The sequence below is a fragment of the Balaenoptera acutorostrata genome, chromosome 16 (assembly GCF_949987535.1).
Source record: "Balaenoptera acutorostrata chromosome 16, mBalAcu1.1, whole genome shotgun sequence".
In the NCBI taxonomy this organism is placed as follows: Eukaryota; Metazoa; Chordata; class Mammalia; order Artiodactyla; family Balaenopteridae; genus Balaenoptera; species Balaenoptera acutorostrata.
In genome coordinates this window covers 2597747-2663743 of record NC_080079.1, presented here as the reverse complement: position 1 = coordinate 2663743, position 65997 = coordinate 2597747, and the positions used below count along the sequence as shown (strand labels likewise).

Genomic DNA, 65997 nt, shown 5'->3' with positions numbered 1-65997 from the left:
CTGGTGGTGCAGTGGTTAGGAATCTGCCTGCCAATGCAGGGGACACAGGTTCAAGCCCTGGTCCGGGAAGATCCCACATGCTGCAGAGCAACTAAGCCTGCGAGCCACAACTACTGAAGCCTGCGTGCCTAGAGCCTGTGCTCCGCAACAAGAGAAGCCATCGAAATGAGAAGCCTGCGCACTGCAACGAAGAGTAGCCCCTGCTCACCGCAACTAGAGAAAGCCTGTGTGCAGCAACAAAGACCCAATGCAGCCAAAAATAAAAATAAACAAATTAATTAATTTAAAAAATTCTTTAAAAACCAAATGAAATGTCTCCTCATATCCATTAGGACAGCGGTCCCCAACTTTTTTGGCACCAGGGACCAGTTTCGTGGAAGATAATTTTTCCATGAACCAGGGAGGTGGGGGATGGTTTTGGGATGATTCAAGCACATTACATTTATTGTGCACTTTATTTCTATTATTATTACATTGTAATATATAATGAAATAATTATACAACTCACCATAATGCAGAATCAGTGGGAACCCTTAGCTTGTTGTCTTGCAATTAGATGGTCCCATCTGGGGGTGATGGGAGACAGTGACACCCGAAGTGTGTTGCTTATATCCAGTCTATTCCGTAAGATGCAGCTTAATTGTCACTTGCTACGCATTGATAGGGTGTTGATATGAGTCTGCAAGTGGTTGATTTATTATGGTCTCTGTGCAGTCAAACCTCTCTGCTAATGATGATCTGGATTTGCAGCCGCTCCCAGTGCTAGCATGACTGCCTCAGCTCCACCTCAGATCATCGGGCATTAGATTCTCATAAGGAGCGTGCAACCTAGATCCCTCACACGTGCAGTTCACAGTAGGGTTCGAGCTCCTACTCTTACGAGAATCTAATGCTGCCGCTGATCTGACAAAAGGTGGAGCTCAGGAGGTAATGCAAGTGATGGGGAGCAGCTGTAAATACAGATGAAGCTTCGCTCACTTGGCCGCCACTCACCTCCTGCTGTGCGGCCGGGTTCCTAACAGGCCACAGACCGGCACCGGTCCATGACCTGGGGATTGGGGACCCCTGCGTTAGGAGGGCTATTATAAAACAAACAAACAAGTGTTGGCTAGGATGCGGGGGAACTGGGACCCCTGTTCGAGGGGAGAAGGCGAGAAGGTAAAATGGTGCAGCCACTATTAAAAACTGTATGGTATTTCCTCAAAAAGTTAAACATAAAATTATCATATGATCCTGCAATTCCACTTTTGAGTATACACACTAAATAATGGAAAGAAGGGATTTGAACACCTATGTTCATAGCAGTACTATTCACAATGGCCAAAAGGTGGAAACAGCCCAAGTGACCATAGATGGGTGAATGGATAAGCAAAATGCGGTCCATCCATACAATGGAATATTATTCAGTCTTTAAAAGAAAGGAAATTCTGACACAGGTTATAACATGGACGAACCCTGAGGACATTATGCGAAATGAAATAAGCAGGTCACAAAAGGACAAGTACAATACAATTCCACTTCTATGAAATAGCGGAGTAGTCAGACACAGAGACAGACAGCGGCAGGGTGGTTCCTGGGGGCTGGGGGAGGGGAATGAACAGTTGGTGTTTAATGGGGGCAGAGTTTCAGTTTAGGAAGATGAAAAGAGTTCTGGACACCGGTGGTGGTGATGGTTGCACAACAATGTGACTGCTTGATGCCACTGAACTGTACCGTTAAAAATGATTAAAATGGTCATGTGTATTTTAACACAATAAAAATAAATAAAAGTTAACTATTAAAAGAAAAGTTGTTTCTCTCTGCACCACTTCCAGTCACCTTGCACACCACCTACAGGGAAAGCGGCTCTCAGAGGAAGGTACCTGAGTTCCGATTCCACCTGGCCAATTTCCAGCTCCTGGGCAAGCTGCTTTGACTTCGCAGCTTTAAATATATTTATAAACGGTGCCTCCTAGAGTGGAGTGCTCCGAGCTTACAGTGAGACACTGTCTGTACCGTGCCCAGCGTGATGCGTGGTACTTGGCAAGCTCGCAGTTCACTGCAGCTGGAATGAGGAATCTCTAGTCTTTCCCAGCCGAGCACTGGACCGACCATTCGGAGTCCAGGAAGTTTGTGGAGAGGTTTTGTTTGCTTAACTAGTGAGGTATGCTGGGGGGAGTGTTCATTCCTGAGCCCAGTTTCCTCATCTGTAAAATAGGAATAAAGCCTTCCAGGGAAGTCAGAGCTTCATGGAGTAGCTGGGGGTTGTCTTTAACAACATGCTAGGCTCAGCTTCCCTAAGAGGGGTTGTGCGCGTGTGTCTTGTGCGCCTGTGTGTCTGTGTATGTGTGGTGGGGGGGGGGGCCAGAAACACTTTTGATTCAACTGTTGCAAAGTCATTACTTCTACTATTCCATTGACTTAACCTTCCTCCTTTAAATCTTTAATGACCTCTCTAAAAAATGACTACCTCTGCTTATCTTGTTGGCATGTAACAGAGAATATATACAGTGTATCTATATACATGTATATCTCCAGAAACAGCCTGGCACATAATAAGTATTTAATAAATGCTCTTTCCCTTCCTTCTTGCCCTCTTATTTTAAAAAATTCCCAGAACTACTTTGGGCACTAGAATAGGTTATTTTCTTCCTTTGAAATTCACAATTTCTTTAGACATTATATGACAATGCCGGTTATCTTCTTTGCCTGGAAACACTTCTCCCTAAACTGCAACAGCTGTCTTTCTTGTTTTTCAGAGGCCGAGGGAACCGTCCCTCCAGAGAAAAGCCGAGCCCACCCCGCCCCCACCCCATCTGCCTGATTCCGGTCCCTCAGGGCACTCATGCCTGGATGATGGGAGGCTTTCTTTTTGTATCCATTGATGTTCCATATCCCCTCCGGGAGGGCTGTTCTCCACTGGGCAGATCCAGGCCTGCAGTCGGCACTCAGGAAATAACCATACACTGGGCGTTAACAGACTTTAGTGGTCAATTTTGCACCATTGATTTCACTTCATCCTTACAGCAACACAGCAGGGCCCGGGCTGTCTTCATGTTCAGATAAAGGTAAAGGAACAGAGAAACGTCAGGCTCAGAGATGTTGCCTAAGGTGCCCAGGGCTGCAAAAGGTTGAAGGGCGGACCTGAATTCAGACACAACTCTGGATTTCTTACCCTTCTGCTGGCCTTGCCTTTGGTTCCGGTGGAAAGCCTCCTTGTTAAGCTGCAAACCCCAGTGAGTTTGATCAAACAAACAAACAACAACAGTTCAACAAACAAAACAGCTCTGCTAGTTGCCCCAGGGGCCTTAATTTCACCACACAATTTTCCGGACGCTGCTGGCAGGTACAGAGTCCCAGTCGGCTTCCTCAAGGTGAGCCTCTGCTGCACCCCGACATGAATAATCTTTATTCTGATCACCCACCTTTGCATTCGAAGTGGTTCATGCACGGGAGTGTGTGGCCAAGGGCCTTTTCTCTTAAGAATCTGTGTCCCCAGCGCCCAGCGCAGGCGGGACCCAGAGTGAGTACTCAGAGCTAGGCTGATGAATGAATGAGTTCAGCAGAGGTAGCTGTGTGGCGTCAGCTCCAGCCACAGCCCAGGGAGGCCTCAAGACAGGTGCCCCTGCCCTCCTGGCCCCTCTGGGCTGTTTTTAGCTAAAGACATCTAACATCTCTGGGATGTTAAATGGGACAAGGAAAAAATGAGAGTGCACAAGCCATCCACTACTCCACCTCTTGTCTCGGTGATTACGTCTTATGTTTCTGTGCCACAATCAAAGTGTTACTAAAGAGTGGCTGGTCAGGATGCCTACAGGTCCCCACGCTCTGCCTGCATCTTCTGCCTTGGTCTTCAGCTCAACAGTACACGGGTGACTTGAGGGCCCACGTGCCGTGGACAGCTGCTCCATCCCAGGAGGGGTAATCTGAAGGATGCCTGTCTCTCTGGAAAGTCAGCACATGTTCATCTTCCTAAGGGTCATGGTTTTGTTCCCATGTCATTTTAGCTCAGGTTATTATTTTTTTAATGGCAAGACTCAGTATAAGATTTTTCTAGGGCTTCCCTGGTGGCGCAGTGGCTGAGAATCTGCCTGCCAATGCAGGGGACACGGGTTCGAGCCCTGGTCTGGGAAGATCCCACATGCCACGGAGCAACTGGGCCCGTGAGCCACAACTACTGAGCCTGCGCGTCTGGAGCCTGTGCCCCGCAACGGGAGGGGCCGCGATAGTGAAAGGCCCGCGCACCGCGATGAAGAGCGGCCCCCGCACCGCGATGAAGAGTGGCCCCCACTTGCCGCAACTAGAGAAAGCCCTCACACGAAAACTAAGAGACCCAACACAGTCATAAATAAATAAATAAAAAATAAATAAATAAAGTATTTAAAAAAAAAAACTATTAAAAAAATATTTTTCTAAATGCAATCCTTATAATGATCCAGGAATATTTCATTAAGGCAAATAATAATAACAATAATAATAACCCATCATTTTCAACAAAGTAATATCTCTACATGGAGACCTTTGTGATCTGAGCCATTTCCCTACATTATTTCCTGACATTGTAAATATGCTCCTCAGGGATGATCAAAAATAGATAATTATTTGAAAGACTTTATGACCAGTGCAAATTAGAGATTTGTATGATACTGTATAACATATGTGCACCCATCCATCCCATAATGGAACTGTAAACACTTGCTTTATACCGTAGGCAAGGATTTTATAGTCTGCCATTTTGTATTTTCTACATAGGTGCTGTAGAAAAACTGAAATATTAATAAACCACAAGTGTGCCTTCTAAAAGCAATAGCTTTAGGTTCGAACAGAAAGTATTAATTGTATCTCATTTTAACATACCCCTGCTTCTAATCGCTGGGTAATGATTGTTAAATGCCAGACACCAGTGTACTTTCTATGGTACACTATGTTTCGACAATAGATTAAAATTTTAGCATGATGTTTTATATTTCATCCTAAGATTTTTTTATTTGCAAGTGTATGAAGTCACGCTGGCTATGTTTGAGAATCCATTTTTGGCATGTATTTTCATATAAATTATAGGGTGTTTTTGCCTCTCAGCTCTCACACCATAGTAAGGAGAAACCCCCAGGATGTGGAAATATGACTGAGGCCATGTTAGTATGTGGGTTGGAAATAATGATTATAAATGACTCGGTAGGTAGAGAAAATAAGGGGAGAAGACTTACTGGGGAGAAGTAGAAAAGCTTGCTCTCTTTATGCACAGCTGGAAGAAGGCACCATGAAAGATATATTACTAGTCACCTTCTTTTTATTTCTAAGGGGTTTTTATTAACCCCTTTTTATCTATCAAAATAAATTGATTGCCAGCAGATGCCATATTTTCTATTTGAAATTATAAAACAAAAGCAAAGGCACACAAACTCACATACTGCATCTTCCGGTAAGTAAGAGACAAACCCCTCCAAAGAGATTGCTAAGTAGTGTTAAAGATTTTTATAGCCATCTCTTAAAACAGAACATTTCATTTAAGGATCGGAGTAGGCCTTAGGATCCTTCAGAATTTGGCTCCCCCCTGCTGTGTTAGTGGACAGGAATTCCAGAACACTGTTAGTAATATTTATGTCCCATCATAAAAGGACATATATCTGTAGGGTAAATACAGTTATGCCCGATAATAACTCTGTCCTGGGTAAGGAATGATATAATAACCTGATTCAATGGGAGAAAAAAAAACAGGGCCCAGAATCCATGTGAAGTGTATCCAGTCATTTCTAGCTATGATGCAGTGACAGAGAACATGCGGAAACCAGAAAAGCAACATTTCATCCAAATGGGCGAGAGTATCTTCCTGATCCTCACCCTTTGGGGAGAAAGGCCTGAGAGTTTGAGACAATAGGAATAAAACACAGCAGTTTAGGAGCTGGGGCCTCCCGTGCAGAGGGGCTTGGGGTGTGAGGGTAGCAGGCTGCGACTGAAGACCTACCTGACGCCCCAGGAGCTTTGCCTCTTCCATCTCAGCCCTCAGGGCAGCTGCAGCCTGACTTCTGACGGCTCAGTGCCTGGCAGAGCTGGTGTGTCGTGTCCGTGCAGAATCGGCCAGACGTGCTGCTTTCTCCTTCAGGTCCATGCCATAAAGGGTTACCCAGTTTAAGGTCCCCCACTTCTGCCTCTTATCATAGGAAGGAGACTTTTCCCCCCTGTATCTTCTGTTATTCATTTCTTAGTTCAACAGATATGAACTGAGAAAAGAATGTATGTCATAGCTGGAAGGTCTAAAGGTCATGTTGGCATCGACATTTTTACATAAGATATTTGTTCTGATTAAAATAGTGAAGTGTATTTCATACAAATGAGCAAATAATAGATACTAACTTAAACTTAGGCTAATAGTGGAGTCACCACCAAGTTTTTACTTTACTCTGGTGAAGAGACACAACCATGGAGGTTTAGCTACTTTATCAAGAGAACGTGAAAGACTGACCCATTTATTTTATATACGTACTACAGGGCAATAGCGCCTACGCATCATTTAAAAATCAGTGGTTTGCTTTTTTCCTTCCTTGTTTGTTTGGTTCTAGAGGAAAGAATTTCAAGTTGGCAATTTTTTTTAAAGAAAAATCATCCCAGCCATTGAAATCCGGGCTGGGCGAGCCAGTTTGGAGACCATGGGAACTGGGAATGCTTTTGGAATTTGAAGCAAATGCAAACCTGTTCACATCACCCAGTGTTACTTTATTATTTCACCACCTTCCTGGACTTGCCCCTGAGCTTCACTGAGAGCAGCTGCTGCCACACTGTGGGGCAGGGGGCTTGCACAATTGCCCGAGTGGGAGAGCACCAGCATCCCTGCCCCGTCCTGCCCGCTGGACTCCAGCGGGGGCCACTGTGCCGGCCAAGGCTCACACAGCCCAGGCTGGACAGCTCTGGAAGGGGTCCAAGAATATAGACTTTAGGTGATTAAAAAAAAAAAAATACTTGGTGTTCCTTTGCCCTACACCTGGGAAAATGTCACCACTACCTTTTAGATGCTAGAGAGGCCAGGAAGGAAGCTGTTATAGGTGTGGCCGACTTTTGAGGCATTTTATCAAACATAAGACTATGATGGTCATAGATTTAACTAAAGTTAAACCAATTAGCTCTCCAGGTTGGGATGGCTTCTGCCTCATGTGAGAGAACCACTGATTGGCCATGGCTTGCCCCCCAGAAATATTAGGGTGTATTCTTTAAGGGGTGTGTGTTCTCAGCACACCCTGAATTCCTTCCACGGGTAGGAAGGGCCAGCTCTGCTCACAGTGCTCCCTGGACACTCCAGACATCCACTCTGTGAGGTGACATCTCCAGGCAAAAGCAGCCTATGAAAGTGCCAAGGTCAGCGGGACAGAGGGCCTGTGAACTCAAGCGTAGGTGGAAGGATTCTCTTCGAGACGTGACATCTTGGAGCCACACGGCCCAAAGGAGCTTGCCTGGTTAGAACTTCTTAGTTCTCTTAAGAATTACCTCTCATTTTACAAGTGATCTTGTTTGTGACACCAAGGCAAACTCATTTGTATCCTTAGTTTCTCAAATTTGAAACAAGAATTACAAATAGGAGCAGAAAATTGACTCCAAATGGACCTGGAGAATAAATACACAGACACACATGCATACACACACACACACACACACACACACACACACACCACTGTTTATATGTAAAACCTTTGACTCAAGACAACACACAGCTGCATACAAACATACACAGTGACTATGTACACTCATGATCAACAAAGTGCCATGGAATCTTCATCTGGGTGATCACGTGGAAAACTGAAACTTCAGGTAGGCAAAGATGCATGTGGCAGTGTATGTGTAAGTTTTTCCTTCTCTCTGTCTGCACATGACCCTTCCCTCCAACCCCATACTAGCGGCTTTCATATGTACAGCACAGACTTGGTACATCTTATAGGACCTCAAGTACACTGCCAATCGAACTGAGAAGGCAGGAGAAGGTGTTAAAAATTGGCAAGTCAGGGTAAAGCATGTTTTTGGTGGATCAGTAGAACCTCTATAGATAGAGCATTAGTTTGTGTTAATTCTGAATTGTGACGTCTCCAGGTTGAATAAAGAAACCACTCAACAAAGGATGCTCCTTCCCCAGCCTGAAGTAGCAGCTGGTGCCACCTACAGCCTGGAAACTGGCTCTACAACCCTCACCTGCCGCCCTGGCTGGTCTTCCGTGGAAGAGAGATAGAATTGATGCAGGGGATGGAAAATGGGCAGTCAACTCTCAGGATGAATTTTCCCTGATAAAGTGTCAACAACTAGAAACGTGTTTAAAAATTATTTTGACTAAAGAGCTTTTGAAGATTGTAGCAATTAGATCAAGATTTGTGAACTACATTTCCTATAAATATATTTCTTCTAGAGAGCACCTTATGGGATGTGGTCATATATATATTTTTTGGCCTATAGCAACCCCAAAACGTTCAACTCAGTGCTAGATTAGGTTAGTGGGTACACGCTTATCCACATTGTCTTATTTTAGGGGAAAAGAGATTACTGTGAAACCATCAGATAACACACACTTCTGAAAAGAAATGAAATGTATTTTTATCGGTGGAGCCAAGATGAAGTATGTCTTGAAATCTGTTTTACAAATAAGCTTGTTCATAAATTGTCCATTCACTGCTTCGAAATCTTTTTTCACATTTGAGGAGCTGTCAGAGGTCCCTAATAAACGTGAGTCTTATTTAGTTTACTGGATATGTAATTCTTCTTTTCTTTGAAAATAATTATTTTTCAAGCAAGTGCAGCAAAAATACAACCAATAAAAATCTCGCTATGGCAGCATAAACAACCTTTATAGCCAGCATATACATAGAGTTCTTCCAATAATAGCAGTTTCTGGTAAGGAAGGGAACAAAAAATTGGCCAGACTTTGCCAAGATCAAGTGTGGGGCTCCTAAGGGTTGACAGAGGAAACATCACAGCCCATTCCCGCTTCCCTATCCCAGACTAGTTCTTGGTTATCAGGGTGACATCTGTAGCATCCCGGTTGCCAGGGAGGCCCTTGGGCCAAGGAGAACAGGGCTGGTCACTTGGTTGGACCCAGTGTCCAGTTTACCTCAACGTGGTTTGTGAGACAACCTTCCCAAGGCCCATTCTTGGGGCCGGCAAAGCTGATGGACAGCAGGATGAAATTCCCTGGAGGGCTCCCGAGGGGCAGAACACAGACTGTCCACTTCTTAGTTACCCCACTCTCGGTCCAGGCTGGTGGTCCCTCAGCAGGACTGTGCCAGGGTGGGTGGCAGGGCTAGGGCGGGCGGATGGGGGTCGACTTCCGAGAATCTGGTCCAGGGATTCTGCCCTGGGGTTCTGGTCAACCCGCTGGGGCTCCCGGGAGGGGCGTTTGTTTCGGCCCTTCCAGACCTGCGCCCCCCCGCCGTGGTCACGTGACCACGACCCCTGCTCCTGGCCACCCGCGTGGATGGAGCCCGCAGCATTGGGACCCGGGGCCACCCCAGCTCCGCGCGGACTCCTCCGCAGGAGCTCCGTGTCGGCAGGTTCTCAGCAGGCGTGCAGTGCTCATTTATGCCATTTATAGTAGCTCGAGAAGATGTTATCGCAGCTTGAGAACGGAAATTAAAATATGTATCCTTCAGGTGCAGATCTACTGTACTTACAGTTTTACTGTTTCTCAGCAGGGGGCTCCATTAATCTTGTAACAGTGAAATTCCTAAGGAAATTAATTCCCTCCGGTTGGGGTTATTCTCAACCGGCCTTTGGAGGCGGAGTGATTGGCATTTAGGAGTCTCTCTTAAAAGAAAGGAAGCACTGGCCGTTTTCCTTGAGTAACAACACTTCTTAATGCCATGCTTTACCCATTAAAAACCCTGTGTGTCTCTCAGCTCCTCGAGGGAGTGTTCACAAAAACCTAGCCAGGTGGGAATTCAATTCCAAGTCCTCCCCTATAACGACCAGGTGTTTTTCTCCACCTGGGTTATCTGTGCCCACCTAGTACTCAGCACTGTGCCCTGTCGGGGAGTAACACTGGGGCCCAGGAGGGAATGATGTGTCACCAAACGTGGGATGGCTAAAATATTTCCTCACCCATTCAGGAGCGGTGAAATGTTAGCTGTCATTAAAAATAATTACACCTCAACCACACGAACACATCCCTTTTGAACTGGGGTCCATTCACAGACACAGGGTGCCGCACCTTTGCTGCCAGGAAGGCCCCCTGCAGCCCTCTCTGAAGCTTGTGCTCTGCCAGGCAAGGACTTCAGCCGCCAGGACCCAGAGCCTCAGCTTCCCGGTCCCCATGGTCCCAGCCCCTGAAGTGCCGCACAGCCTTCTCAGCAAACCTAACTGTCCCACCCTTTTCAGGGCTGTGCTGCTTGGAGAGCCGTTCCTGGTTCCTGACCAAGTGGGCCGGGGAGCCCGGAGAGGCCCCTGCCCAGAGGCCACGAAGTGTCACTGGGTTCCCTAGGGGGAGCCCTCTGCCCCAAGAGGGTATAGGATGTAGCTAAATGATGCTTACATATGGGTCAGCAGAATGTCAGTGTCTGGGATTAACCCGCACTGGGGACAAAGGCCAGAATCAGCCCCAGCATCTTGCTTTCCTGTGGTTTTGAGTCTTCATGCACTAAGTTCTGTATGATAATGATGAGTTTTTCCCTCTGTGCCTGAACACGCTCAGGGAAACAGAGGACTGGGCTCTCCAGAGTATGAGCAGCATGCGGGATGGGGTGCAGTGGGGGGCAGGAGGAGAGCTCGGGGTGGTACAGGGAAGGCCATGGAATGAGTCCCGGCACTGCCCCTTCCCTGCTGTGGCTTTGGGCAATTTCCTTAGCTATAAAGTGGGGCAGGTGTAACTGAGCAGGACCCTATGGGGCCTTCCCAGGACAGAACTGCACCCCGCCCCCCATGTCCTCTGCCTGACTCTTGTCTGCAGAAAAACTTTAGCCTCCTAGGCCTTGCCTGAGTTCCAAAGAATAAATTTAATCAGAGAAGTGAGAAAATGCAGAGAGAAAGCAAAATGGTCAAGCAAGACAAAATAATAGTTTAAACAAAGTCCAGGGCCTTTAGTTCCTCCTCAAGGGCTATAGATAATATTCTGAGCCATGTCCTTGGAGCTGTTTTGCAGATACTGAAGCCCCTACCAGGTGGAAGAAGTTAACTGCATGCTGCCCACAAGCACGCAGACCCCAGACCAGCTGGAACCAGAAGGTTGATGATGTTGACTCTCAATGACCTCACCACCAGCCAATCAGAAGTATGTCCACGAGCTGATCACGCACCCCACAACCCTCCTCCCTTACCCTGTCTTTAAAAACCTTTTCCTGAAAGCCTTCGGGGAGTTTGGGCCTTTTAAGCACTAGCTGCCTGGACTCCTTGCTTGGCTCCTGCGATAAATGCTGCAGTTTTCTTCACCACAACCTGGGGTCAGTAGATTGGCTTTACTGTGGGTGGATGAGAGGACCCAAGTTTGGTTTGGTAACACAGGCAGTGATGTCTTTGCATCATGATCTGGAAGCAGCAAGGACTTTGGAAAGCTGAAAAGCACTATATAGCTGTGTACACCCTTATCTACCTGTAACTCAGATGTGACAGCCCCCCAAAATGTGGTTTGGGCTCAGGGCTGAGTGGAATGGTCTTTGTTGCGAAATCAGAGCATTTTAAAGCTCAGAGATTCACTTGCTGAACGTTAGGCCTGTTGATATCAATAGTGATAACAGCAAAAATGGCAGGAGGCAGAATTGGAAAGGTTTTTAGGGAGTTTTCCCAACTTTTTTTTTAAGGTAGGGAGCATGCTCTCTAGCTGGTATATCCTGCTTTCAGCAAATTCCATTTAAAGAAGGAAAAATCAGGATTTTTAACAGTTACATTAGATGGGTGATTCTTGCATTTTTTGAAAAAGATTCACTATCGCACATTTCCCTAGTGCATTACAATTTCATTATGTTTAAATTACAAAGCCCATCCATGTTCTTTGAAAAAAATGCAAGTGAAATGTTTTTAGTATTGATGGGTAAGTTTCCTTCAAATTAGAGATATAATTCTTGTACAACATTTGTTGCAGATGTGTTTCCAAACATACTAACATTTAAATGAATGACTCCAAAGAAGTTTAAAAAACAAAAAAAGAAAAAGAAAAAATGCAGGTGACACTAGCAAGCATATAATGTAAGAGGTGCAGGTCCTCCCTTTAAAACTTCCCTATTTTCACTCTCTGGGCACAAGTTCTCCTAACACTTTGGAAAACATCCTTCTGAAGACCTTTTGCTATGCTACATTTAGCTATACGGAGTTATGTGTTTTATTTACATACAATTCTGTTTAAAAATGGTCATCAGAGCACACATCTTGTTTTGCAACATGCTGTTTTCTCCCCTCCTGGTGCATTTTTTCATAGTAATCTCTAGATTTTATTTACTTTTTTTAAAAAAAACTAACCTTTTTATTTTAAAATGATTGTAGGGTCACATGCAGTCATAAGAAATAAGAGAGAGATTCTGCCTATGCTTTTACCCAAAGATAGCATCTTGAAACACTGTAGTACAATATCACAACTAGGATGATGATATTCATACAATCTGTCCATCTTCTTCCATTTCTCCAGTTTTACTTGTACTCTGTGTGTATTTCGTGCTATGCAATTTTGATCATGTTTAGGTTTGTGTACCTACCAGCAAAGTCAGGATACAAAACAGTTCCTCACCACTCTCTTATTGCATTTTAGATAATGGAATTTACCATCTTCAGGAACATCCACTTCTCAGGATGAGGCATATATGTAACTAAAGACCACTTTCAATCACTGGAGCAGAGCTGCCCAAGAGAAAATACAAAGTGAGCCACAAATGAAAGTCACCTATGTAATTTAAAAATTTCTAGTAACCACATTTAAAAGGTAGAAAGAGGTAAATTTAATTTTAATAATATATTTCACAAAACCCAGTATATCAGAAGTAGTATTTCAACATGCAATCAATGTAAAGATTATCAATGAAATATATTACATAATTTTTTTTTTTTTTTTTGGTAATAAGTCTTTGAAACTCCACAAGCCCACTTCTCCACCAGCTGCAGGTAGAGAGCATGTACTGAGCACCTGCCACGTTCTTGGCTCTAACTTAGGCACTGGGACAGAGACACAGTTCCCGTCCTTGATGAGAACCGGGGCTGGTGGAGACCACAGGTGCAGTTCTAACCCCGTGAGATGTGCACGTGGTAGAAGGCGCACAGGTGCCCTGGACACCCACGGGTCCACCCTGGAGGATCCATGGGGCCTGCCCTCAAACTCGGTACAGAGCCCGAGGACCCCCAGGAGGAGCCTCACGTGTCTGGGTGGAAGCGATGGCTAAGATGGGAGCTCCAGGAGTGGCTCTTTGGAGAGCAGGCGGGGTGCAGTTTGGGGAGAACCAAGAAGACTCCCCCGGCCCCAGGGCAGATGGATGCCGGGCTCCGGAGGCAGGGGAGGGCACTTGGCTGGCGGCTGAGGTTTCCCTGGTGATTGAGGATACTAGGACCATGGATAGTTTTACCCAGGCCGGAGAGTGCGTGGGAGTTATGGGAAGGGGAGGTGGAAAAGTGGTGAGCGGACACTACCTGGGGCGTCAACATTAGGAGATGCCAATGGGAGCCAGGGAAGACCCGAGGTTAGAGGAGCGTGGGGCCTGCGGGCCTGAGTGAGAGGGTCCTGGGGCTGGGCCCGTGGTGCCGGAGGCGGCCCACCTGCCCAGGCCGTGTTGCTCGGAGGTCACAGTGGGTGATGGGTCTGCGCCCTGGCTGCGCCCAGGGATGGCCCCACCGGGGGGTAGGTGGCGGGCCACGCGGGGGCGCGGGTTCGGGCTCTTCAGGACCGAGTTCGAAGCTCCTTGTCAGTGTTGAGGTTCGGAGAGGGCGCAACCTCCCTTTCCCTAACCTCCCATTCCATCCCCACCTTTATGTAATTTCCTTTTAGCTTAAAATTTCACTTTGTTAAATATACACTCACATCACACACGCACACACCATTCTCCCAGCTGCCATAGGAGTTGCAAGGAACGTACGGCGCCCCGACATCCAGGAGCCCCGGAAGCCAGGATTCCTGACAGTCCGGAGCCCCGGGGGTCAGGAGCCTGGGGCTCTCACTTGGCCCACCGGTAAGCCCGAAACTCCCGCGTTTCACCGGCTCCGGGCTTCCGCGCGGGCGGGGCGGGCGCGGGGGGCGGGGCTTCCGCGCGGTCCGGAGGCGGGGCGGGGCTTCCGTGTGTAGCCGCCCGAGCCCCTCCCCCATCGCCCGCCCGCGCTCGATTGCTCTCGTCTGGCGGCGGCAGCATGGCGGCGGGGGCGGTTGAGGCGGTGGCTGCCGTTGTGGAGGTCGGCTCAGCCGGGCAGTTTGAGGAGCTGCTGCGCCTCACAGCCAAGTGAGCGGGGCGGCGGGCGGCGGGCGGCGGGGGTGAGGGGACGCGGCGGGGGCCGGCCGCGCGGGCTGCCCGGCTCCCTCGCATCCGGCCCGGCCTGGGCGGAGCTGCCGGCGCGGCCCGGACCCCGAGGCCAGGTCCCCGCCCCGGAAGGGGAGCGGGGTACACCGCAGACCCCCGGCCCCGGCCCGTCGGGCGCCCCGAGGCCCGGGTCCCGCCCTGCCGCCCGGCCCGGCCTCCCGGGGCGCGGCGACGCGGGGACTCAGCCGCGGGTCGGGGGTGGGCGCGGAGACCCTGGCCCCCGCCCGCTTCATCACGGGCGGGCGGCGGAGGAAGGCCTAGCTGGGTCGGCGGTCCTGCCTCCTTTCCGAGGGGCGTTTAAGGATGTTGGTGATGGGGCAGAGCGCACTGTGTGGCGCTGTCCGGGCCGAGGACGGGGGTCTCCTGTTTCCTGGACGGGCTCAGCCGCGGTCCGCTCTGGCTTGGCCCACGTGCCTCTCGCCCTTGGGACGGCGTCCGAAGGAGACCCACCGGGATGCAGAGGCCGGACCTGGGGGAACACATGGAAACCCCGAGATTGCGAGTCGGCGCCGGCGGGCGGGCACGGGCTCTCCGCAGCCGTCTCGCGGCTTCCTCTGGCCGAGCGCTCGGGGGCTGGGCGGTGTCTCGGGGCATGGCCGGTGGGGGCGGCGGAGGGCCAGCCGATTGCCTGGGAGCCAGCCCCAGAGCCGCTGCGCACGTTTCATAACCAGGCCTCAGGAGTGTCCTCTGCGGTGAGAGGGGTAGGACAGTGCCCACCCGGGGGTGTGGGAGCGGACATGCGTGCTGCCTGGCCGGCGGGAGCACTCGCGGCCCCTTCGCGCCCGGGCTGTTCTGCGGGCGGCGGCGCGGCTGCGCGGGCTCGCTGGCAGTGGAAGCGTATCGGCGCGAGTGCAGGAGCGGATCGCGGTTGGAAGCGGGTAGTGAGTACGCTGGCGAGTGGCTGAGCTGCGGAGTGCGGGTGCGATGGGAGAGTTGCCGTCTGGCTTCGCCGCCGTGCTGAAGTTAAAAGGTGTTCGCCAGAGCCGCTCTTGCGGCGTTTCCGGTCTTGCTGGGAAACTGACAGAAACGGGCGAGTGGGGCGGGGCGGGGCGGGGCGGGGGGGGCGCGAAGAGAATGACGTGGACTCATTGATGAAAGGTGATTCATCCAGCGCTCCCCCCATCTTCCGGCGGCCCAATTGTGGAGTGCCCCAGAGGCGGCGTCTTGAGGAGCAGGCCTCGTGTGGACCTGCCCTTCCTAAGTGTTCAGTTCACGGTCACCTGGAGGACTATTTTGCTTTTGTGTGTTTCACATTTTTGATTTTATGTATCGTTTTTTAAAGAAAAAAGTCATTAAGACATCACAGTTGGAAAAAGTTTAAATGTTAATTCTTGCCACGGGCCCGTACTTGTAATGATCCGGAAACCAATATACATTTTTCGTGGTGTTTAGTTTAAATGGGCACGTGGGAAGGAAGTGATGCTTGGCATCTGCGGAAGGAACAAATCTCTGCTACTTTTGGTGAAAGTGGCAGCATTTCAGAATATTAAATAGTGCTTGTTAATGTAGTTACTTAACGTCTACTTTACAAATCATCACTTCTCAATTTTAAAATTTCATGTGAATTGAAAACTTTTTGCTTAAGTCTAATAATCAGACGTTTATATGTTACTGAAACCTCAGTTGGTCTATACAGTGGGGATATTAATACCCATTTACAGAGTAATTAAGGTTTTTGCCCATTTGTAAAATATTTAACAGAGTCTAATACTATATGATCTTAATAAATGGTAGCTGGTGTTGCCTGCAGAGGCATAACTATAAGAGCAGAACACCTGTAATAAGAGAGAAACAACCATTTATCGATCAATAATTATCTTACTGATAAAGAACCAAGGTTCATTACATTGTTTAGCATCACAGTAGTTAGGATTTGAATCTCGTTTTTCTCTAAAGGTTTTCCTTAAACAATGCACCCTGCATATTGGGCTGTCCATGAAGGTGGAGAGAATACTTACATATAATCCAAGAGAGGGTGACAGCGTTTACGTTTGTTTCAGGTTTATGTCCTTATGATACTAGGCATCATGTACCTAATTGGAAAGGAAGTTAAGCATCTAAATATGAGAATATTGTGGATAATGTAAAATAACAACATTAATATCATTCTTTAATGTTTTCAAAGTGCTTGTATATTTTTGTTTGATCTTCCCAACCTCCCAGGGTGTTATTGCTATTTTACAGATGTAGAAGTTAAGTTAAATTACTCTTCCGAGCCACATTAGTAGTAATGGAATTTAAGTTGTGTATGTGTACTTTTTTCTTCTCTTTTTTACATGCGTTGGCACATACTGTTAAAAAGTTGGGTAACCTATTTTAATTTTTTAAAAATGTACTCATTGTGAGCATTTTCCCATGTCATTAAACATTCTTTGACATATGATTTTTAATGGCTTTATGATACTTTATTGTATGACCATTAAGAAAACTATCTCGTTGAACAATAGATTTTACAGTTATTTGCTATGTAAAATACTGGGAAAATATTCATATATGTACATCTTTGTCTCTTTAATGACTTCTGTAGGATAGATACTCGAAAGTGTGTAAGTATCTTGAAATTTCCGAAAGGTTCCAATTTAATTTTTACAGGTAGGATATGAAAGTGCCATCTCACTTTATCCTTTTTGTCATTGAATATTATGATTTTAAAAATCTCTTTTTCAGTTTGGTAAAAAGTGGTATCTAACTTTTAAAAGATTGAGGTATTAACTTATATACTGTAGTAAAATGCATAGATCTTAATTGCTGGGTGTGATGAATTTTGACATTTGTATTAACACGAGTAACCATCATTCAGGACAAGAATGTAGAGCCCCAGAATGCTCTTTAGGCTCTTTCTGGTAATCCCCCACCAGTGATCTGCTTTCTGTCACTGTACATGAGTTGTGCCTCCTCTTGGACTTTATGTGAATGGAGTCGCGGAACTCCTGGTCTTTCGTGTCTGGGTTGTCGTGCTCAGTGTGTTTTTGGGATTCATCCATGCTGCCGTGTATCTGTAGTTGGTTCCGTTTTTATTGCTGAGTGGTATTCCGTTGTGTTAATATACAGCAGTTTCTCCAGTTTGTGGACATTGGGTTACTTGCAGGTTTCGGCTGTTATGCACCAGGCTGCTGTGAACATTCCTGTGCAGTCGTTTCGTGGGCCTGTCTTCCTTCCCACCATCCCTTAGGCCCCAGAGGCCCCCCGCCACGCTGTGCAGAAGCTTTGCGAGAGGAGGCTGGAGTAGGCCGAGGCTCACGCGGGAGGCTTTGCGGGGCCAGGTAGCTCACTTCTGCCCCGTATCCCACTGGCCACAGCTCAGTTCCAGGGCCCCAGCCCGGGACACAAGGGAGACTGAGAGGTGTAGTCTAGCTGCATGCCTGAGAGGAAGAGGCAGCAGGGATTGGTGAAATACTTCCTCCATAGTGTCTGCCCACCTACCCACACGCTGAAGCTCCTGCCTTCTGCTGCTGCACTTGGAACCCATGGGGTGGGGGCCCTGCCATGTGTCCTTTCCCACCTTAGGCGGCTCTGCCTTTAGAGCCTCCTGCTTTACTCTTGTGTGCCCCTGGGCAGCCCTCCCGTCTTCCTCGGTCCTGCCTGTGACCCCTGTCCTCCATTTTCCTTTGTATCAGCACATGACCTTGCTTCCTACCTGGAAAACAGGACTTCCAGAAGCATCTTCCAGAGCTCTTCTTCGACTTGCCCCTCCCCCGACACCTAGACATTTACTTGTAGCTTCACCCATTCTTGATTCCTTTGCTCCTGACCCGGAGGAGATTGTCCCTCTTCTCAAGGCGAATTCTTCTCTGCTCTCAATTTCCCTCTCCTGCCACCTTTGAGACCTTGAATCCTTAGCTGTCTCTTGTGTCTTCAGCCTCTCCCTCCCCATTTGCACTGTCCCCTCACAAAATAAACGATGAAAATTTTCTTGTATTGAAAACAGCCCGTTCCTTGCTCCTGTCCTGGTCCTTCCTCTGTCTCTGTTTGCAGCCCGGTCTCTTACAGAGTAGGTTTCTAGCTGTCTCTGCGTCCTCGTCCTCAGTCCGGTGGTCCACACGCTGCTTCTGTCATCCGCTGGACTGAACTCTCACTGTTGCTGCTTGCCCTTCCTGCTGCATTTGATGATTGTCTCTCCTTCCTTCTTGACTTCTGGGAGACCCTTGAACCTTGCTGTGTGCCTCTTAGGTCCCTTCTCTGGTCTACCACCAGGGCTCCTTTACCGCCATCTGTCCTAACTTAGTTTTTTTTTTTTTTTTTTTTTTTTTAAATTATTTATTTATTTATTTATTTATTTTTGGCTGTGTTGGGTCTTCGTTTCTGTGCGAGGGCTTTCTCTAGTTGCGGCGAGCGGGGGCCACTCTTCATCGCGGTGCGCGGGCCTCTCGCTATCGCGGCCTCTCTTGTTGCGGAGCACAGGCTCCAGACGCGCAGGCTCAGTAGTTGTGGCTCACAGGCCCAGTTGCTCCGCGGCATGTGGGATCCTCCCAAACCAGGGCTCGAACCCTTGTCCCCTGCATTGGCAGGCAGAATCTCAACCACTGCGCCACCAGGGAAGCCCCTAACTTAGTTTTGATGAGCCCCAGAGGGTGCCCTCGGCCTCCTCTTTATCCTCCTGTGTGGATGAGCATGGCGCTGGCGCTGTTTCTTGATTCCCAGATGTGCAGATCAGGCATGGACTTCTTTCCTGAGCTCCAGACTGTCACAGCCCACTAGACTTCCTTTCCTCTCAGGTTGGCAGCTTCTGTACTGTGATTCGTGGCTAGTGCTACCACTAGCCATCAGTCACTAAGCCAGAAACTTGGAGGTACTGAAATTTAGACTGTGCTCCAGTGCCACCAAATCCTGCCCCCCTCTCTCTCAAGTCCCCAGTGCCTCCCTCAGCTTCTGGCCCCCAATACTGCATGGTAAGCTCCTCCTCTCCGTACTTAGCTCACATGAGCTAAGTATCCTGTTCCTTTCCTTGCCCAAGGTTAGTTGTCCTTGTTTCCTTTCTCCGTGTAACATATTTTTCAATGTGTTTTCTTCCTGGGTTTTCAGATTTTTTTGTAGTCAAGGGGGATTATATTTGAATTTGGAATTCTGTAAAACTGAAGGGTTTTTCAGTTGGGTATGAGGATAGACTTAAATATATCTTTGCCAAGATAATTTTATAAGAAAATAGTTGATAGATATATACTGAGATTCCTGAGAATTTCACTGACAGTTTATTAATTGCTATTCTGTCTGTTCATACTGTCAATTTTTAGAAAATCTTCTGTAGCATAATAAAAAAAAGTATGTGAAAAGCAGCTCCCTTTTTTTCCCTTTGTTTTGTGCTTATATACCTTCATTTGCAACATTTTATTTCTATTCCTATGGTCACTTCATCACAGTACCATGTCTAAAAAGTAAATACTAACATGAATAGTAGTAACGCATATACAGTCATTTTTCACAAACGTTGTGCCTTGACTACATAAACCTAGTTTCCATCTTTCTTTCCTAAGGGTCTCAAAATAGAGTTAATTTACGTGGCTAGTAGTTGAGGTGGATGAATATTCAGAACCACTTCATGTGAGCTGAGTATTGACTCAAGAAATATCATTAACTTGAAAATTCATCCGAAAGATTCTCAGGACCTTGCAAGTTGTTATATTTCTGTCTGTGTTTAATATAACAAGATTCTAGCAGTACAAAAACAATTCAGGCGGTCCTTGGACAGGTTTCTTTGCTAATAGATTTGATCTGCATCAGTATTTGCTTATTTCTAAAGCTACTATATTTTTAAAACCTGCGTTTTATGGATTTACAGGTCCCTCCTTGTAGTCCATTTCTGGGCACCATGGGCTCCACAGTGTGCTCAGATGAACGACGTGATGGCAGAGCTAGCCAGAGAGCACCCCCAGGTTTCATTTGTGAAGGTACTGTGTTTTCAGTGTCATGTCTTTTAAGAATTTAATTCTGATTTATGGGTTAGACTACATTTTATTAACATATAAGGGAGGACTGGTGTGGGATTCCTCATGTTCATAGCTGGTGTTGGGATCACAGTAGATTATTCCTAAACATCTTAAAATGGTTTTGCATTTTTCAAATACCGAGTGGTGTAAAACTCACCACACTTTCCCTGACACATGCTTGGTTGGGAGGACAGGATGGCAGTCGGGGGAGTGTCTACGTGGGCAAAAAGCAGATGAGATCATTCATTGTGGGGAATTGTGGTTTTAATATAGTAAAGATAGTAACAAGACTTACTTCATTGAAAAGCTAGGTGTGACATGGAAAGTGATTCAAGAAAGGGTGTGTGAAGGCCGCTGTAGGGACCGGGAGAGTAGGAAGAGGTTGCTCTTGGGGCCGGGGAGGTGCAGACCTGCAGGAGAAACTGAGTTCTTCTGACCTGCCAGGAAGCAGAGGAAAAGGAAGCCAGTCTCTCCCTTGCTGCCTTTTTTTTTTTTTACCCCGTTGTGCATGCTCTGCGTTCCTAGTATCTTTCTTGGGTAGGTAGTACTAGGAAAGTGAGAGTTGTGACTGGATTAGCTCACTTGGTTTAATAAGCACATTTAACGTTATCAGTCAGGACTTAGTACTCATTTAGGCAGCAGGGCCAAAATAGGAGCTGAATATCTTAGAAATGAAATTTGGGGAAGGGAGAAAGCTGAATCCTTAGTATTTAAAAAAGCAGACAGGAAACCAAAGCTTTATTTTTATTTTTATTTTTTAAAAATTTATTTATTTTTGGCTGCATTGGGTCTTTGCTGCTGCGCGCGGGCTTTTCTCTAGTTGGGGCAAGCCGCTGCTTCTCTTCGTTGCGGTGCGCGGGCTTCTCATTGCGGTGGCTTCTCTTGTTGCAGAGCACGGGCTCTAGGCATGTGGGCTTCAGTAGTTGTGGCACGTGGGGCTCAGTAGTTGTGGCTCGCGGGCTCTAGAGCGCAGGCTCAGTAGTTGTGGCGCACGGGCTTAGTTGCTCCGTGGCATGTGGGATCTTCCCGGACCAGGGCTCGAACCCATGTCCCCTGCATTGGCAGGCGGATTCTTAACCACTGCGCCACCAGGGAAGCCCAAAGCCTTATTTTTTAAAACCAGGGTTTGTGAGTTCAGAGGATATGTTGGCAAGTATACCTGTATATGGGGTTAAAAGTGACATCAACTGTATTGCTTGTATGCCGCTTTTTATGTAAACTGAAGACCCAGAATTCTGACATACTAATCCATTTGTATAGTGAGTGATATAATTTTCAGACAGTTTCTATATAAATAAGTGTGCTTTGAATAGGTATTGCACTTAGATGGTTCAGAAATCAAAACAATATAAAAAGATGCACATTGAGAAGGTCCGCCCCACTCCTTCCGCTGTCAGCCCTGTTGTCCCGTAAGCAGCTGCTTGTATTAATTGTGTATGAATCCTTCCAGTGTTCTTTATGCAGATAGAGCAAGTATGACTATAGTGGTTAGCTTTTTAAAATTTAAGGACTGAATTAAAATTCCAATGAAATGTGGAATGAAACCTTAGAATGTAACCCTAAAATGTCCAATATAAATAATGGAAGGGAACATTAAAACTGCATGTTTGGTCAGTGATAAAAGATAATGATTACAAGTGAAATGAATGATTAAACATTCAATCATAAGATTAATCAAGATGATGGTAATTGTTGTAAGTCTGCTTTTATGTGTATAATGTTACTGGTTTAAGTAGCACATTGTTCTTAGCTGCCATTTGAATGATTTATTTAAAGTGACTATAGAATTACTTCTCACATTGGTATCAAACTTGGCAGTGAGACTTTAAGTTGTTCAAGTGCTTAAGTGTCTCAGCAAGCCAAGGGTTGGGAAGCCCTTATCTGTTGGGGATACCTGAACCCAACTGCACCTGCCATTCACGGAGAGGGTGACAGGGCTAGGTGGGTAGTTTGCCCAGGTCGTTACTTTCTGCAAATTCACTCTGTGGCATAGTTTTTCTTACTTAGACATCCTCAGAGGTAAAGATCATTTGCATGGAATTTGGAAGGTAGGTACTTTTAAAGGCCACAGTGCTGAACAATAGTCAGCCCAGGAGAGGTAAAATATTTGAGAGATCTCTTGGCATTTCCCAGTAAGAGAGGCATGTGGTTCATTTCAAAACAGCTTTCTCAGTGAGAGCTTTGTGAAGCTTCTAGGGTATAGAATTGATGTTCTTCTACCCTCTGTTTCTTTTGATTTCTTGGTCTTTTTTTTTTTTTTAAATGACTGCCATCATTAGGCATTTTTGACTTGACGTACAAGAGGTTAGTTCGTTCTATGACTTAGGTTTACAGAATCATTATATAGATGGTTTTAAACACTTATGTTTTTAATAGTTTGATTGTAAAGGTTTGTGATCATCAACAATTCCTTATTTTGTAGAAGATAGTGAAATAATACCGGAGAAAAGCTAGCATACATTTTTGGTCCCAGTAGTTTGTGCTCATTGGAATAGGTTGCCGAAAGGCAAGGTTTTCACGTATATTGCATCTGAATCCCCTCCCTTCCTGGACTGATGATATGGTAATAAAGTACCTGTGCTCCTTCCTGGGGCCATGCTTAGGCCGCCTGCTGGTTGCACTCACCTGCATCGGCTGCCATGTCCAGTCAGGTCCCGGAGCTGTGTCCCACCCTGATGTTCTCACACCTCCAGGGGCACGGGGGAGATCCATGAGTTATTTCTGTTGCTCGAAGTCTCACAGAAACCTTCGTTTGTTCAGAATAAAATTAACCAGCTAATTAAAATATCAAGTGCCTTTGCTTTTCAAATTATGTAAAGTCAGTTTGTTAGCACTTTAAAATGGGAATACATGTTTATCATTAAATCAAATTGTTTGGTAGATAGACTATTTCAAGATAGTTTCTGGTAGGGGGGTGGGAAGGAGGAAGAATAGTATTGGGTCATGAAATTGGGTACCACTAGTCATATTCATGGTCCAAGTCAAATCCATCTCTTAATAGGAGTGGCAATTTATTTTAAAAATTTTGTAGTTGATTTTATTTATTTTTTAAGTAAAGATTGTGTGTATTTAAGGTGTACAACATGATGATTTAAATCAAATCCATTTTGTGTGAAGTCTTTCTTGTGTACCTCCGTGGCTTTTTTTTTTTTTTTTTCCCCCTCTTTCCTCTCTCTCTGAACTTAGTCTGTGCCATTGTTTGGACTGTTAGTCGGGGAATATCTTGTATCTTCATCTGCTCTGTCGTTTCGTTCCCGTTTTGTTGGCTTCTTGACTAGATGGTGGGATACTTGAGGTAGGGACCTTTACCTTACCGTGTTTTGTTGTTGTTTGTTCATTTTTGTTTTTGTTTTAAATTGCTTTCCTTTGTGCAGGTGGGAGCAGAGAATATTGATCAGTTTATTTGGCATCTTAGAGAGCATGTGTAGGATTCCATTTTTTAGGAACTCTAAGATGTCTCTCAGATAATTCTAGTAGAATTGTTAAATCTTAAAAATATCCTAGTTTTAATCGATGCTGTCTTGGTAATAAAAAAATACCACAATTAACATAGTTTATTAGCTGTTTCTGGGCTAAGTTTGGCAAAGTCTTAAAAAAAAAGTTATCAGAAATGTTAATTTAAATACTATTTTGAAATTTATATTTGACTATATGACAAATAAAGAATTTGATTTTGAAAATTTTTCCTTTTGTATCTTGTCACAGGGCAGAAAGAAGCCCTGTAGGAGGTATAACAGAATGTCCTGGAATGTCAGGTGGTTTTGTTTGTTTGCTTGTTTTATTGAAATATAGCTGATTTATACTGGAATGTTGAATTTCATCATTCTGGCCTTAACCTTGGAGGCTCATTGCCACCACTGGCAAGTAGTCATTCCCATTTTGGCTTAGGAATAGTGACCACTGTCAGTTCAATATTCTGTTCAAAATTTATTTCTTGAATACTTAATTATACGCCACACAGTATGCTAGTTACTGGGAATGTGGAACAGTAAAGGTACAGACAGTAAATGGGTAACACATAGTACCAAGGTAATTTCAGGTGGTAGTAAGTTCAGGAAAAGAAATGAATAGGCAGGCTATGAAAGATGGGGACTTGGGTGGGTGGGGTGCTTTATTTAGGTTGGGCTGAAAAGGTGTATCTAATAAGTGAGAGTTAAAAAATGAGAAGGTGGCAGTCATTGGAAGAGCTGGGAGAGAGCTTTTAGGTAGAGGCTTAGCAAGTACAGACTTTAGAGGATCAGCACTTGGCCAGTGGGGCTGGAGGGTAGTGAAGGAGGAGAGGCTCTGACATGAAGTTGCAGAGGTAGGCAAGGGCCGAGTGGCCTTGTGGGCAGTGGTCAAGTTTTGGTTTTATTCCAAGTGCAGTGGAGGTGACACAGTCTGATTCCTAAGTCGATTACCGTGGCTGCCATGTGGAGAATGGTTTGAGGGGGTTAGGGTGCAGACTAGAAGCAGGTATACTAGTTAGGAGGCTGTTTCACTGGGCCAGGTGAGAGATGCCTTGGACACCAGTGGGGAGGATGTTGAAATAATGTCGTGGTCTGAGTCGGCTTATATTTTGGAGGGGGGGCACCCAGGAGACCTGCTGATGGATTGGATGTCAGGGGTGAAGGAAATAAGTTGAGTCAAGGTTGTCTCCTTTTTGATTCGAGCAAGTAGATGGCTTAAATGAGATAGGGATGCCCTGGGGAGCAACAGGTTTAGTGGGAGATATCCAATAGGGATCTGAGTGCAGATGTCGAGTGTGTGGCTTGGAGGTGAGAGGAGCGGTCTGGCCTGGAGAGAACTTGGGTGGCAGTACCATACTGGTGCTCCTTAGAGCCAGGGGGTCGTATGAGACCGCTCTAGGAAAATGAGTGTAGGTAAGAGGAGCAGACTCAGGACCAAGTCCTGGGATGTGCAGCCATGCAGTGGTCGGCCAGGGGTGAAGGAAGAAGCCAGAGGCTCAGTCTGAGAGTTGGAGGAAAAGAAACCACAGAAAGCCAAGGGAAGGGTGTCAGAGAAAGTGGGTGTGGTCATCCTTACTGAATGATACTGAAAGGTCAGTAAAATGAAGAAAAAAGGCGTAACCATTGGATCCGGTCAAGTGGCAGCAGGGCCTCGGAGAGTGGAGTGAGACTCTGGAGCCAGACTGTTCCACCGCCCAACAGTGTTGTACTCTCGACCCTGTTACCTAGCCGCTTTAGGTTCCGGTTTCTTCCGAAAGACAGCACCTATTGTGACGATTAAGTGAACTCAGTGCCTGAACGTACTTAGAACGGTGTTAGCCATTATCATCACGATGGTCAGTGGTGACCCTGGTAAATTGAAGGAGATGATGCAGAATTCCCTTCCTCTGGACTCATCTTGCTTTAGTAACACCTCCCTGCCCTCCTCCCCCTTCTCCACAGACACAGAGCACGCTGCGTGGGGAGGGTCCAAGTTTGAGATTCACGGTATAGGAAGCACGTGGTTCCCCCAGAGGCCTTCCGGCTGGGAATCCATTCTGGAAATATTCGTGTCTGTTTTGTCCTGAAGTCATGTATAAGTCCTGTCTTTGAAATTTGATTATTTCTTGTTTGATTGTTGTAGTAGAAAAGCTAACCATAGTATAGTGAAAAAAGCATAGGCTTTGTAGTCAAACAAACATGGGTTTGTTTCTCAGCCCTGCTGCTTATTAACTGTGTCTGGAGTGACCTCTTTACCTGGCCCCTGTGAAGCTGAGATGAGTACATGCCCCACACTTCCCGGGCTGTGGCAGGTCTAGGCGCTCTCATGTGAAGGCACGTCGTGGTTTAGGCACAGAGCAGGCCTCCAAGGGAGGTATTAGCTCTTACTGGCCATCTTTGGTCTCTCTGGAATGCCGAAGAAAATGAAGATTAAAAATTTTTAGTATTTATACATTTATCTTCTACTTCCATTGTTATTAACGGTTATGTTGTTGTACATCCAACGGAAATATTTCCGAAGAGTTTTAGTGTTGTGAAGGTTTCGGACTTCAGGTGCCCTTGATATTCTGGGGAATGGCTTTGCCTTTAATGGTGCTCCTGGCCCGGGCTCAGGAGGATTTGCCTGTCACCGTTGCCTTTGTCTTATTAAGATCTCGTCTTCTGGGAGCTCATTTAAGGGAGGCACGTGTAGCGATCCTCCTGGCTTCAGCAGGAATTTCAAGAGCATCATTTGCTTCCCAGCAGAGTTGTCAGTAAGGGACCCTACTGGAAACCAGCGGGAATATGAGAAGAGATCAAGTTTCAAAAGCATGTAGGAACTTGATTTTATGAGTCAGGATGCTGCTTGTTTTGTTCTGGTTTAAAACTCTGTTACCTTGTTTCTGCTTAGTGTTGCCTGGTTTTTGACTTGTATTACTTTTCTGTTAGAATCCAGGAGTGCCAGCGAGGGGGGGCGGTCTTCACTGAGCCTGGCCCAGTCAGTGCCCAGTGTGTGGCGGGCACTCACCAGATGCTAGCCGGAAGACAGATAGTGACGCGCTGCCTTTGGCATCACCTTTGTGCTCTTCTTCGGTCTGAGTGTGGAACTGTATGAAGGAATATGGCACAGAAGTTTCTTAGACTTTAGAAAGAGTCTCTTCTAAATAGCTGTCTCCGAATGCTTTACCTTCTCTTTGTTCTTTTTTCAGTTTTATTGGACAGTTGACATCGACTTTAAAATGTATATAATTTTTCACATTGGAGAATGCAAATAATTTAAGATTGTTTCAAAAGGGCGTTGTAAAGAAATGAGCATTAAGGTGGTAAAAGAGCACCGAAGGGCGTATGGGCTGGAGACACGCGCCAAAGACAGACGGCTGCTTCCCGCTTTGTCACTGCCGCCCATTTGATGGGCTAGGGCTCCAGACAAAAATAGTGTCTCCAGCCCGGTGAGGGTCTTTCACTCCTGGAAGAATGCAGTGTATATAGTTTAAACTCTTTAACAGTAGAATTTATCAATAAATTTTACTTCCTACAGGTGTAGTGTGAATTTAGATTCTTATTGGTTTTCAGAGTTTATATTACATTGACAGTCCTGTGAGGGAAAGGTACAATGTATCTCAGTTTTTCTCAAAGTATGCAGTTTAGAAAGTCCACATAAAAAGCTTGAGGTAATTGTGTTCTAATTATTTAGAAAGGATGTTACTAAATAATGTTTAAGTTTATGTATCAGATACCACATCAGATCTTGTTGAAGGGCTTCAAGGAAATTATCGAATAGAATGTGGTCATCTTATTTAAAATGCATTTAAATGTATGAATAGACCCAGAAGCAAGTAACCTAGCAAGATATCTGCCTTGGGTCCAGCAGCCTTGCAGGAGTTAAAAGTGAAATTTATCAGACATCAATAGTTTATTGAAGAAATACTCCTTTTTGCTTCATAATTTGCAGAAGGCTGCAACTGTCAGTCATGATGTACTGCCTCTTGAAATTAGTCAATAGAGCAAACAGCAAGAATTGCTGTGGGCAGAAAATAAGCACTGTAATCATGACATAACTGGGGTCAGTGATTTATGGATTTCAATATAGTCGTAGCTGCATATGATTGAAAATTTACTAGGTCACTAGTGCACCAAAAATTTTATTCACAGCCTCCAGGCATCTTTTGAAATGTGCAACAAAATAAAAACCTCTGAACCTGTTTTGATATCGCAGACTCAGTGGATGACATGCCAGCCCAGTGAGTCTCATTTAAATGTAAATGTGTCATAAACTTTTGTACCATACTCTTTAAAAAACATCAACTACTTGAAGGGATAATGCATGTGAAACTGATTTACGTATTGAAGTAGTAAAAAAGGATCTTTTTATAATCACGCTTAAATTCTTTTATTTTAAAGTTGGAAGCTGAAGCTGTTCCTGAAGTATCTGAAAAATATGAAATTAGTTCTGTTCCCACCTTTCTGTTTTTCAAGGTAAGGATAAAGATGGCAGAAGAGATCGTCTATGTGCAGTGGGCCACGGGGCTATCTGTGTTGGTTCCTTTGCCCTCTCCCCTGCTCCCTGAACATGAGGCATTTGCTTGCTCCTGGCTTTGCCCTTTCTTCTTGTAGTCTCATCGTTTGCTTGCCCTTAGGGGTCCTGGAAAAGGGGCATGGACTGTGGAGGTCCAGCCACCAGGATTGGAGAAAATTCCAGATACGTGGTTGTAAACCCAGAATGTTCCCTGAGTTGGGTCAGAAGTTGGTTGTTTGGGGCATGTGCCTGGACGTAATGAAACATCTGGCTGGTTCTGGTTTGATTAATGACTCCTTTAGGAAGTGGGTGCACTTCAGTGCTTCAGGGTACCCCTGGGTGTTAGCATAGTCCCCCAAGTACCTCATTTATACTTAAGAGTAGATTTGATCCCAGCGAGGGTGGGGAAATCCTTTCTGACCTGGTTTGAGAAGTAGTGCCGCTTTCCTAGTATGTTCCCAAAAAGGAAAAAAGAAAACAATTATTTATTTCTAAAATTGAGATGCATAGCAGGTAATCTGTAATCAGATTTTTAAAAAACTTTTCCAGTGATAATGTTGACCTCTTTAAAAACTGGCTAGAACTATGGATTTGTGCTCGTTGTAATTTTAGAGCCTAAAAATATAGAGATTGGTGAAGAAATGCACACATACTCTAAATGACTCTTTTAACTTTAGAATTCTCAGAAAATGGATCGATTAGATGGTGCCCACGCCCCAGAGTTGACTAAAAAGGTTCAGCGACATGCGTCTAGCGGCTCCTTCCCACCCAGTGGTAATGAGCACCCGAAGGAAGACCTCACCCTTCGCCTGAAGAAGTTAACTCACGCTGCCCCCTGCATGTTGTTCATGAAGGGAACTCCTCAGGAGCCGCGCTGTGGTAAGGGGCTGCCCTGAGGATACTCACCGGGAGGGGCGCAGCTGAGGCGACGCGCTCTGTGCAGGCTGCGCCGTATATCTGATACTTGTGTTCAGACACCCTTAGAAGAGTGGGAAACGTTATAACTCCCAGGGGAGTCTATAATTAGGTGTGAGAACTCGTTTGCGGTGTAGACTCGGAGAATGTTGGAACCAAAAGGCATCTTGGAAATCATCTGATTCAAAATCTTTGTTGTCTACTGCCTAAGTCCCAGTGAAGGTGACTCGCTCGGGTCACTGGGTAGCAGAGTTGGGATTAGGTTCCGGCTGCCAGACTGCTGTCTGCATTAATGGGCTTTTGGGCTGTTCAGTTAATTCTGCTCTTAACACTTACCTCTCTTTCTTGGCAGCCTCCTTTTATTCACATAGTCCAGATTCAGCAGTTTGAAAATGTACAGAATTGCAGTAGTGTTCCTATGTCTACCCGGTGTACTTCTGCCTTCCCTGTTGTCTCTCAGCGTCTGATGACTGTATTATTCACCCACTGATGTCAATTCCAATTTCTAGCTGCACATAATTTAAAGATTCCCAATTCTGTGGCTTAGAGTCACTCTTATTGTCTTACCACAGGTATGCTTGGAATTTTGTCCTTGAGTAAGTCTCAGAGTTATTTGGCCCCTCTGGTATTGGGGTTACGTTGTTTTCTTTTTACTGTGCCTTGTACAACATTATTATGCTGCATAAGGAAGAGCATTTAATGCCTTTTGGTGATGCGTGTTTGTTTCAACTGCACAGGAGGGATTTATTAAGATAGGTGGCAGGAAAGTTGAGTGTGTTATTGATATGATTACTGCATGTCCAGTGTGACTTCATAATATAGCCAAGCTTCCAATATAAAGTTAATTGTAAATTCTTCCCTGTATAGTTAGCGAATTACATATTAAAGTATGAAACAGTCTAGTTTTAAACGTAAAGTTTCATGATGAATTCTATCTTAGGAAGGTAAAGAAATGGTTCCTTTTTCTCTCAGTTATGCTTGAAAATTTTCCTTGCCAGTATTTCCATGTCAGATACCTGTTGTTTGTGTATTGAAAGGCTACCTTAGTCTATACTAGAGTTAACCAAAGATAGCAACAGATAGTCTCTGTGTTTTGGTTGTTTGTTTTTAATGGACGTTGCAACTGGTTCACTTTCTCCCATCAGGCATGAAAATCATTTCTGGTACTTTATGTGGTGACCTAATAACAGGGACTTAAATCAGTCCAGTGGATTTTTTTTAATACCTTCATTGAAGCCTGAAGTGCTGTAGAACTGGTTGTAAGATGTGGAGGAACCGGTGGGACAGGTTATACACAGGAAACCTACAGTAAAACAAGTAGAATATTATTTCCTTTGGGAATGAACAGTAGTGTTCTCTTAATCGTTTCTGAATAATAACCTAATGAAATTGGCAGGTGGTAAAAACTGAAGCTTAGGGAAGGTATTCTGAGGCAGCAGAGGGGAAGGTGATAGGTATACTGGAAAGCCTCGCAGACTAGATGTCACGACTGGTGAGCTGCAGTCCTAACTGCCCCTATGCCTGCCACCTGCCTTGATAACTTGAGGTACAAATCAGTTACCTTCCGTGTGACTTCACTTCTTCCTTGGTGGTGTTGGGGGTTGGAGCCAGTCTTGGAGAGCCTTTTCAATTCAGATGTTGTATGATGACTCAAATAAATTAGAATTATACTTAGAAATAATCATTTTTCTGCTTACCTTTTACTTCATTAGACTGGATTTATGATGTATTTCTAGCCATTTTTATGTTAACCGTCTGAGTGGCATTTGGAAGACTGTACAAATAACGAGGTAGAATAAAAAAGAAACTTTGAAACATTTCAGAGCAATAGGAAAAACTGTATTATAGACATTTAGATAAATACTTGGGGAATTAAAAAAAGATTTTTTAGATACATATTATAAACAGAGTTTCATTCCGTACAAGTACTTATTTTATTGTTTATAGTTTTTATAACTACACTTTAATAGGCTTTTCTGTTTCCCAGTATTTTGGTTTCTGTTACATCATGTCTTTCTATCACATAGAGTAAATAGATTATTTTAGAGTTTTGGTATTCTTTGAAAAAACATCTACTTTAGGATGAATTGGGAGTCTTTTATTGTGACTGTGCCCTGCTGCTTCCTTCACTGATGCTGCTCTGATTCTGTTTGTCCTTTTCTGTGTGCACTGCTACACAAACTGTCTTTATCTTCAAACTGTTCTCTTACAGGAATGTACAAGACTTTCACCCTCTTCCTTTCTGAGCCTGTTTAGTGGACAATTGTTTTTGCTTTTCTGGTGGTATGTTAGAGATGAGGCGTAGGCAGAGCCTCCTTTATAAAAGAATGGCCATCAGTGCTCATGAGCTCAAGTGGCTGGTATTTCCATATTTTGCACAGAATTCACTTTGAAAGCACTACCGTCAGTAACACACATTACTCCCTTTGGACACCCTTTGTGGAGTAGAGCTACACTTGATTTTTCATTAGTGGGCCCCCACCTTGCTTTCAGTTAATCAGAAAAACATGAATGAATAACATTTAAATTTTACATCAAGGAGACCTTGAAAGCCATTTCAGGGTCTGCCCTGGAATCTACTTGGAGTCAGCCCAGCCCCTGCACATTGCACATCTCTGTCTTCTCGACCTTCACTTTTGGGCTGTACCTAGAGAATGGTATGATGTATTAGGAGCCTGACATGTTGATAGGGTCTCAGTCGTCAAAGAATTAGATTATCCTTATTCTGTGCTGCTCAGGAGGACAGGAAAGAGAGGGCTCTCATGTTTTAGGATGATTTTCAAGAAGAGCTGAGATGTACATCTTTTTAAACAGAATGATGAATCCTTCAACATGCAGGTTTATCAAGTTATTTGGGAATTCTTGTATCTATTTCTGCTAACAAAGCTTTTAGCAAAGCAAAAGGTATTTGAACCACAGTGCAGAAATTTCTCCTGCAGTGAGAGTCATCTAACTGGGTTTTACTTTTTAAATCAGACACAGAAACATTGCAGGTTCCGCAGTGTTCTTTAGGGTCTCGTTGTTGTTACGTAGTGGGGCGGTTAGGCTCCTTATTCCTGTCTTCTGTCATGAGCAGAAATGATTGTGGGTAGAAATGGTGGTTCTGGGACAGTTAAATGTGGTTTTTCTATTTTTAAATATTTTTATTGCATGCATGCATTTTTCCTAAAAAAAGTGGGTGTAAACATTTTGTTATTAGAATAAAGCCTTCTCACTATTTTATCCTTAAGCATAACATTCCAGTCTGCCACTTTAACCCTTAAAAATGAAACTCTACCAATCAATCTTTCTAGTCTGCATGTAATTGCCTGAAGCAAAAATAAAGCTTTTTCTCAGCCAGTTACAGTAGAAATGAGTTAATATATTGGCAACAGAATAACCATCAGCAATCAGCCGTTAGCTGTTTACTAATGAACTCCCAGATGAATGAAAAATTTCAGAATCAGTGTTTTACTTCAGGCTGTACATGAACTTAACACTTCAGTTGTAGGAAAAGCAACTTATGTGCTCTAGAAATAAATACTGGTGCTTCATCTCAATGAACGGCAGATCTAAAAATGTCTGGGGCCAGTAATAGATCCATGTTTTAATAGTAAAAGTGCTTTTTGCATGACATCAGGTAAAGCCTATTCGTACAATTAATTTTATACTGAATTTCATGGTTTGATTTTATTTAAAAATAATTGCAGATGCTGTTAAATCTTCCAGGAATTTTGAATTTGAAGAATAGGTTATTTTCCAGCAGATTACGACTGTGTTTGAAAAGAAGAATGATGGAATGTGAAAGAGTAGAGTACAGAGTATTGAAAAACAATCGGGAAGAATTAGCTTATAGAAAGAAAAATACTCTCTTTTCAGACAAGACTAATAGGTTTATAAAAGACTGATATTCACACTCTTATTCTTCAGTACTAATGTCATAATAAGAAAATGATGTCAAAGTACAGAACAAAAAAAAGTATAATAAAATCATGGAACATATGATTGTCACTACAGTGTGGTAAAAATAAAATCACATTACATACTTTGGGGAATGTAAATAGTTTTAGAAAAGAAACTGTCAAGTTATGACACGAGATGAGAAAGAATACCAGCAGTCTACTGACAGTTCATATATAACAACAGAGAAGATGGCTTTGAAATTCAATGTGCTGTATCCATTTTAGACTAAAAGAGAACACATTGCTTCTTGATTTTTAATTTATTCCGTTTAGGGATGGTAAAAATTGAGAACTATTGAAATGGGTACACAGGAAGTAGTGAAAGGGCAGTAGAAAGCAAACAGAATTGGGTTTCCAAGTATGGTCAAGTAGTAGTTAAAAATAACAATTATAGAGCTTTTTCCTCCACCCGGTGTTGATTCTCGCAGATTCACAGAACCGCAGAGCTGGGAGGGACTGTCTGGGCGTCCACGTCAGTCCCCTGATTGGTGGGAAAGTGCAGGGAGGCGGAGGGGGCTGCCCAGGCCTGAACTGTGCCTCCCCTTGGTGAACGGAGCCCGTGCCGGGGCTTGAGGCCTCTGCTTTTTGGCCAGTACTGTTCCTCCTACAACAAAATACCTCATACTGAAGAGGAGCTGCGGTAAACAAACATACTTTGTTTTTGTTTAAACTCACGAGTACTTTAAAAAGTTAAGCCATACCTGAACATGTGATGTGGTTCAAGGTCAGAGAAGGGGTTCTTGGAGTTTGTTTCCTCCTTACATACTATTCAGCCATGCTAATTAAATCATTGGTAAAATAGAGGCAGACATCTACGTTCAGTAGATAATATGTAATCTGAATTAATTTAAAATTGTGTGTATTTGAGAGAGAGAAATTAAGTTCTTGATTTTCTTTTTCTGTATGCAGGTTTCAGCAAGCAGATGGTGGAAATTCTTAACAAACATAATATTCAGTTTAGCAGTTTCGATATCTTCTCAGATGAAGAAGTTCGTCAGGGCCTCAAAACCTATTCCAATTGGCCGACCTATCCCCAGCTCTATGTTTCTGGAGAGCTCATAGGAGGACTTGATATAATTAAGGTTAGACTTGAGAAGACTGTACCTTATAAAGAATTTTCATATTTAAGCATACTTTTATAAGTGCTGTATTAAATCTGAAGTATAAATTTCTTAAGGCTCTACCTTTATGAATATGAATCTGAAATAAATACAAAGTATTTCTGATGAGGTGATTCATTAATATTTTGTATTATGGCATGACCAAGGAGATTTATGTTATAATAAATGTTTCTTAAACTTACATGTATGTTTATTTTAGGAGCTAGAAGCATCTAAAGAACTGGATACAATTTGCCCCAAAGCCCCCAAGTTAGAGGAAAGGTAAGCGTTTTAAAAGTTTGTCTGCTATTCTTTTAAAAACATTTTTAAATTTTCAGTTTTTGCATTACTCTTTCTATGTAGAAATCAGAGATCTGCTTTTGTATGCCAAAGTCATAATTGTGTCGTTTGCAAACTAGTCATGCAGACTTGGGAAGGTCTGATTTGGATTGGAGAAAATTTTGTACCAATTTAATGATTATGTAGAGGATAGTCTTTGTTTTATAGAAACGTCATTGTCACCATGGAACGACCAAATTTTAGTTCTCTCCATTTCGGAGCTGGGATCCAGTTGTCTTGGTGTTCAGGTTTTAGTAGCGGTTCCTGCTCACAGCCTAAAGCTGGCTTACTTGTGTTTTCTTCTGTTGCTGTCACTGTCCTGGTAGAACACTGTGAGAAGTGGTTGAGTGTGGAAAGCAGATGCTGTGCATGGAGTTCGTGTGTAAACACTTGGGGGATTTCTCACTGCCTTTAGAAGAACTGTGGTAATTTAAACATTTGAGGAGATTTTAGAGCTGTAAAATCTCTTTGTTTTATGAAGGATCTCAATCTGCTTTCAGAGACTTTATCTTATAGAAAGTTTGGGCTTTAGCCTGTAGGAAGACTTAAAGTTAGGATTTTAAATGTAATAAATATTAATTAATGTAGAAGATTAAAAAGCAATTTATTTTGAAATACAGCAGCATATCAGCCATTCATAGTCGGGGCTTGACTTTGTAAGGTAAAACTTCTGTTGTAATTTTCTTATTTAACATTTTGAGATTTTCTAAAAGTGTTTAATAATAAACACCTCATTTATCTGTTTTTGATTAATGAAGTAATCCTCATAGTTTGCATATATGTCGAGCTGACCTTTAAGTGCCACATTTTCTCAAATGATTTACACCCTTTACTACCTTTTAGGTAAGAAAGTGCTGCTCCTAGTTCCTTTGATACTCTAGTGCCTTCAGTTGGGTTTCTGCTGTACGGCCTGGGGGCCACGGAGGCTGTGTGGCCTCAGAAGACTGCTGTGCTTTTTCTAATTTCTTTTTACAGATACACTTGTATTTGCTTTCCGTTTATTTTCCTCTGTGTTGAATACACTTTTGCTGTTGTTTTTGTCCCTGTCTTCATCAGACCTTCTCTCTCTTTTCCTGATGTGCTGTGTTTGTATCTCCTGTGGTTTCAGACACCAGAAGATAACTGGCTAGAATTACATAGAAAGTAATATCCAGTATATTTTGAGTAAAAATTTAAAGGGCTCCTGGAAAGCAGAGTGCAGGAACCTGAGTTCCTGGGCTTGGCCATGTCTCTGTGGGTGGGACAGAGGGACCTGTTTGGTTTCCTGGATCCCGGTAGTTGGGTCTCCAGGTGCATGATTGGGGTCTTTCTGAGAATTAGCTGATTGTACCACATGAAAGTGTATGAGACGTAGCTTTGTGCATGATTTGTGTGTCTCGTTTGTGATACCTTTTTCCTCTGAGGAGATTTGGAGCCATGAATGATCCAGAGCACGTGGAAGGAGGAGAACACGGTGCTGTGACCACCATTGTCCACTGGGGCCTAGAGGCCCTTCAGCAGCCCGTTGTCCTGATGCGGACTGTTTCTGGACTCTAGCTACATGCAGATGGTTAGCATTCCTGACAGCAAGTTAGATCATGAGGTTTGAAAGATGGTATAAAGTACCAAACATAAAGTCAAGACGAGAGCATTTGATTTTAGCAGCTGGTGTTGGTTGGTGCTCCAAGATTTAGCGCTTCTCCCTGCAGGTGGGACCTTATGGGCGTGAAGAGTGTAGAGCCATGTGGGCCTCATGATGGGAAAGGGACACACACGTCTAGTTCTGGAAATTCTGGGTGGGCTCAGTCTATAGGTCCCTTACTGAACAATTCCTTACTGAGTTGGTTATTATTATTTTTTTAGTTCTGTGAGCTGATGGGCTTAAATTGCAACTTGAAGGCACATTCATTGCCTTAAAAAGCCATATTGTGTTTTACAGTGGCTCAGGGAGACAGTGAAATAAAGGAAAATGTCAGTGCGTTTGCTTGTTTAATGCCACTCAAAGCTGTGGACTCTCATCCTGCTATCTCTCAAAGATGTACGCTGCTCATGAAGCGGAGTGAAAGTGGTGTTTAATAATTTAGCTGAGCCGTTTTATATCAATTTTCTCTCTTCAGGCTCAAAGTACTGACAAATAAAGCTTCTGTGATGCTCTTTATGAAAGGAAACAAACAGGTAAAGAACTCAAAAATGGTTTTATTTGTAATTTATTTTGAATGGTTTTATTTGTAATTTCTTTTGATGTTAACATCTGCAACAAGGGGACACTTAAATCTTTTTTTCCTGGCTTTAGCTAATGAAGCTGTAGTGGTAGCAGGAAGTTATCCAGGCGTCAGTTGGTGCTTATGGAGATCAAACAAAGTGATCTACATTTTGCTTGACTTTATCATCAAATCTCAGTGGGGTGCATTTCTTCCTGCTGCCAAACTTTGTCAGCTAACGTGGTCAGCACTGTTAACACTGGACTGGTTCTGTTAGCTGCTGTCGCCTCCTGGAGTGTGCAGTTTGGTTCTCTACTTCCCGAGTTACACCTTTTATTTTTCTTCTTGGTGGTTATTTAAAGCAGATTTTTATCCTTTTTTTCCTGGAGGCATAAATTCTGGGAACAGAGTCATTAGTGCAGTTAAGGTGTTTATGTGGTGCCGGGTCTTTCCCACAGGATTGGGAGTTGGAATCCTGGGGTGTGAAAAAAACTGTAAGATTTTTCCATAACCTCGGAAAAGTTTGGTGCTCTATAGTGTGAAGGTAGATTTAAAAAGTAGGAGTGGAAGTCCAGTTGGGAGTAGGAAAACAATGACCCCAATCATTGCAGAAAGGTGGAGTTGAGGCCGTCTGAGTGAAATAGAGAAGGGGCAGCAGAAGCCTCAGGGTTTAACTCGGGACCTTTCTGACCACAAAGGTTATAATGTTAGAGCACGGCTCATCTCCAGTGGTTACAAACCGAGGTTTGTAAGTCTAGGGGCCGTGCGTCTGGGACGACGTCTGGATGGGTCAGTCCTGACGGTGCAGGTCTCATTCCTCTGACGGCTCTTGATGTGAAGAGGCCCTGGGAGGTGGCCGCCTTCTGCAGGTGCTATCCCCCTTGACAGAGCATTAGATACAACCATGCTCGTGGGCTGTGTGGGAAATGCAGTGCATCCTAAAATTTGTTTTTTTCTAAATTTAGGAAGCTAAGTGTGGCTTCAGCAGACAGATTCTGGAAATACTAAATAGTACTGGGTAAGTAAATCTTGTTTTCAAATGGTATATTTTAAGAAATTCTAACTTTTCAGTTCTGCCACTGATGCTTTTCAGTTGTTATATCTGTTCATATATTTTTATCTATTTATTTTTGCTATAACATTTTGCGAATGCTTTAGCTTAGACCACAATAGAATTTTCTGGCCAGTGTCCAACCTGTCGGTAACATAGAGGTATTCTGGCAATCATCAGAATAACTCTTTGTCTACTTTCCCAGAGGAAAGTTGATAACTGAGTTCTTACCATGCATAAAGATATTTTAGGGAAAGTGTATTATAGACTTTTAATTTTCTTTAAAAAAATATTCTAGTTTCCAAATAGTTCATGAAACTGATAGGATACATATTAAGATCCATTATCTGGATCTGAGAAATAGGGTAGATTACATTGCAGAGCTCATGCTTTTGCTGTCCTTAGTGATGGAGCTGCCAGGTAAGAAAATTGTAATTGAGTTTTGTGGTTAAAAACCAAACCACTTGGGACTTCCCTGGTGGCGCAGTGGTTAAGAATCCGCCTGCCAGTGCAGGGGACATGGGTTCAAGCCCTGGTCCTGGAAGGTCCCACAGGCCGCGGAGCAGCTAAGCCCGTGAGCCACAACTACTGAGCCTGCGCTCTAGATCCCGTGTGCCACAACTACTGAGCCCACGTGCCACAACTACTGAAGCCCACACGCTTAGAGCCCGTGCTCCTCAACAAGAGAAGCCACCGCAATGAGAAGCCCGTGCTCGCTGCAACCAGAGAAAGCCCGTGCGCAGCAACGAAGACCCAACACAGCCAGAAATAAATAAATAAAATAAATAAATTTATTAAAAAAAAACGAAAACAAAGAAAACACCAAACCACTTGTTTGGAGATACTTAGCACATGTTTTATGGGGTTGTCAAATGTTTCTGCTTATTTTTCTTCCTTATTATTTCTCAACTGCTTCTTTTCAGTATTGTAAGGATCCTAACCGTAGCTCTAAATAGAGTAGCCGACCCTGTGAAGTGACATGGAAAGTCATCTCCGAAGCATTTGGGCATTCGTGGGCAGGGTGGAGTAGCACAGGTTCAAATACAACTTTAGGGACCAAAGGAGAAACACAGTGTTCTCTTCAAATGATTGTGACATTTCACAGAGGAGAGTCTAGTCGCTTTTGTCCTGTGGCCTCCAGCTGCCTCGTTTCCACCCTGCCCTAGGATGCAGGAGAGGCCGGCTTGGCTTTGGTCGTTTTTTTACGCCCCCTTTCTCTGTCTTCCCTCTGCCACAGCTCCCAGTGAGTTGCCCTCAGGCCACCTCTCCCTAGTGCCAGTGTGTCCCCTCAGATCCTGAGGCCAGGGTAGGACAACCCTAGGTCCATCACCGCTCAAGTATTTGGTGGAAAGTCTCCATAACTTTACTTTGTGTCCCATGTCTGTCTAACCCTGATTGGATTGGAAGCACCAGTTAACCCCCAGTGGAGCGCCTTCTTTGGGAGAGAGTGCCCTCCCGGCTCGAGACTGGCTAAACGCCTCCCAGGCTCTGTTAACTTGAGTGGACCGCGGTCTTGCCGAGAGCCAGTAGAATGTGGAGGAAGCTCCTGGTGCTTTATTCCTTTCCTCCGTTCTTGCACGTGTCTGTTCCTTCCCTAGCCAAAATACGTGTGCCTTGAGGGGCTGAGTACCTAGTGTGTATTGGGTATGAAAAGCACCCTTTACAGTGAACTTCTAGGAGATGTATTGGCTGCTGTGACTCTATATACCTATGTACATTTAGGCCCAGCACTTCTTAGATCCTTTATAGATAGTTCCAGAACTCATTATTTGTATCGTACTGTGTCAATTAGGAGATCTGCCTCCTTAGTTCAACTTGAAGGGAGACTTACATTGGGTGATTCTTTTTTTTTTTTTTTTTTTTTAGATCATTTTTGCTCTTCTTTCAAACATTCCTCTTTTGGTACTTGCTGCTGATTATCCTGTCAGTTTATTTTTTTGACTGTTTCCTGCATCATGGACAGTCTTCTTTGGAACTTGTTTACTCAGTAAACAAGATTTCCCTATGAAGATGGTTTTGGTTTTATGGAAAACAAAATTTGTTTCTTTATATGTGGCATTTTCTTTGGCCAGTTTTTGGAATCGCACATGTACCCACAGTCTCCCTGCAGGGATTCAGTCTTACATTCTTACTAATTCTTTGATCACCTTGTAATGAAATCCTCCCCGAGTAGATGTGGTTGAATTTTCATTAATTTATACAAGTAGTGTTCATTACACGGCATAAAGCCACAACACTTTCACTGGTTTTGCGCATATTGAAAATAGCACGTGGGGCTGCCCTGGTGGCACAGTGGTTAGGAATCCGCCTGCCAATGCAGGGGACACGGGTTTGATCCCTGGTCCGGGAAGATCCCACATGCCACGGAGCAACTAAGCCCGTGCGCCACAACTACTGAGCCTGTGCTCTAGAGACCACGAGCCACAACTGCTGAGCCCATGAGTCACAACTACTGAAGCCCGTGCGCCTAGAGCCCATGCTCCTCAACAAGAGAAGCCACCGCAATGAGAAGCTGTGCACCGCAACTAAGAGTAGCCCCCGCTTGCCGCAACTAGAGAAAGCCTGTGCGCAGCAATGAAGACCCAACACAGCCAAAAATAAATAATTAAAAAGAAAGAAAAAAAGTATAGCATGTGTGTTCTGTGATAAGTTTATTGCTGTGTGGAAGGCACATCTGCAGAGGGTAGAGTTGGTTGGCAATGTTTTTTCCCAGCTGGTGAGACCCCAGCCTCCATCCATGGGCACCAGCAGGGCTGCTCCCTCCTGCAGCCTAAGCAGCTGCCAGTAGGTTAGGAGTCAGCAGTGCCGAGGGGGCTGGGGATGGAGCGAGGGTGTTAACGACAGGCCTGCGTAAACGCTGAGTCTAACCTGAACTTGGCAAACTGCAACTGGCCGCCTACTTACGTAAATCAAGTTTTATTGAAACACTGTCCTTTCATCTCTGCCTTGTCTGGCTGCTTCTGTGCTTCACAGCAGAGGTGAGCAGTTGGAGCAGAGACTGTATGGCTTGCAGGGCCGAAATGTTTACTACCTCACCCTTTACAAAAAGGTCACTGACCCCTGTCTAACCTGATATTGTGTAGAGAAAACTCCAGATAAATTGGTGTCTTGGGATGATTTATTCTGTGTAGTACCTGACAGATTAAGAAGTAAAATCATTTCTATTTTTCCACAGTAAATTTTGTTAGCAACAAAATAGTTTTACTTTTCTTGACTGTTTTTGAAACACCAAATAGTTCTTATAATTTTTGTCTAGAACTGTATTTCTTGTTAAAATGTTTTCTCCTTTTTTGTAGTGTTGAATATGAGACATTTGATATCTTGGAGGATGAAGAAGTAAGTTCTATGTTTTATGTTTTGTCCTTTGTCTTAGTTTTAATCATTAGGATTATCATTTAATCCTAATCTGACAGGAAGGTTTCAGGGTCCCTGTTGTTTCCGTAGGTTCGGCAAGGATTAAAAACTTACTCCAATTGGCCGACATACCCTCAGCTGTATGTGAAAGGGGAGCTTGTTGGAGGACTGGACATCGTTAAGGTGAGGTTGGGATTCGTTCGTCTGGGAGCCCAGAGAACTGAAAACCCGGGTGCGTTTCAAAATTATCATTTCATTGGGGTTGTCCTCGATGTTCTTTTCTGGCCTCATATCTAATCACTTCTAGACCAGCATTACCATCTCTACGACCATAATATCTTGTTGTTCTCTCAGCTCTCACCTGATCCGGGCAAATCAGCCCCCTTACTGTGTGGCCTTTCCTGCCACGCTGGGTCCTTTCAGAACCTCCTCCAGCTCTTGCGGGACTGCTGGCCAGGGTCCAAAGTGTGACTGGGCATTCAGAGCGGCTCTGGGTGTGGCCGAGCTCAAAACTTGATTTGTTCACACTGTACGAAGTTCTTCCATGTTTTCAGCTTTTCTTCACCCTGTCTCTGCTCTGGATTTCCGTGCATATCTCATATTGAAATATGCTTTCTATATCCATCAGGGCCTTTCTCTGTGAATCATTTATAGATTTTTTCCAGCCAGAAGTGTGTGTTTTGCTCCTGCTTCTGAAGTTCTCCTGTCCTTTTATATTTATATTATCATAATTATATTATTTTCTGGTGTCATTTTATTTTGCTTTACTCACATGCACTTGGGTGATGGAGTGAAGAGCACCAGGCTGAGGGCCGGGGGCCTGAGACCTAGTGCTGGCCTGGCCCTGCTGGCTGTGTCACCAAGGCCTGAGGTCATCTCCAAGTCCCCTTTTGATTCTCAGATGCTAGAACACTGGAGAACTCTGTCAGATCGTAAGCGTGTTTCAAGGACGCTGTTTCTTATATGTCTTTGATGATGAATTTCCTTCTTTGGTTTGCTTTAAGTAAATTCTAACTGAATTTTAAACGAACATGACTTTTCTCGTAGAATTTCAAGTCCAGAACTTAGGGCACCCCTACCTGGTAGCACCTGTGTGTTCCGGTGCTCTCCTGATTAGCCCAGGACCCCAGAGGGCAGCTGCAGCTTTCACGTCCTCAAACCCTACCCCCGACCCAGGCCCACCCTGGGCATCATGGTGTGGGAGGAGGGTGGCAGTGGGTGGGCACAGGAGGGCCTGGGCAGGAATGCAGGGCTCTGCTCCAGAAGTGCCAGCCTTCACGAAAGGCGGATGGTGGAGCTGCCGGGGCTCAGGCCCTCCTCGGCCTCGCCGGTTAGAGCATTTTCCCTGAGGTCAGATCCCTGGTATTTTAAGTGGAAAGCAAGTGGTAAGTAAGTACTGCTGTCTCTAGTTATAAAATGAAAGTTTTTAACTCATGCTTTCGTACCGTGAAAGAACTCTGGCCCAGCCCTGAGTGCTGGTAGGTTTTCTGAACACAGGGCCACGGTTTCATCTGCCCAGATTTTGTCTCCTGCCCAGTTCCAGGTTTGACATCACACTTCTTGAGCAAGCCAGTGAGGCATTTCCCCAATAAACTGTCTCATTCCTGGAGGGAAAAAAAAAGGTTTAACATAGTAGCTTTTGAATAGCCCTGAGGCAACAAAAATAGATCTGCATTTGTTATTTTATATCTATTTTTTATTTTTGTAAGACACAAACTGTCTTCTGACCAGAATACCCTTGAGCCTGTTCTTGTCTGAATGTTTGATAGCCTGTACCTCAGCCACTGGTAGCCCTTGGGAGCTACAATCAATAAATCTCATTTAATTCTAAGGCTGAGCTGCATGGGCACCTTCTTTTTAGGTATATAACAGGGTGTCCGTTATATGACTTTCTGTGTCCACCTGTAAGAACTTACACACTTGGAAATGTGTGATGGTGTTAACATGTTTCTTTGAGGAGATAACTGGGAATAGCTGTTAGGTTGCCGTTTTGGTCTGTTTCTGGCAGAGGTCAGTTCTTCACCTTTGGGTCACTTAAAGCAGTGGTCCCCAGCCCTTTTGGCACCAGGGACTGGTTGCGTGGAAGACAGTTTTTCCATGGACGGGGGTGGGGGCGGGGTGACGGTGGGATGGCTCAGACGGTGACGCAAGCGACGGGGAGCGGCAGGTGAGGCTTCGCTCGCTCGTCCGCCGCTTGCCTCCTGCATTGCGGCCCGGCTCCTCCTGCGTTGCGGCCCGGCTCCTCCTGCATTGCGGCCTGGCTCCTCCTGTGTTGCGGCCCGGCTCCTAACAGGCCTCGGACCGGTACCGGTCCGTGGCCCAGGGGTTGGAGACCCCTGACTTCAAGCCTCAGCTGTGTTGCCAACGGGTTAATCCTGACTGCGCTCAACAGGAGCCGTGAGTGCTGTTTTGGTTGAGTGGGTGATTGAATGAATGAATTACTTGGTGACTCAGTGACTCCATCAGGCTAATGTCCTGAGAAAAATATCTACTAGTTAATACGTACACAGTGCGTTAATGTTACCTCTAAAGAGTGAATGGTTCCTCACCGCAGACTGTTTGGACGCAGAAACAGCTGAGAGGCAGAATATTTAGATCCGGTTGCTGTTTAGCCCACTGGCTCACAGTCACCGCGGCGTCCGGAGGGCCTGCACCACGCCAGGCAGGCCCCTCTGGCTCTCCGTGTAGGCCGCCACGTCTCATCCTCCGGCGGGTGACGCAATGGACAGAAGTTAGGGGAGCTGTGTGCCCCGTCGCAGCCAGGGAGCCGTGGCCAGATTCCACCTGAGGGCCGCCTGGCCCACCCACTTTGCCATGTGGCCTGCTGCCTCTGAGTGGTGTGCTCTGAGAGGCCCTGCTTGGCCTTTTGGCGTAGCTGGACGTCTGCTTGTTAAATGGGTAGACGATCCCAAGCCCTTGCTGTCTGAGTTTGTGTGACAGGATCATGCCTGTTTGGGTTCAATCCAGAGAGCAGTGCGAGTGGATTTCAGTGGTTTTATTCATTGATGTTCATGCAGCTTAGGGAGAACCTGAAATGTTCTATCAAATTAAGTGTTTACCTTAAACTAGAAAATCTTATTTATCCTCCATCGTCATGTTTTAAACTTGATGGCTGTATTCCATATTTTAGATCTGAAAGATAGGCACAAAAAACTTTCTGAATTACTTCATCTCTTTAATGGTTTCTGGCCTTTACATTTACGTACTAGTACCATGGCTTTTCCAGGTTTGGTTGAAATAGTGAAGCCTGTTTACCACCTGTAGGGCCGCAGGTGTCATGTGCATTGTATCTGAGTGGACCTTAATATCACAGCGTTTCTTTTTTCCGTCACTCAAGGTTCATTTTCCCTGTTTATTGCTATTGTTTAATAGGAAGCTTCATCGTGTTGCTCTCATTGCTGTATTCGCTAATGCTAAAAAATCTGGTGGTGTTCGTTTTAGAATGCCTTTTAACTTTAATTTTGTACTGATAGTGTGCCCAGTTTTTATGGCATGATCCTTTGTTCAAGTGTGTTGGTGGACTGGAGTTTTCATCCAACGAGGTATTTCTTAGGGTTCTCTGATATAGATGCAATCTTTCATTGTTTAGATGTTTTCATTTTTTATATATACGTATGCATGATATTATTGTTTCCTTTTTTATTTTTAGGAACTGAAAGAAAATGGTGAGTTGCTGCCTATACTGAAAGGAGAAAATTAATAAGCGTTAGACTTGGTGCCCAGCTACTGCAAGAAAGCCTTCATTCCAGTGGAGCAGCTCATGATTTAGTCCTCAGAAGTGGGCTAGGAGTAGAAAATGCTCGTCCCAGTTACGCTTTGTGTATTTCACAAGGTTGTGCTAAATAAACGTATGTGACGTTTCTTCCACCAAAAACAACGCAATAAACACCTTCAAGTTCAGTTAAAAATAATTGTGTAAAAAAGTGTGTCTTTACAGTGTTGTTAGACGTATAGTTACTGTAATTAACCCACTTTTCATCTCTTATTCATCATATGTGGGCATCTTGAAGCAGTTAAGGAATAGACAGTCTTCAGAGAGTGGAGAACTGTGAGAGTCTGAACCACAGCAGCATTTAGAGCCACTCATAGACCAAACCAGTGGCTCCCCTCACTGGCCGAAGATCTCTTTGCAGCTCAGAAAATTCTGCTGCAGACCTTGTCCTGACAGCATCACTGAGCTGGGCCCTGGTGCAGTCGCAGTGGCAGTGTCAGGCGTCTGCAGATTGAGGACCCGTCTCAGAAAGCCCCAGCAGCGCAGTACCAAGAAACGTTTGAGAGGAAGGTGACTTCTCAGTGGGTGTGTCAGCAAGGCTTCTTTCGTAACTTGTACAAGGATGGTAGCCTGGCAGAGAGCAGAATGGTGTTGTCGAGTTGTGCGTTACACATCACAACTTATTTTAATCATTGTATTGAAAGTACTGATTTAGCCCTTAAGTATGTTGAGAACATCCAGAATTCCATGAAAATTTCAATAGTATTTTTGATCCTGAATCCAACGTATTGGAAAAACAGTTGCTTCAGTAGGCCTGTGCTGTGCATGCCTTAAACAGACGGTTGGGTCCACGGTCATGGTGCTTAGACTTCTCTGGTACCTGTGGCACATGTTAGCCTCGTTGAGTTTTCCCAGTGTCGATCTGAAAACTGTCTGGTGGTTGTAAGGAAAGGGGTGCAGAGGCCAGCAGTTTAGGTAAGAGAAACAGGAGGAAATGCAGGTTAGCCCTTCACCAGGGCGCTGGCTTTTCCTGTCTCTTGAGCGACAGGCCATTTCTCTGCTTTTTGGTTGTGTGGAGAGGAGGGAGCTGATGCCCTGGTGTGTGTTACAGAGGACATCTGCACGAGATCATAAAGGTGGCCGTGGCCTTGCTTCCTGCCGGGAGGAGGACACCCATCATGGTGGATATTCCTGCCACTGTGTGTAATCAGGTGGGTCTCTTCTGGGCATTAGTCTATGAACTACATTTTTCCATTTAAAATGAAAATAACTGTATATAAGCAAACCTTTAAAATGCAGATGGAAATGGAATTTTGACTGAAATTTTATTAAGCCATTGGCTTCAGGGATGTGTGTGGCTCACAGAGGGGTCCCTAATTCCCTAGTGTGCTTTATCCTAAACCTAAATCGTCTGCATGCCGCTTTCGTGATTTCTGCTCTCTCCATGAGTGCTACCTGCCCTGGTACATTTTCTACTAAGTCAAATTTTAACCTCACCTTATCCCAAGCAACAGTGTCTTTGCTATCACAACAGTATCTTTACTAGTTTTTTTTATTTTCCCTCTTGCACATTCAAATAAACAAAATATATAACTTTTAACAAAAACGCTGACCTCCAATTTGGGAACCGCCCTTCTGGCCAAAGGTGTTGCTCTGAGAATGTAAGATGCTACGTGCATTTTAGGACAGCCTTCCTTCCCTTCCTTCAGGTGACTCTTGCATGATGAAAAACTTGACGGTGTCATCTTTGGTTGAGCATCACGGTTTGAGTAGGGATGAGTGTTCAGAGTTTTTGGGGAGTTGTCCCTGTGTTGAACGTGAGGTAGTCCTCTTGAATTCTGTTAGTTGTTGGCTCTGTTGGCTCCAGGTATGTTGGAGTGACAGTGGCACAGATTTCTATTTTGCAGGTGTTTCCAGCTAGACGTTGGGAAGGCCAAGAGGCCTCCATGCAAACTGATAGCCATTCCTCATTGACTTTTCTGGGTATATTGTAGGAGTAAGGCAGGTGATTCTTGTGCCTGGTGGAACTTCACATTCCATAGGTAATCCGCGATCAGATTTCCTAACCAGCAAGCCTGTCCTAGTCGTAACGTTCTGTGAAAATTGTAATCTTCTCTGGGATCCACAAATCCTGGAGACAAAGTAGTTCTCAGCACCCGAGAGACCGTTGGCAGGGAAGGTGACAGGGTGTCACTTGGATGTTGCCCGAGTCTGAGCTTTGTTGGGAGCAGACTTGGGGCAGGGGCTGTGTGAGGGTTTTAGCGAGTTTGTCTGGTTTGGGGGAGTAGGGGCGTGCGTGTGGATAGAAGGGCTGGGAAGCGCTGTTGTCTGCTGGGGAGCGGGGGGGCCTCTGCCCGGCCCAGCCCTGCCAGCTCCTCGCCTAGTGGCTCCCTGTGCTTGAGTTCGCTTGTGACATGGGGCTCACGGTGGGCCTGGGGCTGGGGAGCGGCAGGTCACCGTGCAGGGTGCTGCGGATGCTGGCACTGGCTGCCGTTACGACTTTGTCTGTTAACCCCCAGGTGGCCCTTCAAGAAAGTGACTGTTCCGTAGGAACCGGCAGGGCTCACTGAGGAGGCAGGCAGCTCCCCAAGACTTGGGTGTCGAGCCTGGAGGCAACTTCCTTGCGAGGGAAGGGTGCTTAGGGAATTGGTATCCACTTGGGGAAACAGCTTGCAGGAAGGGACTAAAAAAAACAAAACAAAAACCCCAAAAAACTCTGATTTTGCTTTGTAACCAGAAGTGGAAAGAAGAAATAAAACCAATGAAAGGAGTTGGGAATTTGGGTGAGGAACTCAGGGAGATAAGTGAGTTGTTAGCGCAAAGGCTCAGCTGCAGGCTTGGGCTGAGATTTCCGTCCGGGATTATATGACTCCCTAGGCCTGAGGCTCGTCCCCTCCACGCGGCCACCCCACCACGGCGTATGGAATTAAGTTGCCTTTGTACCTGTAATGGGAAATGCCGGGTGACTGGCTGGGACTCTGGGCTCTGGCTGAAGTCTGTCCCTCTCCTGAGCACTGGGGAGGGCAGTTCATCCTTCCTCTTTCTTACCACCTGTTACTTCGTAGTCCAAGGATTGATTTGAAGAAGGCCGAGGAGGTAAATGTGTTGAGATTTGCTAAAATAATGTAAATGGCCCTTGGAACATAAAAGGATGGGGGGGTTGGCCTTGCCCTGGTGGTGACGGGGACCTTGTGTCATTCTGTGGGACAGCTGAGCCTTGCAGGTCAGCCGTGCTGTTCTTGGCCTCGGTCAGGAACTTCAGGCCCTGTCCATCTTGACTGATCATTAACTTGCTCAAGAAGGAAGAAAAAAATGATATTCCATTTGCAAACTTCACAAAACACCTCCTGATGAGTTTGAGATAGAGACAAATTTTTAAAAATAGGAAGCATATGTTTATAATTAGAAAATCTCATTGTATTAACTTATTTTTAAAGTACGTTTCTAGTCATGCTAAGAAGTTTAATTGACCTCTGAAACAGCTGTAATACATTTGAATGACTTGATGCAGGTAATCATTACCTGCCTCATTGGAGGGAATTACAAAAATAAGACCTATCCCGTGGCCAAATCAGAAGTTCAAAGCTTAAGACCAAAATATGAAGCATGATTTTCGATTTAGGTTTTAAATAAAGTCAATTTTCTTAAACGTGACAATAGGTACTTGTTACCACAATTCACACATTTTTTTCCAAAATAAAAGTAATTTGGTTCTTTGCAGATAAATTCATTTTTTTATACCCCATTTCAGATGTTGAGTTGTAGGAATGGATAGAAGTTGGTGCCTCATTCACCAAAATGGGTAATCTCAAAGACAGGGTTTTATAGTTAGTAACCCCACTCTGGTTTCAGAATGCTAGGGGCTTTGTTCACAGATGTTCAGATCCGGAAGACGTGAGTTCGGCCGGCTTCGGGGCATTCGGGCCCAACAGGGAGGGCGTGTGTCGGGCGTGTGCCCGGGTTCGCCACGCGCCGAGGCCACAGCATCCCCCCGAGGAAGGCTCCGGTGCATCTAAGTTACTTCGCAGGGGTCCAGGGCTAGCCGCGGGGATCTGAGCCAGGAGGGACACCAACTCCAGCCCTGGGCACTGTGCTTTGGGCATCGCGGCGCGATGGCTGCAGCCAGAGGTCTTGGGCTTCCGAAATCCGTCAGGAGTACCGTGGCTATGTAAAAATTAGGTGCCAGGACTCAGCCCTTATGACCAAAAAGGCCTGTCGTGTGTTCCCCCACCTTCATCTAAATGGTTATCATTTGTAGATAATTTTTAACCATCTCCTAAAACAACACGTTTTGTTTAAGTTATAAGTTTCCCGTATGAACCCCTAGAGGGAGAGCCTGACCCTTTGTGGGGTTGCCTGGGGGATGCCTGCCACGTGGCCTGGAGTTAGGGGGTTAGGGTTCCTGTCTCCAGGAACCAGGTACAGCCCAGCCTTCAAACCCAGGCCTGGAACCTTTCTATTCAGGAAGAAGAGAAGCTTGGTATTTTTACGGGCGTTTACATAGTTTTTTATGCTACTGCTCTGTGTTTTGTGTTTTAAAAAAGGGCCATGATGACAGATAGGAGCTTGGATGCCCTCAGAGAGCCCCTCCCTCCCTTCCTCCTCCCTCTAGAGGAAGGTTCCAGGCCATTTGGCCGCTGGTGCAGGCAGGCGAGAGGCCCCAGCTGTTTCTGGGCCCACAGTGGAGATGTGGCCAGGACTGGTGCAGTCCAGGGCACTCGTCCCTCGTGTGTCCCGAGGGTCTCACTCCAGCGTCATGGCGTCCTGCTGGGCAGGGTGTGTGGGTCTGGCTGTCAGGCTCCGTGGAGGGGGACCAGCCGAGCAGGTGGCTCACGAGGACAGCGCCGGGCTCTGTGTCACACGTCCAGTCCCTCCGTTCCTAAGTGTGTCCTGCTCCGGAAGAGAACGCTCCTCGGGGCACTTCCCTCTCCTGGGAAGCAGCCTCCTGCGTCACCTAGGTGGGGCCTGCCTGGGTGCTGGGCCCAGTGCAAAATGAAAACTCTGGGCCTTTGTTCAAAGAGCAGGAAAAAAAGTGCCCTTAGAGGTGCTAAAACGTAAAGCTTTTTTCTTCCACGTTCTCTGTCATGGTTTTACAATTTTGCTGTTTAATGCCCTAGTAAAGAAAAATTAAAAATTTAAATTATTAGCAGGAGTCCGCTTTTCTTTGTATTGTGCAGTGACAACTTTAAATGCAAATATAAGAGCATTTACCTGTACACGGAGGGTGTGAAATGACAGTTTTTATAGCTTGGGCGTGCACGTGTATTTTGTTACCAAACGTTGGAAATGCTGCACAAAACTCAGCCTTTTACTCCCCTTCTTGATGGGTGCGCATTCTCTCAACACTGCCCTGGCTGATGCGGGAGGAAGGGCCCGGGGTGGGGGCGGGGGTGAGGGGGGGGCTGGGTACCATCTTCGCTTCCTGTCAGTTCACCGTGAGTGGTCGGCCAGCACGAGGGATACCGCGCGGAGGGACAGACAGGGTTCCTGGTCACGCGTGGCTCTTGGAACGCTGTTGCCTTCGCTCTGTGTAGAAGCAAGCTGTGGTTTGAACGGAAAGCATGGCCTCTCAGGGCTGCGGGCTCACCTGTACGTGCGCTGAGGCTCAGGGACCTCCTCTGCACAGGGGCACTGGGACTCCATGCTGTGTGTGAACGGGGTGGTGGTGACAGGTGGGCCCGCACGTTGCCCCCTTAGACTTCACCTAGCAAACACAAGTCCAGAGATACAATGATGCATTTCAAGGTGACAGCAGAGTGTTGAACAGCATGGGTTCCCTGAGTGAGGGAGGGCCCTGCCAGCGGGACTGTGCAGGCCCATGAAGCCTTGGGGGTGTGGTCTGAGGGGGGATGGGGGGGAGGTCCAGCCCTGACCCTGTTCTTTCCTAGAGGTCCTGTTGAAGAGCCACTTAGTGTAACTGCTGTCCCGCTAAGGAGTGGTCTTTTTGAACTTGACCAAAACTATTCACTAGGGAAACGTGCACATTACCCTCAACACAATCAGTGTCCTGAGTCCTTGCTCTTCATGCATTCCTGTGTTAGTGATGTGGTATAACAACAGCAACACCTACCTACCTGGTGCTGATGATGTGTCAAGTACTGTCCTGTATATCTGACACAGTGAATCGCTTACTTCTCACAACAACCTATAAGGTGGGCATTATCAACCCCATTTTATAGATGGGGAAACTGAGCACAGAGAGGTTAAGCCACCTGCTCCAGGTCACACAGTACCAGGTGGAGCTGGGATTTGGCCCTGGGTCACCTGGCTCCAGAGCTCCTTCCCTGGTGACTTGGAGGGAGGCCATTCAAGTTCCCAGTGGCCAGAGGGCACTGAGCACAGGACGGAGGGCTGGCCTGTGGATGAGGCCCCAACTGGCCCTAATGGGGCAGAGGGCTGGTGCAGGAGGTGGGGGGGGGGGGGAAAGACTGACGATCACGGGAGCTGCCCTCTGCTGAAGGCCAGGCTCTGCTGGAAGCCCAGTGCTTGTTAGGTAGAAACTGCCAAGGACCCAAGCACGATGGGTGTCACAGGTGCCATTTTTGGCGTGGGGGGAACAGGTTCAGAAAATTTCCAAAGTCACTCACCTCAGGGGGTGGTTGAGCTCCCAATCCCTGCACCCTCTGGACGCGGCGAATGGTCATTCTCAGCAAGCGCTGTGCTCTGGCTGGGGTGGCGGACAGCAGCCACTCGGTGCGGTCGGCAGGGCAGCCCCTCTGCTCGGGGCGAGCCCCTTCCTGCCCCGTGGGTCCCGGGCGGTTGCTGTCACCCCGGGGCAGCCTGGGGAACAGCCCGGCGCTCACGGAGCAAGCCTCCCACCCTCTGTGCAAACAATGAAGTTCTAAATCAAGCGAACAAAACGTTACAATTTGTGCTGTCCTCTTATCATGACAAATACACCCTGCTAATGACCCGGAGGACTGCATTTGAATTGAGCACGATCACCCTTGCAGGGGCTGTTCTGGGTGGCTGCAGATCGCCCGCCCGGCCGGGCCCTCTCTCCCCGCCCTCAGTTTCCCTCGCCCTCCGCGAGGGCCCGGGAGCCAGGACGTGCGCAGGCCCGGCCGGCGCCACTCCAGGAGCACGTGTGCGCCCTCGGGGCCGGGCTGGGGGAGGGGCGCGCCGGGCACGTGCGGGGAGGGGCTGCGCAGGCTCCGCGTCCTCTCCCTCCTGGAGGGCTCGGTGCCTGCGCGCAACTTTGTGGAGGGGTCGACCCCAGTGCACCCCGCTTCTGGAAGGTCGGCTCCCGGCACTCCCCGCCTCTGGAGAGGTAAGTCCCAGTGCGCCCCCCTTCTGGAGGGGTGGGTCCCGGTGCGCCCCCTTTCTGGAAGGGCCGGCCTGGGTGCGTCTGCGCTGGCGCGGGGTCGCCTCGACCCGGGAGACGTGCAGCCCCCGAACCTGGCCGTGGGCCGCACTGCCGGGGAGGACGCGCAGAGATACCAGCCCTGGAAACAGAGGTCGGAGCCGATGGCCAGCCCTGCCTGGCTGGGTGGGGTCCCTGCCCCTGCCCCCCGTGTGCCGCGGTCGTGGGACCTGCAGGGGCGCCCCTCTGCCCCCAGCCACAGGGCCGGGTGACGGCAGGCGACGCCCAGGGCCCCGTGTGACGCTGAGCTTCCCACCCCTCACGGCTGTCCTAAACGGAAAGAGGTCCCCCAGGGCTTCTCAAGCGTCAGGTCTGTCGAATGCAGAACGGCCCAGGCCGGTGCGCTTGTTCTCCGGCCACTGCTGGATCGTAGAGGCCCGCTCGGACTTAGCGCGCGGCCGGGCCCCGGAGTGGCCTCCACGCGGGCCGCGGACTTCCGGGCGAGCGGAAACGGCGCGTGTCCACGCGAGGGCACTGCTCACCGCGCTGGCGGCGGGCCCGTACCGCCTGCAGGGGCGGCCGCCGGGCGCCAGGGGGAGCGCGAGGACCGAGGAGCTCGCGGGAGCCGGCCCGCGGATTGAGCGCGCGTCCTGCTGTGTGCGCGCGCTGGGGGAGGAACCAGAAGCCGGAAACTTCCCCGGAGGGCGCCCGGCGCACCTGTGCACGTGTCGCTTGGCCGCGTTACCCGCGTTCAGGTTCCGCCCTGGGCCCGACCGTGGGCCTCATTTTCCCGCCCAGGACACGGAGGCCCCGGTGCCGAGGGAGTCGGGACTGGGACCTAGAGCCTGGCTCGGGGCGCTCCTCACCCCCGCTGCCCCCGTGGCAAGCCGGCCCTTCGGGGCCCCTCCGGGGATCTGGGCCCTCGGAGGCCGCTGTGGTCCGGGCGGCGGTGTCTGGGGAGCAGCAGGGCGGGCACCCCGAGACCTCCGCCCTGCCCGGTCCTTGGGGGGCCCGGGTGTGGTGCGTATCCCGCGCCCCGGTGTCTGCGGTTCCGCGAGGGGGGACGCCTGCGACCCCTCCTCGCCTCGCTGCCTCGCTGCCAGCGGCGAGCAGCATCCGGCACCCTCATCGCGTTTGCGTGCATCTCGCAGCTCACCCGGGTGATCCTGACGACTGCCGGGGGGGGGGGGGAGGGTCGATCCCCGCTCTTCCCGAGCGGGTGTCCCCGCGCGCAGAGGGGACCGTGCCTGGTGCTCCGGACGCAAAGACAGGTCCGCCCGGGCCCCAGCACACACAGGCCTCTGGCCTCTTTGGGGCCAGCTTCTCCTCCTGAGTCTTTTGTTTTTTAGCCCCAGTAAACCTTCAGTGTCCTCCAAAGGAGGAGCTCAGGGACCTTGGGGGACAGTGGGGACAATCAGGGGTTAGTTTTTTAAAAAAATTAATAGACTTGAGTTTTTAGAGTAGTTTTAGATTTACAGAAAAATGGGGTACAAAGTCCAGAGGGTTCCATATCCCCCTCAACACCCTGTTTCCCATCTTATTAACAACTTATGCCAGTATGGCTGATTTGCTATAATTAATGAACCAATATCGATACATTATCCTGAGCTAAAGTCCATACTTCATTGAGATTTCCGTAGTTTTTGCCTAAGGTCCTTTTTCTGTCCCAGGGTCCTACCCAGGACCCCACATGACACTTAGGGGCGGTGTCTTCTGAGGTTCCTCCCGGCTGGGGCAGTTTCTCAGCCTCTCCTCGTTTTCCATACACTTGGCAGTTTGAGGAGTACCGGTCAGGCGTTTTGTAAGACGTGTCCCTGTTGGGTTTCAGCTGAGGTTTTTCTCGTGATTAGACGGGGGCAGTGGTTTTCGGGGAAGAAACCCGCAGAGGAAAGTGCCCTTCTCGTCACGTCCTACCCAGGGTATGGGCCGTACTTGCCACATGACTTATGGCTGCTGATGGCGACCTTGATCACCTGCCTGGGGTCTGTCAGGTGCCTCCCCGTCAGGTCACTGTTTTCCCCTTGTTCATAGTGTCCTCTGGGAGGAAGTCACTCTGCATGGCCCACACTTAAGGGGCATCGTTAGGGAGAGTATCTAACTAACTACTTGGGGTTCCTCTACACGGAAGTTTTGGGAGATTTGTCTCTTTTTCCCATTTATTTATTTTTTCCAATAACATATTTATATCAGCATGGAGTCATGATACCGGTATTTATTTTATACTTAAAGGGTAGGAGGGAGTATGTTTCAGATTGGGTAAGGCTGGTGGTCCGTACATGGCTTTTGTTATATGGGTCCCTATTCTTGTCTGTTTGGAATGTTTCAAATGAAGTGAAAAGAAAATGAATTTAGGGCCGATATCCAGGGCCTGAACCAGGCTGGTGGACAGCCACTGTCCCCGTGGTGTCCCCGTGGTGCCCCCGTGGCAGGGCGGCCGTACCTGCCCCTTCTCCCTGTCTGTGGTCACAGCCAGGGCTCCTGGGGCACAGGCCAGACATCCCTTGGCATCCAGAACCTGCCATACTCAGAGTCCGGTCAGATGTGATTTCTGCCCCAGATGCGAACCCTACCCTGGGTTTGGGTCATGCCCACAGCCCAGTGAGGCGGGTCTGTGGCGGCCTGGCCCCTCTCCTGAGCCCACCCCGCCTGCTTGGACGGCTGCCCGCCTGGGCTGAAGGATGTGGGCTCATTATCTTGTCTGTCTTGGGGGAAGGTATTAGTTTGGCAGTTAATAAAGGATTTTAATTAAAGAGGGAAGAATCATTTCGGCAAACTAGCCTTGTTCCCAAGCTCAAATGACCTGTCAAAGTTGTAAGTTTGTTTCCTTTCCATCTGAGCCTCTGCTGTCTGTTTGGGGGGCCCCTGGGGGAACTGGTCCCTCTCTTCCCTTTAAAGCCCCAGCAGCCATCCCACCCTCGCTTCTCCAGGTCACCCCCTCCTGCGGCCCCCAACCCCCAGCAGGTCCCCATGTGCCCCCATGGGGTCCCGCCTCCTCCTAGCCTCTTCTCCGAGTGCCAGCCAGCGGGACTTTGACAAGACTTGAGATAATTGTAGGCTCACATGCAGTTGTAAGAACTAACAGAGGAGTCCTGGCTACCCTCACCCGGTTCCCCCGAGGGAGCGTCGTGCAGGGTATTGACAGCTGCGACACTGTCCCCGACCTCCATCAGATCCCACCAGTCTGTGTGCCCCGTGTGCATGCGTGTGCGTATGGGCACGTGTGTGTCTAGTTCTCTGCAGCTTTACCACATGTGTAAACTCATGTACCCACCTCCGCTGTCAGGACACAGAACAGCCCCTTCACCACAAGGCTCCCCCCCTGCTGCTCTTCTGTGGCCCCAGCCGCCTCCGTCCCCCCACCTGGCCAGTGAGACCTCTTCTAACCACATCCCTCCCGCTCCCCGGTTCTCCCCTTGTCTCCTGACCCTCAGCCTCCATGGCTCAGCCAGTGGGCTCTTGGCGATGGTGCCGGCTGCGGCTCCTGACTCCGAGCTGCCCGGCGGGCTGGGGCTCTCTCTGGCCCTCCTTTGCCCCTGCTCTTGCCCACAGGACGGGACAGGAAGGAGACGGGGGTCGCGGAGTCAGCCCCCTGCCCCTGTGCCTTTGCTGGAGTGGCGCCCACTGCCCCCTCCAGCGTCCTCCCCCTTCTCTCCCCCGGCCTCCCTTCCTCCACGGAGGCACGAGGCTCATCCTGCTTGTCGGCATCTGGCATCCACGTGGGTCCCTCGGCCTCTCGGGGAGTCAGCGCAGCGGCCGAAGGCCCCCCTGTCGTAAGTGTGGGGCTGGACCTCGGCCCGCAGGGGGACAGGGAGCCCCAGCAGGCCCCTGGGCGGTGGTGATGGGAACACACAGTCCGCTCGACGAAGCCTGGCCTGCGAGGGGAGGCAGGGGGAACCGTGCCGGGGAGGCTGGCCTCGAGGAGGCTGTGGCAGGAGTCCAGGTGCAGGCGGGCTGGACGTGGCTGTGGACGGGGCGATGGAGGAGGTAAAGGCCGTGTTTAGGTGTGAGCCCAGGTCACAGGGGAGGCCCCAGGCTGTAGTCCTCACGGCCACGCCGGGCCAAGGGTGTGTCGTGCATCGGTGTCAGGACCCCTGCCGGCCGCCTCCCTGCCGGGAGGTGAGGGTCAGAGAGGGAGGAGTGTTGCAGGGTCTCTTTACCCGTGTGATTCTCAGCAGGCCCGTGTGTGGTCTCTTTGGCCCTCCTGTTGCAAAGCTGCCTCTGGACGGGTGGCCCTGCCCTGGTCGTCACAGCAGGACTCTGGTTTGCAGAGCCGGGAAGCTGGGTGACACCACTCTGGGCAGCCTGGCCGTCTGATGAGACTCTTCCTTGCTGGGAGCGCTCGGTGTCGATCGTGCAGATAGGACAGTGCCGCTGTCACCTCCCGCCAGCGCTGTCGCCACCGTAGCTGCAACCCGCCCCTCCCCGCCCCCGCGCTCAGTGCCTCTTGGCCCTTGGATGTCTCTGCGGAGGGGGGTCGGGGGCTCTCCCACAGGCGGGATACGCGGGGTCGGCCGGGACAGGCTGGCCCGGCTTCACGGCTCAGCTGACCCCCAGGGGGCCCCTCATCTTCCCCGGCCGGCCTGGGCCTGTCCTCACGGTGGCCACAGGGTCCAAGACAGCGGGCGGACACGTGCAGAGCTCAGGCTGGCGCTGGTGCCCTGTCCTTTCCTCTGCAGCTGCAAAGCCAGCCCGGGTTCCAGGGGCAGAGGGAAACTCTGCCTCTTAGTGGGGGCTGCAGAGGTGCGTTGAGAGGGGCCGGGCTGCAGGGGCGGAGCAGAGCTGGGGTCCACGCTCCCGACCCGGGGCAGCTGAGCTGCAGGCGACGACTGGCCTGGTGTCCCAGGCAGAGCCTGGGGAGAGAGGCCTGTGTGTGCGTGTGTGCATGTGTGCAGGCGTGTGTGGGTGTGCGTTGTGCACATGTGCTTGTCCACATGCCCATGCATGTACAAGTGCACGTGTGCGGGAAGATTCATCCCATTTTCTACACGTCTCTTTAGCATTCCCGCCTACAACCCCGGGACATGTCTTGTGGAGCCAGCATCTGAGTCCAGATGCGGGCTAGGGCGGGAGCTCCAGCCTGGGGTCTACAGCCCCGGACAGAGCGTGGTCCAGCTCTGCTTCCCAGGGGAGCCCCGAGGATGCTCGCACACCCCGTCGTCTGCAGAGTGTCGCTGGGAGCACGAGTTAGTGCAGCCCCTGCTCTGGAGTGACCGTTCTCCATGACAGGATCCTATGAGGCCCCATGGACACAGCAGGCCACAGTGGGGCACCAAACGCCAACTTGTCTGACTTGGGCCAGGTCAGCATCTGGCTGGCCCGTCCATCCCGCTGGAGGTTCAGGGCATCTGGGCTCTGCCTTCCTGACAGTAGCGGCCTGGTGTGGGCTGGGCTCCAGCCCACGCTGACCAGGCCGCCCCTTCCCAAGTGGAGGGGCCCATGGGCCCTGATGTCGGGGGAGGTCCCCTGGCCCCTACAGCCCCGTCTGCCCCGAATCCTCTGTGTTGGCTGGAATCAGTCGGGTTTGATGGAGCTTCCTTCTCCCGGCACAGAGAAGTAGTGTGGGCAGAGAGAATCTTTCTTTCGTTAGGAAATAAGAACTGGGAACTGATTCCTTTCAGTGCTTATGGCTGAGACCCTCGACGTAAAACAGGGAAAGAGATAACGATGCTACCAGCTTCTCCACAAACCCCAGCAACGGGGAGAACCTTCTAAGTGTTGTGTGTTGCTGAGCCGAGTGGAAGCCCGGGAAGCGTCACCTGCGAAGGTACCAGGTGCTCGCTCCCTCTTTGAAGCCCCGCGCGGCAGGCGTCCTTGTCCCTCAGCACCAAAGTCAACACAGTGACCAAGGCAAACGGCTGTGGACAAGTTGCTGGGGACATGTTTGGCAGCCTGTGCAGGAATGTGAGTCATTGATTTCAAGTAAAGCTCCAAACAGAACATGTAATGAAATTTTGGCTGATAGAAGTTTGTCTGTTCTGTTCTTGCTAGAAGCAGCCCTTGGAGCTCTCTGAGAACTGTATTCTCTCTTATCCTCCAGCTGGAGGTGGGGAAGGAGATTCCAGCTGGGGTTGCAGGGCACACCTGGGTGCGCTGTGACAAAATCCCTCCCACAGAGATGCCTGCCAAGGTCAAGTTCCTGTAAACACCTCACGGTTCTCACTGAGGTCCGAGTTGCAGAACATTGTGAAAGCGTTTCGGTGTCATTCCTTTGATGTAGACGATGCATCACAGATTTAGGTAGAAACAAGATACCCTGGGTGCGTGCTTTTTCCCAGTTAGGGACACATTCTGCACGCTCTTTTCATAAACATCAACATAAAAGCCTAATTGCGCTGCTTCTCCGTAAAAACACCGAAGGGCGGATGACACCGGTGCCGCGGGAGAGCCCGGAGGCCCCAGGGTTCCCTGCAGTGGGAGGCTGCGGTGGCTTCCTCGGAGTCTTTGGCAGCGGCAACCAGGGCCGGGGCGGAGGCCTCGGAGCTCGCGGAGGCGAGGCCGAGGACAAGGAGTGGCTCTCCGTCGCCAAGCTGGGCCGCCTGGTCAAGGACATGAAGACCAGGTCCCTGGAGGAGAGCTGTCTCTCCCTTCTGCCCATCACGGAATCTGAGGTCATTGACTTTTTCCTGGGGGCATCCCTCAAGGCCGAGGTTTTGAAGATTATGCCTGGTCAGAAGCAGACCCGTGCTGGCCAGCGGACCAGGTTCAAGGCATTTGCTTCCGTCGGGGATTACAAGGGATGTGTCGGTTTGGGTGTCAGGTGCTCTAAGGAGGTAGCCACTGCCCTCCGCGGGGCCATAATTCTGGCCAAGCTCCCCGTCGTGCCCGTGTGCGAGGCTCTTGGGGGGGAATGAGATCGGTAGGCCCCATACCGTCCCTTCCCAGGTGACTGGCCGCTGTGGCTCTGTGCTGGTGCGCCTCATCTCTGCCCCCCGGGGCACTGGCATCGTCTCAGCCCCTGTGCCCAGGAAGCTACTGCTGATGGCCGGAATTGACGACTGCTACGTCCCGCCAGGGGCTGCACCACCACCCGGGGCGACGTTGCCAAGGCCACTTTTGATGCCATTTCCAAGACCTACAGGCGTCTCACCCCTGATCTCTGGAAAGGGTCGGTACTCACCAAGTCTCCGTATCAGGAATTCACTGACCGTCTTGTAAAGGGCCACGGAAACCAGAGTTTCCGTGCAGAGGACCCAGGCTACAGCTGGAGCCGCCATATTGTTTTATATGATAAAAATAAATGAAGCCGGTTAAAAAAATAAATAAATAAAAAGAAAAGCCTAATTCCTCCTGAAACACCCTTTAACTTGCACTTGCTATTTTGCGCTTGCACATGAGGCGACACCGCCCCAGGACCGGCTTCCAGGTGGGGCCCTGGGTCGAGTGGTCTGGGTGACCCTGGCCCCCCGCTCCCACCTCTGACCGCCGGACTGTGGCCCAGGTGGCCCCGAAGGCCCACCCTCCTCCTGACGGCTGCTTCCAGAGCTCTGGTGGCTTCGTTGTTGCTGCTTGCTTTGTAAAATGCTCTGCTCTGTGGTTTGGATGTCACTTAGAAGTGAGACTTAAGAGGTTTAGAACAGTCACACGTGCCCTCAGAAGGGTTTGCCAGTCCCTGGGAGGTGGAGATCAGTGACACTTGGCGCTAATCCGTTTTAGTTGCCTTGTGCCCAGAGGGATGTCCGATTTCGAGGTATTTGCATGTCGGTGTGGCCAGCTCTCCTGAGCTGCTGACCCCGTGTTTATACTCTCAGTGTCTCCTGGCCCCGTCTAGCAGGTGTCTGTCTTCAGTGGCCTCTGGGAATGTCTGTGCTTCTTGGGCTCTCACCCTCCTTTAAGAATGGGGTCAGGGAGTCCGGGGTGCGTGGATGAGAAAGGGGACAGGGAAGGGGAGAGGAGGAGACCTCCCCCTACACAGGATCCTCCCTGGCTGGGGGAGCTGAGAGAACCTGGGACGTCTCCTGGGACAGTGGCGGGACCCCAAGGAGGGGATGGAGGGAGGTGGGAGCAGCTGGGCCCCGGACATGAGGCTCTCCTGGGGCGGGGCGGGCGGGAGGCCCCCAGCGGGGCTGTGACCCTGGGGGCTCCTTCCCCGACGTCTGGGCTTCGTGCCACAGGGAGGCCCCAGGAGTGACAAAGGAGCTTTCCTGCCTCTGAACCAACGTTCCTGCGATTCAAAGCAAAGACAAACAGTGCTGTTTCTAGAATCTGGGGGACGTGCCCCCCATTCCCTCTGGCTGTGTCAGCCCCACGCCACCCCCCATCTCCAGCTGCCCTCTGCACAGGCGAGTCCTTACCTGTGCCACCCTGGTCGTCACTGATGGTCTTCTGCCTCGGTTTGCTCATCTGTAAATGGGGCTGGCTGGAAGGGGTGTGGCAGAGGCCCCACGCGAGGGCTGGGGGTGCTGAGATGGGCCTCTCAGGATCCAGTCCCCCGGTGTCACGTGCAGGGTGGCAGCGTGCTGGGCACCGAGCGAGGGATGCGGGCGGAGAGGTGTAGGCTGGAAGGGAGGAGGGGCGCAGGGGGGCGCTTGGGGCAGGCGGGGGCCTCCCGGGGAGAGCAAACAGCAGCGAAGCCATAATGGGGGCTCTGGGGTCGAGGGTGGAGGGACCCAGGTCCCCGAGAGCAGCTGCCAAAGGGTTTTGTCGGGTGGGGTAAGAGCTGCCGTTCACCGAGAGGGCAGCCTGCAGGGCTCCCACCTGGAGGAGCAGGTGCCACCACGCAGGTGAGGTGTCCGACGGGTGCCGGGACTGAGGGTCCCTGGGCGGGCAGGTGCCGTCCGGGCAGAGCACAGGCCGCTCGCCCCCTGGCGGCTGCCGTGTGTGCCGAGCCTCGGGGGGCCAGCTCTGCAGGGAGACTTGGCAGCCCACGTGGAGGGGCCCCTCCAAATTGCTCGGGGGTTGAGCCGAAAGCGCAGGGGTTCCGAGCAGGTGGTACGCGGGGCAGGATGCTCTCGGCCGCAGAGGACGGTGTTCCTGGGGGGATGATTCTCAGCCTGGGGTGTGAGGGCGGCCACGCTCCTGCCTCTGAGGGGCTCGCTGGATCTCTGGGGACCCTGCCCGGAGCCGCTGTCGTCATCCTTCCCTGGGCAGGAAAAGGGGGTGGAGAAGCCCCCGTGTCCTTTCATTAGGAGAAACCTCTCTCCTGTGCACAGCGGCCTCCCTGTACGTCGGCCAGACTGGAGCCGTGGCCCCAGAGTCCACCTCTGGCCGAGGGAAAGCGGTCCAGCGAAGGCGGTGGCCCGTCCTGACTCAGCCCTGGAGGGGGGCCACCTTCCTGGTCAGACTCACCGCCCAGTGGCCGGAGCTGGCCTGAGGGAAGGGGAGCGTCTGTGCACGGGGCTGCTCAGAGGAGAGGGTCTTGGATGTGACAGGGTCCGTAGGGGGAAACTGAGGCCAGGGGAGGAGAGCGGCCTGTCCAGGGCCTTCCGGGGAGCTGGTGGTGGAGCTGGGCGGGAACTGGACACCCTGCCCTGCGCTGCAGGATGGCGTGGAGGTTGGGGGATGGGGATTATTGGTTCCAGCATGTCCACGCGGATTGATGGAGTGAGGACGGGTGAGCAGGCCCGCCCTCAAAACGCTCCGTCTCCGTGAAGCCGAGAGCTTTGTCTACACGCGTGCTGCGCCGGAAAGGCAGCTTGAACGTCAGGGGTTTGGTGCAGCGGAGTCGCGCACAGCCCATCCTGAGCCCTGAGCCACTTTCACTAACGGCGTGCACAGGCTCGGGGCAGCATCTGTGTGGGCTTGGGATTCTGAGTTACCTGTGCAGTTCAGGGTCAGTGTGCGTGTGTGTGTGCATAGTTCCACTCAAGGGTTTCACACTCAGTGCGCCGCAGGGGTCATGGGGTCCTGGTTTATGCGGCTTTTTAACATGTGAAAAACCCCAGGAATGGACAGTCCTCCCCGCATCCCCCAGGCTGCCTCTAGGCTGCATCCCTCATTGCCCCTCGCGTGCCCCTGCCTGTGTTGTGAGCAGCGCCCTTCTGTTTGAGTGGGTGTCTTGCAGCCCTCTGCAGCCGGGCAGCTCACCCCCAGAGGAGGTCCCGGGCCCTGGCAGTGGGCAGAAGGGCCAGCCGGTGAGAGCCAAGTGCCCGCAGCCCCCCCACCCATCCGCAGTGCCGGCCGGGGCCCCAGAGCCACTCCATTCCCCTTGAAAGGATAACGGGAGATGACCACCATCTTTCAGAATTAACTTTTCCTTCCAGTGAACATCAGAAGTCCCATCACTTCATTAGGAGCAATCAAAAACTCCATTTGCTTTTATTAGTTTGAATGCTGCTCTCAGGGCCACGTGTGGAGTGGCCCCAGAGGACAGGGCAGCTCACAACACAGGAAGAGGAGAATCCAGCTGAAGGTCACAGCCGCCATGACCTGCGGCCTGTCCCGCAGACCGGCCTCTCCCATCGGGCGCTTCTGGCCTTGAGGCAACCTTGGAGGCTAAGGACAGCTTTCTGTTTTTTTTTAAATCTACATGCTTAAATGCAATGGAATATTATTTAGCATTAAAAGGAAGGAAGTTCTGACACCTGCTACCACGTGGATGAACCTTGAGGACATTATGCTGAGTGAAGTAGGCCAGTCACAAAAGGATAAATACGAGATGATTCCGTTTCTGTGAAGTGTCTAAAATAGTCAAACGCATAGAGACAGGAAGTAGATGGTGGGTGCCGGGGCCTGGGGGAGGGGAATGGGGAGTTATTGTTTAACGGGGGCAGAGTTTCAGGTTTGCAGGATGGCAAAGTCCTGGAGCTGGATGGTAGTGATGTTACTGAGTCCAAGCTTGTACTGCTCGCTGCACAACAGGCCAGTGAATCGAGGGATGAGGGTTGGTGCAAGGGATAGTGACTTTATTCAGAAGCCAGAAGACCAAGAAGATGGTGGACTCGTGTCCCAAAGAACCATCTTCCCCAGGTTAGAAGTCAGGCTTCTTTTATACTAAAGAGGGTGAGGGGGAAGCCTGGCTCTGGTCAGACTGTGGAGGGCATGGGTTAATTCCTTCCTTCCTGCAGGCTTCACAGGTGGGCCCGGTCAGGATGTTTCCTGTGAGTTAAAGGTATTTTAGCTTAATGATCATGACCTGGGAGGCAGGGTCCCCAGGATGGGCCATTATGTATAATTTAAGCTTATAGGCAACATCCCTTTAGTGATGAACTTGTAATAGGATACAAAGGTCTTTCCCTGTTACAGTGATGGTTACACAGCACTGTTAAGTGTACTTCATACTGAACTGTGCACTTAAAAATGGTAAATTTTATGTTCTGTGTATTTTACCACAATTAAAATAGTAGGAAATAGTAAATTCTCTTTAGCGTTGACCCTTGAGACCCCAGTCAACCTGGAAACACATCAGCATGTGTGATGATAAACCAGCATTCGATCTCAGGTCAAGCTGCAGTGTGTGGGCACGGAGAGCTTTTACTGCCAACATCTGGGTCTGCTGGTACGCCGTGAACTGGGGCATGTCACTCTACTCTTAGCCTCGGATCTCCTCTGTGGTGGGGAGAAGCTGAGGATGAGGACGGGCGCTGGGGAAACGCCTGAGTAGTGAGTGTGTCTGCATCAGATGAGCGTTTGTTCTGGGTCCCCAGATACCAGGGTGGGACTGTAGCTAGGGACCGCACGTCCCAGCTTGGCTGGCCCAGTTCACGCCTGCAGAATGATTGGTGGGGCCCTGTGACCATCCTCCAAAGCCTCTCCTTGTGTGGGTGACGTTATAGGGCCGTCCTGATAGAAGATGCAGGGGTGTGCCCCAGCTCCTCTTGGGGTGCAAAGGTTTATGTCCCTGGCTGCTGGGAGGCTGTGGTCGGGTCAGCCCTCTCTGGGAGTTGCCCTCTGCCAGCCCGAGGTCATGGCAAGAGGGACCCAGGTCTCCCTCACAAAGGGCTGCTGGCCCCAGGTGACCTCGAGACCCTCCTAGATGAGCTGGAGAGTTTACAAAACCACCTCCTGGATGTTGGCAGAGACCTAATAGCCACTGCTGAGCTGGCTCTGTCCAGCTGAAGGGCACTTGGAGTCCCGGGGAGCAGGCAGGCCCCGTGGCTGGGGACCAAGTTTGTCCTCTCTTAGCTGGGGACACCCATTCCAGGGTGGGGCAGAAGATGATCGAGGCACCAGCGTCCCACCCGGGCGCTTGGACATTAGCCCGCAGGCAGTGGCCCAGGAAAGTACTGTGTCAGCTAAGGTGAATTACCACCTGCCACTGAGGGAGACGGTGGACCTGAGGAGGTGAGGGGGGACCTCAGTGAGGCAGTGACAAAGGTCAGCTTGACCTCTGCCTGCTCCCAAATCTTTTGAAAAAATTGATTTATCATTTAAATCATGGTAACATGCACACAGCATAAATTTTATCTTCTTAAACCATTTTAAGTGTATAGTTCAGTAGTATTAAGTATGTTAATATTGTTGTGCACCCTTTGCCCCTAAATCTTCAAGTTCCTGAGGTTCTTCAAGAGCCCCCAAGCCTCATTTTTCATAACTAATTGTTCCACTTTGCTGGTGGTTTAGGCCGGTCCCTGATGGTTGCAGAGAAAGCACCTAGCCTCCTTCGGGGTTTCTCCAAGTCTCCATGATTAACCTCTTTGCAACTGAGACTGAGAATGACCATTGTTCCTAGGTCTTAATTGGATTTTAATGCATGAAAGAATCTTAACTGTGACCCTCCCCTGAGGAAGTCCTCAGCTTTTTAGAGGGTTTCCTGAAGGTCAAAATAATTCCCACTGATTGTTTTTAATGCTCGTTACAGGAATCGCACAAGGAATAGTCAGCAGTTGGACGTAGTTTTTCTCCTTTAAGCTCCGAGGTTGTGTTAGCCTGGAGCGCCCTGCCTGCCCGCCACTCCCTCCCCTCCTCCTCTCCCTCCCCTCCTCCTCTCCCTCCCCTCCCTCCCCTCCCTCCCCTCCTCCCCTCCCTCCCCCTGCTCTTCCCTCCCCCCTCCTCTCCCTCCCCCCTCCTCTCCCTCGCCCCCTCCTCTCCCTCCCCTTCTCCTCTCCCTGCCCTCCTCCTCTCCTCCTCCTCTCCCTCCTCCTCTCCCTCCCCTCCTCCTCTCCCTCCCCTCCTCCTCTCCCTCCCCTCCTCCTCTCCCTCCCCTCCTCCTCTCCCTCCCCTCCTCCTCTCCCTCCCCTCCTCCTCTCCCCCTCCTCTCCCTCCTCCTCTCCCTCCCCTCCTCCTCTCCCTCCCCTCCTCCTCTCCCTCCCCTCCTCCTCTCCCTCCCCTCCTCCTCTCCCTCCCTTCCTCCTCTCCCTCCCCTCCTCCTCTCCCTCCCCCTCCTCTCCCTCCCCTCCTCCTCTCCCTCCCCTCCTCCTCTCCCTCCTCCTCTCCCTCCCCTCCTCCTCTCCCTCCCCCTCCTCTCCCTCCCCTCCTCCTCTCCCTCCCCTCCTCCTCTCCCTCCCCTCCTCCCCTCCCTCCCCCCTGCTCTTCCCTGTCTGGTGGCTCAGGGGGCTTGCAGATGTTAGCCGAATACACACGGCTCTTCACGTGCCTCCCTGTGTCTCCTGCCTGGTGCTCTGAACAGCAGAGGTCATTCAGTGCCCGCTGTGGTCTGAGCATTGGTTGGTGGGTGCCCACCACGAGGCCCAGGGGCAGACCCGTGCTTGGGTGCAGCTCTCAGCTGCTGTGACTGGCTTGGACCTGCCAGGCAGTATCAGAGTCGGCGTCTGGTAAAGGATGTCTGTCCAGCCTCAGCGTCCTAGGTCCGGCCCTGGGTTCAGGTGGTTTTCTGGACCGTTGCCTCGTTCATGGAAGCAGGGTCTCCATGCCTCTGGCCACAGTGGGTGATGGCCAGGGCAGGAGGTGTCCTCACTGTTATGGACACAGCCTGTTGTTGACAGCCCTGG

The 65997-nt window shown here is 48.7% G+C and overlaps 1 protein-coding gene and 1 pseudogene across 1 annotated transcript; both read left to right on the top strand.

Moving 5' to 3' along the window:
* Positions 1 to 14193: 14193 nt before the first annotated feature.
* Positions 14194 to 45067, top strand: GLRX3 (glutaredoxin 3). The gene is made up of 11 exons (XM_057530878.1): positions 14194 to 14351; positions 20206 to 20314; positions 28162 to 28236; positions 28954 to 29155; positions 34042 to 34214; positions 34453 to 34514; positions 36668 to 36725; positions 37717 to 37769; positions 41099 to 41138; positions 41247 to 41339; positions 44806 to 45067. The coding sequence occupies exons 1-11, from the start codon at positions 14263 to 14265 to the stop codon at positions 44854 to 44856; spliced, it is 1005 nt and encodes a 334-aa protein (XP_057386861.1). The 5' UTR covers positions 14194 to 14262; the 3' UTR covers positions 44857 to 45067.
* A 9303-nt stretch (positions 45068 to 54370) lies between these two features.
* On the top strand, positions 54371 to 59590 carry LOC130705070 (40S ribosomal protein S2-like; annotated as a pseudogene).
* The last annotated feature ends 6407 nt before the right edge of the window (positions 59591 to 65997 follow it).

Bases quoted from the DNA above. Each gene is read 5' to 3' on its own strand.
- GLRX3 (XM_057530878.1), top strand. From the start codon at position 14,263: ATGGCGGCGGGGGCGGTTGAGGCGGTGGCTGCCGTTGTGGAGGTCGGC. The intron at 20,315-28,161 runs GTACTGTGTTTT...TTTATTTTAAAG, and splicing joins CCCAGGTTTCATTTGTGAAG to TTGGAAGCTGAAGCTGTTCC. The intron at 28,237-28,953 runs GTAAGGATAAAG...TTTTAACTTTAG, and splicing joins CCACCTTTCTGTTTTTCAAG to AATTCTCAGAAAATGGATCG.